The following is a 55141-nucleotide window of genomic DNA, read 5'->3' on the forward strand; positions in this document are numbered from 1 at the left end:
TATCTGTCTCGACTAAGGCCCTTTAATCATAAGACTGAGGAATGTGATCCAAAGGAGTTCAGGGCCACACACACACACACACACACACACACACACACACACACAATATAGGTGCACGCTCATTCCCGAGGCAGTGCCAAAGCTAGCATGGACCATATGGCTAACACTAACTCTTACAAGTTTAACAATGTGTGAAACGTCTGCACGTTTGCCATGTTGCTGACATTTATAGTATCTCCACTGCAACAGTTAAAGTGCTATTTCAGTTAACAAGTGAGTAGGAAATAAAGTCAAATTGGAAAAAGTAAAGTTGAATAGAGGACGTTCTGTCTGAATTTAAATGAGCTCCTATCTGTGGGTCTGTAGGTGATGAGTGTAGCCAACGGTTATCTCCTGTCCAATTTGCTTCCTGCTGTGAATCTGATAAAAATCCTTGGCTCCGCTGTGAATTCCCCAAAATAATGTCTTTGAGCCGTAGCCAGTGGGCAGGTTTCACATCCAACAGCCCCTACCAATAGTCTCCGATATTATAATACACTCCAACAGCTGCAAAAACCGGAAAAGATGTATGCAGTTTCATGGCACATGCAAATGAAGGCGAACTGAACCCGAGATTCTCATGGGGCACACAGAGGTATTATGGAAATGAGCTCAAGCGGCTTTTCATGTGACCCTGTTTTAGAGGAACTAGCATCCTTGGAAAGAGGGTTTCCCATCAGTGTTTATTCTGAACTGTCAATTGCTATTTTTTCACACCGTCCACTGTGGTATGGATTAATAATTAATGTGGTGGTATTCCTTTGAAGATAGTATGCCACGCATGTTGCCGTGTAGCAGTCTAAATTAATGAAGATGTTTATGTCTGCACACGGATGACTGTGAACTTCCTTGGCCTTTCTTCAAGAGCACCCAGAGATAATAATTTCCCTCTGCCTCCATCTCTCTGTCTCATGCACATACACATAAAAGATCTCTAACAACTGGCCCTGTGTAGCCTGCAGCTACATGTAATTTGTAGTACAGCAGCATGGCTCGTGCACAGATTTCCCTGACAGTTTGCCAGGCCTGTATCTAGCAGCAGCATGCTCTGTCTTTATGGCATATCTTTGTATTTCAGTGTGAAAAACCTTTAATTATTTTTTGTCAAGTTAACTCCAGCGGCTGCTATAATTGTGATTGTCTCAGGATGTGTCTGACATGAGGAAGAGAAGAAATGTGTAACACTTTGTGTCTGGTCTGGTGCTCCGGCTGGTGTTAACGCTCTATATGTCTCCTGACAAACACAGCAGCCACTCACTGACTCTGTGGGCTGAAAACATGTTGTCACACGTTTAGTTTCACACTTCCCTTCCTGGAAATCTCTTTGGGAGACGTTTGCTCAAAAACAGCATTGCCAATCTTAGCCATAAGAAGGAATGTATGCTGCACATTTTTAATAGGATTATTATTCTCATTGGTTTGAAGGTGTGTTGCTCAGGTTTCTCATGATCAGCTCTGGGTTCATTTCAGCTGGTTAAACAAGCCCGAGCCAAAACACCGTTAGTTAGAAGCACTTGTTTCCTCACTATGGATTTGTAATTGTTGCAGGTTCATCTTGAAAATAGATGCTCTCATTTCACACTCGCACTCAATTCCCCAAAGCAAGGTTTCCTCACCTCTTCGTCCCAGGAGGCACATACAGGTGCAGGCTGCTTACAACCTAATGTTTCCACAGAGACCGTCAGTGAGTAGTCATCCTCCTCACACTGCATACTTCATATTAACGAGTGATTTTTACCCAGCCACGCCTCAAGTTTCGCTTGACGGAGCAGGTGTAATTACAGTGAAAAAAAAGAAGAAGAAAAAAGCAACTGAAAGAGTGAACGGCTGAAGGGGAAGAAGTGTGAAACAGATGAGTGCGGGGAGAGCTCTCTGTTCTATAAGCACAATGACCCCTTCTCTGGTTCACTTAGTGGCCCCTTTGTGCTTGTTAACACCAGTCTCCAAACAGCTTCAATGTCTAAATAGCCAGTCATTGACTTATGGTGTCAGCTCGGGTCCAGAGAGGCAGCAGTGTGTCTCAGGCAGCTCCCTGGACTCTCTCAGCTGTCTGTTTGGGCCGTTGCCTGAAGCTCGTTTCCAGACAGGAACAGGACTGATGTTTGTTCTTGCCACTAAACAGAGGCTTTGCTGCAGATACTGGGAGCTCTGGGATTCAGAGTCAACACTGTTCTGTCTCCTCCACTTTGTTGTTTTATTTGACCTACTGACTATTACTGACACAAACATTATTTTTATTCCACTGCTGTTGTGTCTTGTCTGAGCAGTCCCTCACCTCTGTAGATCTTTTAGTAGTTCTAGTTAAACCGGTCTAGTTTAGTTAGTGTCATTTACCTCTGGGAAGATGGATATGACATTATGAGGCAATTATTCTACTGATGGTCAGTTGGAGGCCTTAATAATCAAAGGTGACTTTTAAATTTGATTTTACGTAATATGCATAGATGTGCTTTATTACTATTACCCTGTGTTTGAATGGCAGGTTTCACTCATATGCCCAAAATCATTCCTCCTGTTTGTACTGAATACAATTAATTAGTAATTACTAGGTGGTGGAGGGTGACAAAATCCACAGCCCTTGTTCAGAGCAAAAATGGATTTTTAGGTTCAGCCAAAGCTAATATGACACTTCAGCAGTCTGAGTCAGGTGGTTATCTTCCAAAATTACAAAATGTTCTATTTGTGTTACTGTTTCTCTACCACAGCTCAGCAGGGAAGCACAGTCTGTGGAAATAAAAAGAGTGAATTCGGTACCAAAAACATCTTTGATTTGGCTAATATAGACTGCTGAAGCCTCATATTAGCTCCAGCCAGATCAACAATTTAGTCCTTGGAATGAAATTTGCCAATTTAAGGGTGCTGAATAATAGCGCAGCTGCAGTTGAAAAGCATCCTGGCCTTCAAAACCTGATATCAGTCAAACCCTGTCCCAACCACCATCCCTTACCCCGTAAGTCTGCACACACAGACACTCTTCTCCGCTCTCAGCCATGTTTGTTGAGCCGTATTTAATATGCCAGTGCACTTTCCTAGTGTTGAGAGACAGACTGGCAGGTTATCAGATTGCCAGAGTGCCGTAATTACATTCACCGCACCACACTGGTCTGCTGCTCCACAAACACCTGGCAAGTTGCCCCAGCCACTGACCTTTCTCGGAAAAAATCAGGCTATGTAAATTGCAGTCATATAGAGCATAGACTGAAATTACGATAAAGAATTTAACAAAGCAGCAGAATCTCCCTGATATGCCTCCATTGCTCCTGATCTTGTCAGTTCTTTATCTGAATGTTGTTGGGCTTTGGCGGGCTAGGTTACTTATTATCACCCCCCCCACCACCTCTGCAATATACCTCCACAGGATATGCCTCATCTTCTCTAATATGGATTTATGATGCCATACATGAGTGTGTTGTGGAAGCCTGCCTCCTGTTGAGCCATGTTGGGCTTAATGAACACGCGCCCTCCCAAACGAAGACGGATCTGAGCTGACAGCATTCCGGCCTCTCCGAGCGAGCTCGACCATGCAGCATCTGCCACATGTGCTCAAGGGACAGATGCAACAAGGAAATGCAGAGATGGGAGCGATCAGGAGGCGAATACAGCGTCATATTGACTCATGCTAAGATATCTGGTGGATTTACTTGCTGAACTCGTACAAAGCAAAAAAAAAGAAGGAATTCAATGTGATACATGTTAAGTGTCAAAATGCACACAGAGAGTGACCTTTATGAGTAGAGTTGCCGTCACTAAAGGGTCAGGTGAGGTTACTAGTTTGTTTTTACAGAATGTTGAGTAACCACATGATAGCTGAGGATGTAAAATGTTAATAATATACTGACCTTTCCTGGGTGACCTTTACTATTGGAAGACTTTAGAGAATAGATTTAATAATTTCAAAAAGCTGTCATTTATCTTTTTATGTTATGAGATATGCATAAGATTTCCCTCAAAAGAAAAATATATGTCTCATGATGTTCATCATGTCTTGATTGTAGACATGAAAATCTTCCTACAGTATATCCCTGGTAGATGCCATGCTCTGGGGCATGGTCTGTGTTAAAGATAGTAAGATAGTACTAAGAGCAAATCAGTGAGAAAATGAGAACACATGAAGCTCAAAAGCTAAATCAAATCAAGCCTTTTGAAATGGAGATGGAGATTTAAAAAATTTGTACAAAATCTAATACAGAATAGCATACGTGATCTGATCTGTTTATAGCTAAAATCACAGAGAAGCAGATGAATTTAAAGCAGCATAATCAATGTTTTTCTATTAAGAATGGATCACAGGACTACTTGTTGGAGTTGAGCAAAGGGTTTGCTCAAGCACAGAGAATTATCACCAACTCTGCAGTCCCCCTCAGAGTTTTTAGCATCTTTCAGCTAACTGTTTTGTTTTTCTGGCCCACTTTACTGTTTTGGTTCACTCTCACCGCTCTCATTGTGTTGTTTTCGGCTGCAGCATATTTTTACCGTAACAATTAAATCAGACTGTAGGACACCTGCCGAGCATCAAACTGCAGACAGACAAAGTTAGCATCTATCTGTCTATCAAAGCATCTATCAAAGAAGCATTTAGCGACTAAAGCGACAATTTCCCTCTATTCACCATGTGGCCAGACAAATGAATGATAATGTTTGCTAACATATTCACCATGTCAGTGGTGATAATATGTTAGTGTTGTGTTTACAGCTTACAAAATCAGTTATCGTAACTTTGATGTTGAACACATGAAATAAACCAAAATAAACCTGGTTACATGAGTTTAGAGTTGCAACGATTAATCAATTAGTTGCCAACTGTTAAATTAATTGGCAACTACTTTGATAATTGATCAACCGTTTTTAGTCATTTTTTAAGAAAATTTCCAAAATTTTTCTCTGAGTCCAGCTTCTCAAATGTGAATATTTAATGTTTTTTAGTCCTCCCTGATAATAAACTAAATATCTTTGGGTTGTGGACTATTGGTCAGGACAAAACAAGACATTTGAGGACACCACTTGGGCTTTGGGAAACAGTTACCAACATTTTTCACCACTTTCTGACATTTTATGGACCAAACAACTAATCGATTTATCAATAATGAAAATAATCGTTAGTTGCAGCCCTCCTTGAGTTATCTTCAGGTAATGATATTTCATTTTTTAGTTTTATGAATCTAGTGGTCACAATGTGATGAATGTCCCACAGCTTTTCATGACTTAAGTCAGTCTTCAGTCAACATAGTAAATGCTGTTACCACTGAGCACTGCAGCTAACAATCTATCAGGCATACATGGATGATTTTTGTGTTGATTTCTCAGCACTCAGTGGCATAGCCAATCAATGGGCCAGTCTCTAAAGCATTTGGTGTTTTCCTTCAATACATTTGCTCTGAACTCTAACTGGAAACCCAGCCAGCTTCTTTTAATATAACATGAGGGACAAGGACAGCCTTTTCCATTGTATTTTAAAACCACTGTAGACTAATTAATGCGTGGACATGTGCATCTAATGCTTGGCTCAGCCATCAAGTGCTCTCTTGTGTGTGCTCTTAAACAGAAAGCGAGACATTCAAGTGTTTTAACACTAATTTGTTTCTTACATGAGCTGATATCTTGACAGGCATGCTGGGAAGATTGCTGGCCTTAAGCTTTTACATCCAATCATCTTTGGTTACAAATAGCATTACCCAAAACAGGTCTGAAAATTCTTTTAGTCTTGTCTGGAGTCTCAGTGGTTTGTGTCAAAACAATTATACAATGTGTGTTTTTGGTCATATTTGCTCAATTTAGAGTTAAAATTTAAGAAAAGACCAGAAGACAGTCAACGTGTCTAGTAATTATTAACACTATTCTGGTCAACTGATGGCCCATGAAGAGTGCCAATGAACAAACTACCACTGATACAAGACCTTGGTATTGGGCCAATTAGTTATAATATGGTATGCACTGTTTGTGTAGAAGGGAAAGGGAAATGTTTACATTATTAGATTAACTACCACTATCTGTTTGGATTCAGTAGTCAGGAAATCTGATCTGGACCAGATAACTACTTCACCCCTGAGCTCATGGAAACATCATCTCTGAGCATGTTGTTCTGCTGCCCTGTTATGCCACCAGTGTATACCATCAACAAATCCATAGCTCTGAGAGAGCAGGTCACACATTTGCCATTTTGGTTCTGTTTACATTAATGCCTGAACACAGAGTTCTTCCCTTTATCACTTTTATACTCTATGTATGAAGCCATGATGTCTATAGCACTTTTACCAGCTTCTTGGCTACAATCCTAGCAAGTAATGGATGTATTATCAATACAGTAATTGTATCAAGGAATGTTATTGTTATGGGACTTTATGCTGTAGGAGAAAAGGCATTGTTCAACCTATATTTTGTAATTTGCTACCATTGCAAAGGTGATCATTTTATTTATATATAATATATATATAATGTAATGCATGTCTGCACTTTTTTCTTGAGTTTTCTGTATTAAGATGTTTGTTAGTATACAGTGTGAGATATACACAGTATACAGATGTTATGACAATCTGGTAACCGTTTATTTCCATAATGTAATAGTGATAACTCAACAATAGAGTTTATTTCTAGTGTGAATGAAGTGATGAATGTTGCACGATAGTGTAGCTGATTTATTATGCCTGTGTACATTGTGTATTTATATTAAATTTGAACAAAAGACATGAAACACGAAAAGGCACACAGCTGTATTTGCTTTATTGAATGAGGAATAAAAGGAATAGTTCAACATTTTGGGAAAATATGATTATTATACTTCTAGCCAAGATAGGAGGATCGATTCTAACCTCGTGTCTGTACATCAACAATGAAGCAAGAGCTAGGAGTTGTTTAGCTTTGCTTAGCATAAACACTTGAAGTAAGGGAAAACAGCTAGCAGCTAGCCAGCCAGCCCTCTTCAAAGTTTAAAAAATATCGATTCCAATCTCATGTCTGTACATCAACAATGAAGCAAGAGCTAGGAGTTGTTTAGCTTTGCTTAGCATAAACACTTGAAGTAAGGGAAAACAGCTAGCAGCTGGCCAGCCGGCCCTCTTCAAAGTTTAAAAATATGCCTATCAGCACCTCTATAGCTCAATTTTTAACATGTTGTCTTTCATTTGCTTGATTCAAACACAAACTAAAATATAAAAAAACAGAAGCTGTGATTTTACAGGGAATGACGCGCTGTAACTATTTTTTGGTGAACACGTCTGGGTCCAGTGACTTCCTGGAGTCTCCACAGGTGCCCTGGAAACACCACAATGACCAAAAGACCCTGTGGGAAGTGTTTATTAGTGAGATTTAGCAGTTCTGGTTAGCTGCTAAGTTAACAGACTTCAGGATATAGCTTCACATTTTATGATATGAAAGTTGTATTGATCTTCTTGTTTAACTTTTAGTAAGAAAGTGAGTAACTATTCCTTTAAAATAGCTTTGATGTTGGTTAGATATTGGATTGCTCAAATTTTTAGAAACTTTTACCAAACCTTTAGTACCTTTTATATGTCATAATTATTTGTGTAGTTTAATTTCACTCACTATTGACCATCTAAAGTGACTTTGACTGTATTCTGACTTGATACATAGTAGTGTGTTGTAAGTCTAATTCCAACAAATTCAGTGTTAAATGTCTCCCTTTAAGGAAGACTCCAGGGGCTAACATGCTAAAAATAAATTAGCATAAGTAATAAAAAAAAAGGTATGCAATAAATGTGACGTTGTAGTAGTTTTTCTTTTGGTGACTCCGGCCCTCCTCAGCAACAGGCACTTCCACTTTAACATGTTAGCATGTAACACTTCCATGTGAACACACTCAAACCCAAATACCACTAAAATCTTGAGATGTGTGTGTCTACACATTTCTGAAACACTATACTTTTAAGTAGGAGCCATCACCAAGTGCAAGTGTTAATTTTTTTCCCTGCCCGTCCAAATAGACTGTGACAGCTTAGTGACAGATTTTTGCCATCTGGTAAAGCCGGAGTAGTTCAGTCTTATATAATCTGAGGTGTGTAGCACTCTACATCAGACAGAAAAATGAAACAGATTTAGAGAACAACTGTAAGAAACACAGTAGCCTCAGGTCTGTTTGGAAAATCTTTTTGGTTGTTCTTTGTGTGCAGTTTTTTTTCCAATTTTGTAGGAGATGTAAACAAAAAAAATTAAGACAACAGGATTTATGATATACTGTAACCCAGTACTGTTTGTCACGCTGGGTTTTGGGCACTTTACAGGAGGAAAAATATTTTTAAAAATTGGTTGCACATTGTGTGCATTTTTCCACAAAGTCCTTCAGAGGGGATGATCAATAACTAATCAACCAGAATGTCAAACAAAGTTGAAAAGCAAAAATTGAAAAGTTTTTCAAAAGAAGCACAGCGGTGTGAGGGATTTGCTGAGTGAAGCACTTTAATCTTGGTAGTTCTCTTGGTGGTTGTTTTTTGAGGCCATACGGTCAGCAGGGAACAACATTAAATACTTGGTAATATGATGTAGATCAGCAGAGAGTGTCACAGTGAATAATGACCTCAGCAACACAGCAGCAAGGGACCAGGAGCAGAGACAGCCAGTAGGAGCTCAATCATGCCATACTGCAATGCTTTTACAAGGTCATGTGTTGCAAAACCCCTATTTAAAAACATGTAATGTCCCCTCCAAATTAGAAAGCTCAGCAGGCCTTGAAGAAACTGTGTAACAAGGTCCATACAGAATAAAAAAGCTGTGTGCCATTAATCTGTTGGTACAAGAGGTGTTCAAGTGGACATTGGTTCAACTCATCGGGTTACAGCACTTACAGAGGAAACAGGAATTTCTCATGTTGCCTAAAATGAGCTGATATTTACACAAAGCAGCCAGACTAGATAACATGAACTTCCCTGATCTTGTACTCTTGTCTTTTTTTAAGCGAGAAATACTTGACTTTTCTTCCTGTCTTCATGGCTGCAGAAAATCTCAAATTACATAACTCTGGATGAATCCATCCAAGGAGTAAGGTTCAGGAGGAGCACTACACTGAATATAACCCCACCTTTTTATGAAGCCCTGAAAGTGACAACATTTAGTAAAAGGTTACAAGACAGGTCAAAAAATATATCAAAATACATAAATAAATTACACCGTTAGTTAAATAATGTCAATGTAGTGTGAAAGGAAATATAAAACTTTATAGTTTTCCGAGAACGGCTGTGCTAGCAATTATTTTTTTATGTTGTTATCTCAAGATCACAAGATAATTTATCTTGTTATCTCAAGAAAACAAAAGGCCGATTTCTCAAGATAATGAGATAATTTATCACGAGATTTATCGTGGGTGGAGCTCATGCTCATTTGTTCATTTCTGTCTTCTCCTCTCCATATTTCCCTCACATGGATACCTCAACTATTTAAATCAAGCACAAGAAGCCTTCGAATGGCTCTTAAGGACATGGGTTCAAATCTGTCATATGTTGGTTCTTATTCCCTCTCTCCACCCCACTTTTCTTTCTCTCATTAAGTCTAATAAAATGAGAATGCTTGAAAGGTATTGTTTGGTACTTCTCCTACATGAAACATCCCATCATATTATGACCAGGAGTTAATCAACCTGTCATTTGGTGGTGACATAGATGTCATTAATAAAGGTGCTGTTAATAATAATGGGTACTCCTTGATCTGACATTTTCAGCTTTAATCAGTTGCTACAGTTGTCAAGATGCCATCTATGCATGCTGGCATGTCACTCCTGATCTCTGATAAACATTATCAGTAATAAGAGGAAACAACCTTTTGTTTTCTCCTGATAATGAGTTGATTATCTCACTATCTTGAGATACCAAAGCTCATTTTCTTAAGATAACAAAATAATTAACTCGTGATCTCAAGATAATGGCATTAAAAAAAATAATTACAAACACGGCCGTCATCAGCTTCCGTACACATCCAGCAGTTACAGAGCATTAATTTTGAGTTATGTTTCTGGCAGGACAATTATACAATGAGCTGAAACTCGCTAAGCTCCGTAAAGTTGAGGGGAGCTGCAGAGTTGGGTGATAATTTTCTGTAAGTTTATCACTACAAGCAAGGCACATTACACATTGACATTTGAAACTTTGTTATTATGAAAATATTGATTATACTCACTGTAATGAAAAAAGAATAGGTTAAAGGAAAAGGTGTATAAAAGCTTTATATTCTTTTTACATTTTAATCTTTTAACAGTATTATTTAATGATGTATTCAGTTTTATCTTTTACTTGTCTGATAACCTTTTACAACATTTTGACACTTTCAGAGCTCCATACCTTGTTAGCTTTCCATATGTGTGTCTAATATCCAAGACCACAGATGGAGCCCTTTCTCCTGGGAGCCTCAGTGAATGTGGAAATACTTACATTCACATTTCTCCAGTTACAATCTCGGCCCCCAGTTGTCAAGTACATCGTTCCGCCCCTTTGCGCTCCATCTTGTCATTTTCTATTCTCTGTATGAAATGAGACGAGTCTCCATGCCAGCAAAGCAGTCTGGCAGCAGCGCTGGAGAATAATGAAATAGGCTTCAGATACAGGCTCAGACAGCCCCCAGACAGATGAAATGCAATATTCTTAAAGTGCTGTGTAACATGAGCTTCATATGTAGATATCAGATAGTACTTGACGATACCTCTATTACCATCCACAAGCAAACGCTTTGGGCAATTAGAATCTCTCCGGTTACCCCTCTGTACATGAGCCAATCCAAGATGAGGAGGATAAAAACTCAATTAGCCTTTGTAAGATGCTGCCCACTTTACAAACGGGCTCACATATTCCATACTTTCTTTGTAAGATCAAACACCAGGTTAAGACCTTTCTTATTTATTTATTGTCACAAAGTTACTTGGCAGTAGTTGAAAAACCAAATTCTTACAATTCACTCAAGAGGGATTAATCTATCCTGCTCTCTAGCAAATCCTTTCAGCAATGTGGGGATAAACATGGACAGGAAACCTGATCTGACAACTGGTCTTGTGGTTTAGGGATCCATAAGTGGACAGCCAAAATAGATGTCAAGTGAATAACTACTAAGGTAACCACTAATACTTTCACCCTTCTCTCAAACATCTGTTTTTTTTCCATGCTAGCAGCATGTCCACCACTTTGGTCCAGACTGAAATATCTCAACTACTGGATGGATAGATGACATACGTACATTCATGGTTCCCAGAGGACAAATCCTAATGACTTTAGTGATCTCCTGACCTTTCTTCTAGCTACCATGAGGTTGACATTTTTGGCTATTAGTGAAATATCTCTACAACTTTTGGATGGACTGCCATGAAATTTGGTACAAATACATACATATCATCAGCCTTTCTTTGAAGCCATAGCTGTACTTTGTGCTTTTTGCTAATTAAATTTTAAACTGCGGACATGCTCAACTAATAGTAAACATACCTGCTTAACATCAGAATGTTTGCATTGTCATTGTGAGAATGTTAGTATGCCAATGTTAGCATTTAGCTAAAATGTTGCTGTGCCAAAGTACAGCCACTAACATGGCTGTAGACTTAATCAATTAATTTATTTCAAATCAGTTATGAAATTATGTCTATGGGGCATTGTTACACAGAGATACTTCACTAATATCTCTTTGATTTGTTGGAAAATATGTAGATGAAGGAATGTCCTGTGTTCTGGTTCATTTCTACTATGTTGTCTGTGAAGATTCTCAGTCATCCAGGTCATGGTTATCCAAGAAGGATTGAATCAAGGGCAACTGGACTTGGTTGTAGATTCTTGAAGATGTTTCTCCTCTCATCCAAGGGGCTTCTTCAGTTCTAACCGCCTGGCAGAATCTCTGTGGGGTCACTATCAAGGTCATTGATACCGATTGGTTCATTAGTCTCAGTGAAGTCAGTGACCTTCTCTGAGACTGCACTTGGCAGATGTGATTTTAATTTCTGGAGTAAACCATCAGCCTCTTTATTCAAAGTTTCAATGCTGAAATGGACCTGTTTCACTCTCTGGTTCTGTGCAAATGAACCAAGTAGTCTCAAAGACCTTGCTAAAGACCCCACAGAGGTTAAATACCTGGGACTCCATGCCAGTCAAGTAGAACTGAAGTATGCTCTTGGTTGAGAGGCTTCAAGTCTCTACAACCAAGTCCAGATGCCCTCGATTCAACCCTCTTTGGATTTCTGCTGTGTTCCAGGAGTCTTTCAGTTTGCTCCTACACTGTGTTCATTAGATTTGCAGTGTCATCTGATAGAGATCCTTTGGCTGTCTCAAAAGCTATTTCATTCTTTGGCCTTTGGGTTTGCATGCATGGAACCAAAGGTTGGTTACTAACATGCTTAACTCTTGTTATTTTAAAATTCAGTGTAGTTTTCTCACAGGTTTGACACATCAAACTTTGTCTTTTCAATCAACCATAGCATTTTTCATTATGTGTCAAACAAAACTGATTCTTTTCAGATCAAAATTTATTTACGTAACTGAATGTTAGTAAAATTTCTGCATTTGGTGTATATTCAGTAAAATATGATTTGATGTGTGAAATGAAGGCAATAAGATTAAAGCTATGACTTTTGCAAAGTCCTTCAATTTTTGAGCTTGAAAGTTCATTCTTGGTGAAGGTTGATAAAATAATCAATAAGGTTTACAGACCTTTCAGTTACATATTATGGTCTTTATCAGCACATCAAGTTTGCTCCAGTATCCAAAATAGCTAGTAAGTGGGCCTTGAGTTAGTTGATTGTCACACATTTATTTATTAATTTATTTTAACATAAGATAGTTAAGTGAACACTAAAGTCACATAAGCAATAATGAGTGGCTATACATAGAGGACATCAAAACAACCTAACCAAAATTATCTATCTATGTGTGTTGTGATTTTTGCTGAACATTTTTTTCTTGTAATATTATTTTATGGTCTTACTCTATCTTATAAAATTTGGATAGTGAGAAAACATATTTTATATCTCAAGATAACAAGATCCATCACAATCTTATGACAATGTAATTAAAAATGCTGAGCTATCCCCTCTTGATGTCTGTATATATGATGTGACTGAATATATAAAATGTGTTGTGTGTATTTTGTATATATACATATAATAAACTAATGATGGAATTTCAATACTTGTGGAACTATTCGGTTGCTTTGAAATATGCTTCATAAATAAACTTTTTGAAAATCAAGTACTGCGGCTTTGGAAGCTAATTTACCTTCACTGACATCAAGTAAAACTCAAACATTAATTAGTGAGGGAGCGACTAGAAAGGTGTGTAAAGTGTGTGTGTTTGTGTGTGCGGGTGTACAAAGTCAAGCAGACAGCTGCTGTGGAAAAATGAAACGCTTCCTCCTCGTTGTGCCCATTAACAGAGTTTTCAAACATCCTCCTCTCATCAGCAGTGATCCTGAACGAGGCTGGCAGGGTTGCAGGCAGGCCAGGGCCACAGGCAATAATGTTGTGGTACACTGATGTTACAAAGAGGAGTGTAAAATGTTAATGACAACAGATCGGCTGTGCATGCTCACACACTGTAATCACATCATCATCCCTACTGGCCAGTTAGTCACCTTCCTTTAGTAGGAGCTGTGTCTTACTCACCACGAGTGGTGATGAGGTATACATACTGCGCCCTATAAGCGTTACAACCTCATGACACACAATAACATAAGTGACACAAGCTCAGTCTTCATGGCCTGCTGTTCTCTTCTGCAGCGACTCTGTACTGTGATGATGGAGCTGTTCAAGTGATAAAAGAGCTATTGGATAACAAGCAGTGACAGAGGAAGATCAGAGGAAAAAGGCTGCTGTAATAACATCCTCTGCTTGAGACGCTGACAGCCCTGAGAGGCATCATTTAGTGGTATGAAAACAACAGAGAGCTCTATGGCTCACAGACAAAAGCTACAAATTACGCTTGATTTCAGCCAGCTCTCATGAAATGATTTGTGGAATTCAGCTCACAGCTGATTATGTGTTGAAGACACAAATTAAGTAAAACTTACTCTACTCCACTGGGAAAATACTGTATGAGAATATTATGAACTGTGCACACCATTTTTAAGTTTAAAGATCAATTAACTGTTTTGTTAAAGCAAGAAGAGCAACTTTAGCTATTGTTTAGCAACTAATATGATTGGCTGAACAAGGTTCTGGTCAAGATTAAAGCTACACAAATCAATATTTTATATTAACAATGGATCAAATGACTATGTGTAATGTGAAAGGTGTTGCTCGTCGTGACAAACCTTCAGAAAATTATCACCTGACACTGCAGTTCCCCTACCGTAAACCTACTGTACGCTACTTGCCCTGCACCAAATGACAAACAGACAAAGTTAATGACTATCTGGTAAATAGAGTGGAGCATTTAGTATAGAATTTCAAGAATTATTTAGATATTTTCTTTTTCTGGTGAGGAAACTTTCCCCCACTTTTTGTGCATGGTGCCACTGTATGGTACTTCTAAAAGTGACAGTCAAAAGTAAAGTATGGTAATTACAAAGACATCACATCATCGCTTACTCCTGGAGATAATAACATGCACTGCAATTAAAGTAGAGGGGAAAAAAAGCCTCTCTTCTCCCTTCCTCTTTCTTTTGCAAAAATTACATTAAACGCTGCATATCGAGACCATGATTCATTCACCACATACAGTACAGCAAGGCACAGCACAGTACAACACATGTAGCCTTCAGCAAATTGAAGTGAATCATTTCTTAACTTTGTTACAGAAGCTATTAATGTCGACACAATGCGTTGCCAGATCCGCAGCCGGAGGCATCATGAAGAAGGGCTCTGTTATAAATGAGAGGCAGTAAGGACAAGCGGGTCCAACGCTCATATTTTAACACCTGAGTATTACAGCCTTTATTCCAGACTTTAAATGAAATAGCAATAAAAGAATGCAAAGACATGGCCCATGAAAATATGTGACAGAAATAGTTTTTTGATTACTTGAAGAGGGTGAGATTAGAAACAAAGAGCACCGTACTGTAGAAATAGCTCAATGGAAAGTAAGGTTGTTGTAGATAGGTAACATAGGTTAAGAAAAGGGTCAGTTCATCCATATCACAAAAAATGTCTTCTCATTTACCCCTGATGGTTTCTAGCCATTCACAGTTAGTTTGGGTTTGATTTCCAGAGGTTTTGAAATATCATTGAGACTTCTCCCACCACCTGAGTACAATTAAAGTGAGTGAAATTGAAGGTAGACAAGAAAAAAATTGTCATTTTTTCTCTCTAGTTGCAGGAAGATATTGCAGTAGAAAAGGGAAGGGGCACTTTGACAAGAAAGTAGATGAGATGATACTCTCAACATGTCAAAACATCCTCCCCTCCACCTGTCACGTCTGTGGGATAGCAAGGTCTTTTGTTCTGTCTCAGCGGTAAACCCTCAACTGAATAAAGGCTTCTGTCTAATAGAATGAACTGCCTATGACACCTGTGTGCAGAGGGAACTATAATTTGGGAGTGGCTCTAGGAAATGGGATTCTCATACCTCAAAACATTAATACCTCAGAGACTCATAATGTGCACAGTCCTGGAACTGTTCAAACAACTGGACTCGTTCTTATCACAATGAAACTCACCCAAAGATAGATTCATGGAAATATATTGGAATAGACAAAAGGCTCTCTTTTTGGCAAGAGCCAAGGGGTAGCACACAAACTGGCATGCATGCACACACAGAAACCGTGGAAACCATCCTGGTTGGCCAGTGGGAATATGTCTCTGCCTATTATTTGCTTTGGTTCTTGGTTTGCACTTTTCTTTATTCGCTTTGGTTCTTGGTTTCCACTTTTCTTGGGTTTATCATGTGAGAGATGTGTTTCTGTAGGGTCCTAGGGGTCAGGTACACAAACAGAAGGCCTCCTTATCCTGGGGCTACAATCAGTTGAAACTCCTGGAGAAAGAGGGGGAGGACAGGAGAGAAATGCGCTGAGCAATTTTGTGCCCTATTCTCTCATCTTTTCCTGGCTACAGTTGTTCTTGTATTCTAGAAATGCTGGAAAGATGGACACTCCAATTTTATCCATGTTTTATTTTAAATTTGGGGGGAATAACTGTCTATATTTGTCACAGTCTTTTTAGCCACGCTAGCGTCCTGGCTCTATGGATGGCAATGTCAGTTGTCAGCCCACCACTTTGTTACAGACTGAAATATCTTGACAATTATTTGATGGATTGCCATTAAATTTCGTACATTCATAGACCCTCACAGAATGAATTATAATAACTTTGGTGTTCCAAACTTTTCATTTAGAGCCATCATCAGGTCAATTTTAATTTGTCCAATTCTTTGGTTTATGACCAAGAGGGTAGCTCCATGTCTGAAAAGTGAAGCCAATGCAGAAGTGACTTAAACCTGCATTCTCTCTAATGGCCAGCTGGGGGCAACTTGACTGGCTCCAAAAAGAAGGCTTCAAAAAGAAGTCTGATCGTATGGAAATCTATGAGAAAATCTCAGTGTGCTTCACCACTTGATTTATTACCTAAGCAAACAGTTTCCTAATGAGTTTGTGGACTCAATCGCTAGTTTCAAGTCTTCGTCAATACAACTTGATGTCCATTTTGTAAATTATGGTCCCATTTAGAGTAAAATAGATGATAAGGCAGGGAATGCTTTCGGCCTTGGCTATGTTGTCATTGACAAATTGATAGCACGGCAACAACATGGGTTCGGTAACGTAACCATGGTGTAACCCCAGAGTGTGCGCAACTGTAGCCGTCGCTATTTCAGTGTTTTCAGTTCATGAACGGTAATTGTAACATTTTGGTTGCCTAAAAAGTTTTGTTCAGCATTTGGTTGTACTAAAAGACCCTTTAAGGAGTTGGATGTTCAGTTTTTCTGGCAAGCACATTTTTTATAAATGTTTTTTTAAGTCTGTTTTTCACTAGCGAAAATTAGCATTAGCATTATCACAGTGTGCCATAGACTGTAATTGTACCGTGCCAACCAAGCTAGCAGCTAGCGTTAAGGTCATCCCCACCCTCTCGTCCAAATATAGTCACTTCAGGCTCCAAAAATCAAAGATGGCAAAAATGCAAACTCGAGGCTTCAAAACAGGAGTCCACAGACCAATGGGAGGTGTCATGGTGGCTATGTCCATTTGTTTTTTTTACAGTCCATGTTTATGACCAAATACCTGCAAAATGGATGACATTCACATGTACTTTGTGTTTAGTGCTAATTAACTAGGATGCTGAACATGAAAACACAACACCTGCTAAATATTAGCATGTCAGCATTATGATTGTGGCTATGCTAACATGCTGATGTTGGCCTTCAGCTCAGGACAGCCTCAGAGAGCCACTACCATGGCTGTAGACTCTTAAGCTGCCAGTGTGTTTCATCAGAACTGTTTTCTGGATGGTTGAGGAGCTTCCAAAACCCCCACACCCGATACCTTTCCGAGGGGGGCTGAGTCCAGCCATTTCTGTAACTTTCTGAAACCAACAATCCAACATTCACACCCATTTCATACAGTGTTTACAGAGGTGAGAAAGTAAGCAGAGTTTGGACTTTTCCCGTAAGAACTCTTTTTTCATTCTTTACATAATTTTGCTGTCACTTTTTTTGTACACAGAGGAGAGCAACACTATGAATGCCTTACAGGAGAGACTGCCTCAAAACATGTGGCATTATCCCCATCTTTATTATTACATCTCCTGCCTTTCTATGATGATTGGCTTTTCACGGCTTCAAGTATGCCTGTTCAGAAAAGCTATCAACACTTCTGATTTCCAACATGGTCAGACAACACTTTCTGAATGACTAGCCAGAAATTTATGATATTGTCCATTTGTAAAGATCTATGTAACATCTGCCTCTACAATAGAAATAGCTTATTTGATGTCTGATAATACCACAAGGCAAGATCAATTCCTGTTTATATACTACGCTCTTCATTCGAGGGTCCAAAACAGCAATAGCCACACCACAGCTGCAGTGAATACACCCATGAGGCATGCAGAGGAGACATGAGCCTGTGTAGATTGGACCATTTGTCTTAGCCGTGAGTGCTGACAGATTGCCCTGTCGTTAACATCCCCCTCTCCGTCTCTTCCTGTTCCCAATTCTATCTATCCCTCATTTAGATCCTCCCTGAAGCAGCAGTACAGCAGTACATATAGTTGTCATTTCATTCATGGGACACAGCTGAATGATTGATCTTTGCTAAATAGTTAGGAGATCTCAATTTTAGTTACTTTTTAAACGAAAGTCTGAGATCTGCTGGATATGGTGTATTGCCATTGTACAGCCATTGGCCTCCATTTAAAAAGTCATATTTCATTTTTTCATCTATTTGAACACTTTTACTTGATTTTATGCCCAAACTCTACCTACATTTTGTTCATTTTGAATCAAGGTTTCCAAGAATTCAAGTCCACACACTATGCATTTCCCCCAGGAGTGCGGATTAGCAGCTACAGGAAACTTAAATGCTTATTTTTCTATAATACATGCCGAGCATAACTGCTGATAAGCATTTTGCCCCCCAACAGCGAGGCAAAAGCTTCTCCGTTTCCAGACTTGGAAGCAGCAGCCGATTCATCTTCCCTCAGGCTGGAGGAGATATCAAGCTGCAGCAGTGGCAGAAACAGCATCCTAACACCCCACTTCCAGCAGGGCTTCCATCTCCTCTGTCAGCTGTCAGCTCAAAATGTCTCCTGCCTGTCAGACCAGAGCTTTTAACTCAGTCCGTGTCTGTCTGCACAACTACTATCACGCTTTTTTCCAAAGTTAGTAATGAGATCTCACATCATGAGTGAATATCAAAAGCTGATGTCTATTCTGCAACCTAAACAATAGAAATATTGCTGATGCATTTGACTAGTTTCATTCTCATATACTGTATTCTCACACTGGACCGGCCACTCTTCACACTTTCTGTCTGTCATTGCGCTGTCACAAGCATTATAAGTTCCAAAAATGCTTTCAGGATGTCTGTTTTGAGTTGTTTTTGCCTCATACTTGCTGAGGCATCTGTGTCATTCTTCCCCAAGAGCAGGTTGACTCTTCGGCCTGTGCCTGCTTGAAGGCTTGGCATGGGTTTGCTTCAAGCTTGCCACAGAGGCTTGTTGAGACCAATGGACAATCTAATGAGACCCCGCAGGCACCACTGATATGCCCCGTGGCCTTGTTAGAAAGCCAAGATGGAGAGAGTTGAAGAGGGACAGAAAAGCTAAGGTATGGGTATAAGGGTTGGGGTGGTTGTTGAAGTTATGGGGCTATTGGAGGACGCTAGAGACAGTATGACTTTGGAATTAAGATAACAGTGAAACAAGACTAAGAGTCTACCACCATGTCAGTAATTCTGTGAGTCTAAACTTTAGCATAGCAGTGCTTTGAGCTACATGCTACAGTCAGCATGCTTATGCTCACAATGACAGTGCTAACATGCTGATGTTTGCAAAGTATAATGTAAACCATGTTCACTATCTTAGTCTAGCATTTTAGCATGCTAACATTTGCCAACAATTAGCACTTAACACAAAGTACAGGACAGCTGAGGCTGATGGGACTATATTTTGATTTGGTTATAAACAAAGGTATTGGTCAATTAGAATTTTGATATGAAAAATTAAATTCACCAAAGTTGTTAGAAATCATCCTGAGGGGAACATGTCTTTCAAATTTCATGACAATCCATCCAATAGTTGCTAAGATATTTCACTAGAAAAAAAAAAAAAGTCAACCCACTTGCTGGCGCCAGAGGAAATGTAAGGGGATCACTTAAGTCAGTAGGCCTCATCCTCTGGTGACCATGAATGTCTGTACACAATTTCATGGCAATCCATCCAATAGTTGTTGAGATACTTCAGCCTGGAACAAAGCGGTGAACAGACGACCAACCAACAAACTGATATTGGAAACCAAAAAGGGTTAGGGTTGGGGAGGCATATTTTTAGGGTCCAGCTAAACTTTCTTTGCATGACAGATTAAATCCAACAACAATGGTTTGCGCATAAAGTTTTACAATGTAGGGGCATACAAGGAGATGTTTCAATTCAATCCTTTACTGAGGTTGTTTGGCTTTTCAAATACAAAAGCAAAAGAGCAAAAACAAAATGGATACAGTTAAAATGGACAAATTGGGTTGTACAACGGGCAGGGTAGAGTGTAGTGTTCTCAAATCTAGTAACAGGCTGCAACACCTTTGCAATCCTGTGAAAACTCAGAATACAATAGAGCCAACTTTACCTTTAAGTTTTCGTCTTTAATTTTTCACCTTCCGAGTGACTCAGGAAAAGAGGAAAATAGCAAAGATTCTGTGATCCCTCTTTCGCAGAATGACTCCCAAGATTCTCAGGATGGATGACCCATTAGGATTGGGTGACTAAAACAGGAACTCAATCTAATGCCTCATTTCCTCTAAGAGATGAGACAAGCTTTATGGCTTGACCTCTCCCAAAAGGATCTCTCTCTTTCTACAGTGGCCATGTTGTAATCTCACACATCGCTGTGTCGCTTAATCCGAAAATAATATCAAACACATTAGAAAAGGCAAAGGCTTGGAAAATCCAATTTGAAATTCATACTGAGGCTCTCGTAGACTTGATCACTCCATATGTGTGATGTCACATGTGGTTTGAATGGACATTTATCTCCAATGGGAGACAAGTAATAGAGGAAGTAGGGGGTTATGGGCGAAAAGATGCATGGAGTTGAACTATTTAGTACCAGTCTAAGTAATGGAGGATAGAAAGGTTGTTTCTGATATTCTACAGCTGCCATGCCAAGTAGAATGTAAGACAGTAACATATATTTGCTGTCAGGTGAAAACCCCAGATCTCCAAAATGACAACAGTTTTGGAACTTAAAAAATAACTTTGTTCTTGACAGCTGCACCTGAGATATTTAGCCATGCTAGCAGTGTGGCCCCTAGGGATGGCAATGTTGGTTGGTTCACCACTTTGCTTCAGACTGAAATATCTCAATCACTATTGGATGGATTGCCATGAAATTTTGTACAAAGATTTGTGGTCTCCAGAGGAAAGCCAATTGGCTTTGGTGATCCCCTGACTGTTTAACTGGCATCACCATGGGGTTGACATTTTTGTTTTTTGGTAAAATGACAACTATAAAATGGATTACCATAAATTTGTTACAGACATTTATGTACCTCACAGGCTGCAGTTGAAAAATCTACTACTGTACACCAACATCACATGTAAAAGGAAAGCAAGCAAAAATGTTCTCCATCCATGGACAATTGCTAAGGCTGAAAATGGAGTAGACCTTTCTTCAGACTGATATTTTTTCATGAGATAACTGTCTGAAAAGGCTAATGAGCTATATAGTGTCAACAGACGGCGGTGTACTGGCCAAAAAAACTTTTAATTTGACACTTCCATTGTCTGTCATCAAGGGTAGAAAGACAAAGAGTGCCTGCAACTCCTCAAGGCTTCTGGGTGACTGTGTCTGTTGGTGTGTTCAAAACAGCAGCAGCAGCCAGTAATGTGGAGTAGCTCCTGCTCAGCGGGCTTGAAACAAATGGGTTATTTAGAGCCTACTTCATTTGCACTTGTGGAGAAAGGGCAGAAAGGAAATGAGAAGCCCTTGACGGTTCAGCGTTGGATGTATTTAATTAGCCAATTCACTCTCTGCTTTGCCGCTTCAGTGGGCACAATACTTCTTTGTATTTTTAAAAGTAATTGTCACTTGCGGCATCAGCATTCAGCGGATCCAGGCATGCAGTCTGGAGCAGAAAAAAATAGTCCCCTGGTCTGTACTAAGAGCTTGTAAAAATAGACATGCAGGCAGATATGCTGCATTGCTGGTCAAAGATACAGTAACCAGCGTAGACTGGATGCTGTGTAGTAAATGATCATCAATCCACTTGATTTGAATATAGTAGATTGTTTTGAGAGATGAAATTTGATACTTCTCAGGGAATTACTATAGACTGTAAAAAATAATTGACGTAGCCACCATGATTTCACCTATTGGTTTGTGGACTTCCTTTTTGAAGCCTTGACTTTGCATTTAGACCGTCGCCATCTTGGATTTTTGGAGCCAGAGGTGACCATATTTGGACAAGAGGGTGGAGCTGACCCTAATGCTTGCTGCTAGCTTGGTTAGCATGGTGCATTTACAGTCAGTGCTTAACTGTGATAATGCTAATGCTAATTTTTGCTTGCAAAAAAATGGTTAAAACCATTAAAACAAAATGTACTTACTGGAAAAACTGAACATCCGACTCCTTAGAGGGTCTTTTAGTACAAACAAATACTGAACAAGACTTTTTTAGGTGACCAAATAGTTACAATTAACTTTCATAAGGCACACTGAAATAGTGACGGCTACACCTATACTCTGTGAATCTGGGGTTATGCCATGGTTATGTTACCTGACGTTGCCGTGGTAGCGACTACCCTGTGACGACACCCACCTGTCGCTACATTTTTACAATGATTCTCCCTACCGAGAATGTTACATAAATACCATCAATCATTGACACTCATTCACAAATAAACCCATGACTACACAAAAAGTCACCGTGTTCCGCAAGCTGTAATTATACTCAAGTGGAGGATGCTCTGCTGTACCCTGGGGCTGGATTGCCTCTAAAATAAGCTTTCATCAAGAGCAAACTCAAGAACTATGTTCCACATATCAATCAACAGTGCTCACCAGCAGGTGGAAAAAAGAAAGGAAGAGATGATATTTTCAAAAATACAATAGTTTAATCTGTTTTGTCAAGAATGGTAAGAAAAATACAAAACTTAGTCTGGGAATTGACAAAGTTGCTTTTCAACCATTATGTATATTACTATACATTATAATTAATAATGATTTAAAAAAAAAAATTACAAACAGGTGTAACCTATGAACAAAATGTTTTATGTGATTTCAGTCTCTCCTATGTTTGAATTTACTAAATACAAGCTATCATTTAATAGCCTGGCAACAACCTGTTTCAACATGAGTCTTTGGAGGTGAAGATACAGATTAAACCAGACACCAAAACTTGACATGCTAAACAAGCTATTCCATGCTTGCTGCATTTTCTTCTGCATTAAAATTCTCATACTTACCTAGAAATCTGACGTCACTCTGTGAATGATGTCATTTTCACATATAGAAAAACATACATGTACATGTTCACAAAAAGTTCTTTTCTCAGTTGTCCCAGGTCTTTTTCAACTCTCTACCAAGAGTGATGAGTGAAGTCTTGACCTTTTGGCTCCGGCCTTTCAACCTCACAGTCTTAGGTATGCCACCTGAGGACAACAGGCAGGAAGTTAGGAAACTTTTGAACATACACGTTTAACTTTAGCATTTTAGAAAACTCCTCTTTGTACTGTACAATGACATTTTTTTGTTCCCAAAAGTACAGATTTACAGGATCTCTACGGTCGGCTGATCAACACAGTACCACATTATCTGCAATTACGGTCTTCAAACAACAAAAAAACCACAGGTGGTAGAGATTTAATCAACTTCAAAAACACACATTCAGATAAACAAAGCACAGAAAATAAATCGGCTTAGCCTGGTCCTCTCTCTCTCTCTCTCTCTCTCTCCATCTGCTATTCCTGGGCGTTTGCCTGGTGCAGACAATGGTTGCGCTCCACTGAGGGCTCTATATTGGGATGATGGATGAGGGCATTTGCCTTACTCAAGGCCCTGTCTTCTCTGTCCTCGTGCCAATGTCTGCTCACCACTCAAGCGCATCAATGGTAATTCATACAAATGATAACAAACGGCAAATAGAGGTGAGCTGCTGCTAACACAACTCAGAGTCCCAGAAAAAGAAGACAAAGTGTGATAAGAAACTAAGAAACCAGAACAACAGCAGACTAGACAAAGGAGAGAAGTAGTTGCTAGGTTGAAGCTGGGGGAGAAATGAAGGTGGGGAAAGGGAGTAATGTTCTCCTTTACAAAATACCACTGAGCAAGGCACAAAATCCACAAAATCTACAGTGATAACACTGATAATATAGCCATGACTGTACTTGGCAGCCCCAAAGTGTGAATGTATGTGACTGTATGAAACTTGAGCAGATAGATGCTGGTAGATTAAATGAATCCCCTCAACTTGATCTCAAATTTTAAATATTTCTTGATAACATTAAATATTCATGAATACATAATCAACAATCAAACTTAAAGATCCTCTCTAGACTTGTTTTAAGATGTACATAAAATACCCTACTTTGAATAATAATTTGTGTTTGATCTGGTTGTTCATTTCAGGAGCTGAACTGCTGAACAAGATGTCCCCTACTTCACTGTAAAGTCCATTCCCAGTGTATGTGCACTGGAGGCTTCAAGTTTCCACATCACACTTGTGTAAGTTGAATACTGGACCAGGATTGGCTTCCAACCTATTCGTGATGTCACAAATCCTGCCCACCCCTTTAAAATAATTTTCAATGAGCACAGAGAAACTTTCCACTTTCAGAAGATAAATGTGAAAACAGCCTTCTAGTATCAAACTCTGTACATACATCATTCTGCACAGTGAAGCTCAAACATCCAACAAATTTAACTGGCAGTACTGGCAACATAAGCAAACACCACAACAACCGTCATCACAGTTTGATTCAAACTCCGACTGGAGCATGGAAATATGTGACATCTTTTTCCAACCGAGCCCCTCCCAATTCAAACAAAGGTGAAAAGCAATAAATAAAGAATTCAGAATTCTCTCCTGTGGAACAACTAAAACCGAATCTTTGGGGTTTGGACAAAACAAGCAATTTAAATATGTTAACTAAATATGTTAATTTTTTTCTAGTTTTTTTCAAACTATTAATTGAGAAAATAATCAGCAGGCTAATGGGTAATGAAAATAATTGTTAGTTTCAGCCCTACACTCAATAATGAACTGATAAAAAGAGGAAAAATCCATAGTATTCTTATAGTTGTATTATTCTTCCAGGGGGATCAGTATCATTATGACTGTGCTGGACATTATTTGGAAGTTCCTTCACAACATTGTTCCCAAAGTAGGGTGGAATGCCTGGCTGAAAAGGTGAAAAAAAGAAACCAGCAAAGGTATCAAAAGAACCATTACTTTCCTCTTGCTCATGGTGAGTACATTTAACTTTTTTTTTTTTTTTTTTTTTTTTTAATCAACTGTTTACATTATGAGAAGCCACATGAAAAAAGATTCTCAGTTTTTAAATTACATGAGGGTCTTTAAACTGGCAGCGACGCTGACAGCAGGTCTGCCCAGAACACTTGATGATAACATGCTTAGGGGTGTTACAGTTCTTTGATCTCATTGGAATTCTTTTGAGCTTCAGCACTGTGAAATATGTGACATCACTGCAAAGCCATGAAGAGCAATACGTCTAGCTGTAGTTAGAGATTACCTTTGGTAGCACGGTTTTATTTTTCATCTCTATACAACAGCTCTAGCTGAAGAAGGGACAGAAGAGAAGAGAGGTTAATGTCTGAGTATTAAAAGGTACTGAGACAATGACAAGGGGATGAGGGAGTCTTTCGAGCAAACACTCACTCTTTGATGCCAGGCATTCTGTTATCATAACACTTGAAACTTGGCTAGAGAGAGGGAGATTATTTGGTCATATGTGAAGAGACAGAGACAGAAAGAGGTGTAGAAAAAGTAGAACATGACAAAAGAATCATGTTCCTGCTGCTACGGCGAGTAGCAAGCTCAAAGGAGTGTCCTGCAGTCAAAACAAATATTACAAATGAACATGGCTATGTTCTTGGCAAAATCAACGTCACAATGAGTGCACATATGATTAATGAGCATATCTAATTCAAAAAGCTGCATCATTCCCATCAAACTGCAGGTAAATAACCCTGACTTGCCATTACAATTTTTTTTGCTTAAAAGAACAAAATCCACCACTTCTATATCTTCAAGTTGAGATATCGGTCCAATCCTGACATAAACACTGATGCAGAACAGCATCACAGACCCCCGCTCTGTTGATAAATTCCTCTTCTTATCCATTGGTCCACGTCCAATGAATCGAGACGTGTGCATCTTGGGGGAAGTAATTTATTTCGACAAAGTGCGGCCGCTCCTGTTGTGACGCTGTGTGGACTGCAGAAAGACTGAGGCGATGTATGATCGATACGTCCCCTCAGTTCTTCATTGTAAAATGTTGGATCACTTTTTGGATCAGTTTCTGTCTAACCTACATGCCGTGTCTGTGGGAGTGAGGAGGAGATTAATGAGGTGGTGGGGGGGAGGTGTTGTCTGTTCCCGGGCTCGAGAGTGACACTGAGCTGGAACTACTTTACACCCCATTACACCGGTAGGCCCAGGGATGGAGGGCGGGGAACACAGCAGCCCAGACAACAGTAGACATTCCACATGCAGCATAATAACAGGCTGGGTTATGGTGCAGGCTTTGATCTACTCACAGTGACTGAAATTAAACAAAAACACACATTACACACACACACACACAGACACAATTCACAAACAGTTACCTGCAAACTTTGGCTTAGTGCTGTGACAGTCTGGTTGAGCCAATATATAGTACAAATATATTGGATTGGGCAGTCAGTTAGCAAATGTCGACGTATGCTGGATATGATGCAGTTTGGTTGAATGTTTAATGTACAACTGAATATGCAGGAATGTCACTTTTAATTTCCTTTTAATTATATGTTATTTATCTCCATATGGAAAGTTGTCTTTTCAGCCTGTAGGGTTTAGATATTGACGCTGTTAAAGGTTCTCTCTTTTTAACAACCTAGGTCTTGATTTTGTAATTTTATCCATCACTGTTATCTGTTATAGCATTTTACTCACTGGTTAAATAAAACCTTTTTTACAGCAGACATTCTGATGTCATAGCAGGAAAAGCACAGGTGTGATTAACAACATTAAAGGGGACATACTGGTCAAAAGTCCAAAACTTGAGGTGAACATATTTAAAAGTGCTCCCTGCAAGGCAAAAGCCAGGGCTTCAGTCTGCCATGAACTCTCTGTTTGTAGTGTTACCTCTACTTCCTTCTTGTGATGACATCAGATTGTTTGCGCATGCCCATAAACAGCCATCCATTTCATAGCCTTTGTTGCTAAGGTTGCTGCTAAGGTTGTTGTTAAGATTATTTGCGTTGTCTACTTGCATATTTAAGATCAGATTCCGTCTCGAACATGTACAGATGTACAAAGAAGTGAATTCCAACTACTATTTTTTGTTTACATTCTCCCAAGCTGATGGAAGTCTGCCGAGCGGCAGCTTCTAGGAGCTGGCCAATCAGAACAGAGTGGGCTCATTAGGAGGGGGGTCTTAAAGAGACAGGAGCTAAAACGGCCTGTTTCAGACAGAGGATGAACTGAGGGGCTGCATAAAGGGGCAGTATAAGATAAATAAGGAGTTTTATGAACTGTAAATCACACAAATATGTTCCAGTAGAGCCCTACAATATAAATATAGACCTGGAAACGTGCATGATATGGCCCCTTTAATAACAATAGCATACCATTTAGGTGAGCCAGTTTCTTGGGACTGGAAAGGACTTCTTTTAATGGCATTTTGACATGTCATTGTAGAAAAAAAAGCATAGGTATTACAGCTAAGATTAACATCGGCTCTTTTCTATTCAAGTGTCTCAGTAAGCCATGACAGTGTGACAGCCAGCCAGCATGCACAATAACAGGACCCCAAACTGAAGCAGCAACATGCAACACACACACACACACACAGGCATTATTCATTTTATCATCACCTGCGCTTTTCCTACTGTGACATGTCGAAATGTACTCCATGAAAAAGGCTCAGTGAAATGGCTTTGTAGGACACTTGAATAAACAGCAGAGTCACAGTTAATGTTATTAGTTACACCTGTACTTTTCCTATTACAGGTCAAATTGTCGGTCTTGAAAAAAAATGTGTTACTTTCAAGACAACACATCCTTAGTTCAACACAATTATCTAGGCCATGTAAATGGAAGTTACAGTTGCAGTTTGCAGTTACTCAAAATGTCATTGTGCTTATCAATGATTATCATTTCAATTTCATTTTTAGACTGCATGCGTGCACAACTATGTTAAGTACATAAGTCACCATTGAATCAGTTGCTGTAAATAAATCAAATGGACATTTAAAACAGACAGCTGTTTAATAATTTTACAGGCCTTAAATAGCAACGGTCCACTGCTCACACAGGTGTTTTCACTTTTGGTTAATTAGGCCTCTTCTCCAGACTGTGTGGGTGTGAACAGACTGTGCTTGATTGATATCCTCACTCCTCTGGACAATTTACCCATCTGTCATTCCAAAAGACCTTTTTCTCAGCAAACATTTAGACCCTTTATAGCACGAAAAGCACAGGTGTGATTAATAACATTAACAATGGCTCAGTTCCATTAAGTGTCCCAGTAAATCATGCCCATGATTCAGCATGCACAATACTAGAGCCCAGGAACTGGCTCACTTGAATGAAACACAGTCGTCATTGATTTTATTAATTACACCTGTGCTTGTACTGCTATGACATGTCAAAATGTCTGCTATGAAAAAGTTCTGTTAGTGCATGAAGTTTGATGACCTCACATGAATATCAACATAGCTCCACTTGAACCTGAGCAGACATCTAATCAGCCAGAATAGGTGAAAACACCTGTGTAGGATTGCAGGACCTTTACGATCCAACAACAAAAGAAAAAAAAAAAAAAAGCCAATAGTGGGTAAACTATAGCTCACAAGGCCACATATATAGCTCACATCTTCATCTCATCCTCTTTAGCAGATGCATCTCTTCAGATCATTATAAGCTTCCAGACTGCTATCCTGCTACATGCTGGTCCTCCCCCTCTGAATCTCGGGGCTCCAGAGTGATTTTCAAAGTGTTTTAAACAAGGACTCTCAGACCATCTCTGGTAAGTCTAGATGGCAGTATGATCACATTATCTTCCCATCCTCTGCCGCCTATAGCACTATAGTCTTCTACAATCAGGAAGTGTTTGAGTGTGTCAACTTATCACACTCTTTTTACCCATGTAACCGCTTCCATCATCAGACAGATACTATATCCTATGTCTGAGTCGCTCTATCTATGGCCTTCTCCATTTCAGCAGAGCGTAATTTCTTCTCCCACCCACTATTGTCATGTTGCAACCTTAGAAAACAACAGTTCTGCTTATCAGCATTATCTGAAGTGCATTGTGCCACAGTGTGTGGGAAAAATAAGGGTACCTGCTCTGAAAAATGGCTCATGGTGTCAGAAACCATAGTAAGCATTTTTAAGATTGAGGCACAATACCTTTACAACAAGGCAGGAGCTTACTGTAGGTGGAACAATTGGAACAGCTGTCTGGTTTAAGTGGAAGCCCTCTACTCCAACATCTCTGAAAGGGAATTTCTGCTATTTGTGTTACTTCAACAAGACAGTCCACCGTTGATATAGTAAAATACAAGTTCAGTCCACAGTCTTTTGTTCTTTGGTCAAAGCAGATATTGATATAAACTTGCAGCAAGAAGACTACATAGCCCGCTTTCCACAGGCCCAGTACAGAACGCTTTAGCTGCATGGTGGCATGCCAACCACTGTAAATCATACATATTTCTGCAGTTTCTAACGTTACAGGTGAAACATCAATACATCACTATCAAACCAACTGCAGAATCTTGGTATAATTGACTGTTCACTAAGGCACGGCACATATTCAGTTTACAAGGATACCGGTGACAGATTTATCACTGAAAAGTGTAGTTCTTTCTTTAGGTCTCTGATTTCAGACAGAGCTAGACAAAAGCAGGTTTATCTTTAATGTTTCCAGCTGACTTGTTTTAAAAAACAGGAAGCCCTGTAAAAGGGGTCATATGCATAGGCTGTATACATGATATCATACTTAAAGACTGAAGTTTTCACACATGCACTTTTTAGTCTGGTTCAATCGGACTCTGGTTTGTTTTTTCCCCATGGTGCAATTTGTTTGGGCAGGTCTGAACACAGGAATCGTACTCAGGTGCAACCAAATAACTAGAAATAGTTATGTCGCTGTTGTATGTCTCTGCCAAACAGTCAAGTTGCAGTTTACATCCTTGTCTGTCCAGACTCAAGGAATTTAATAAAAGGTATTAAGTGTATTTTTTGTGTGAAATAGAAGTTATCATTATATTGATGTATGATTCCAGTGAATCATTTCCAGTAAGAAACATGCTGTCTCCACTTAGAGACTATTTGGATATAAAATGTCATCACTTCATCATTTTATCCTATTAGACATTTGTGTGAAACTTTGACATAATTAGCATATGAATTCTTGAGATGTGGTTAAAAACATGTTTTGTGAGGTCACAGTGACCTTTGACCACCAAAATCTTATCAGTTCATCCTTGAGTCCAAATGGACGTTTGTGCCAAATTTGAAGACATTCCCACAAGGCGTTCCTAAGATATCATGTTCACAATAATGAGACAGACAAATGGACGTATGGACAACTGAAAACATAATGCCTCCAGCCACGGCTGTCACTGGCACAGAGGATTAAAAAAGGTACATAGACCTATTAGAGGAAGTGGTCTCAGTATCATCCCAAATGGACTCAGCACTTGGTTTGTGGTGGGAACATGATCCAACTACTAGGTGTATTCTTCAAGTTTGAACTAAAAAGCTCTTGTAACCAGGTGTGCTTTGCATATTAGGATGAGTGAATTTAACAGTTGCTAGCAGCTACCCGGAGAATCAATCAAGGTTGGTCCTGGACTAGTGCAATGCAGAATGTTGTATTTGGCCAGATGACCTTCTTCAGGACCTTCTTCCTGTGTTTATGCTCTTGCCCCCACCCCAGACACATTTGACCAATAAGCATAGTGAACATTCTCATGTACAGTACCAATCAAAAGTTTGGACACACCTTCCCATTCCTTTGCATGAGAAAGTGTGTCCAAACTTTTGACTGGTGCTGTAACTTTTGGTGTTGCATTTTGGTTCGATTGGATTTTTCTCTGTGTGAAAAGAAACCAAACCAATGGGAAAATGCACCAAGTTTACCAACTCAACCACTGATATGGACCAGAGCAAAACAACTATAGGTTTGAAAATGCCCTAAGAGGCTAAAGCTGGATGTACCCAGCAAAAAGACAGCATTGTTCTTGTACTGCAGGGTACCTAGTTAGTACTAGTATTAACCCTGTATGTATGATAAGGTACAATAGCTATGATAAGCTTACATACCTGTCGGAATTTTATTTTCAAACTGTATGTTTTCACTTTAAGCATTAAGGTTTTTAAGATGAGGACTAACCAATGAGTTTTTCAAACATACCATTGAGTAATGTTGGCTGAAGCTGTTAAAGTGTAAACTTCCCCAAATCCAATAAAGAACAGAGTCAATGACATTATTACTCCAAACTCTGAGAGCATCCAGAGTCAGCTTCCAAACAGGAGGTAAATACTACACAGTGGATGTGCTTGTTGTGAAAAGGGCTTTAGTTTGATCGTGGCTGCACCATTAGCCCCACAATCTAACACTGTTAGTTAAGAAGTAACACTTGGTCACAACTGTACAATACACAGCAAACTAGTTAGCCAGTTGTGCTAGAGGTAAACACACTATTAAACAAATTCTTTAGACTTTCACTCTTGTGCTTTTGGTTTTGGAAAGGCTGCAAAAAAAGATACCCCACCCTCCATACTCATGTAGAGTATCACTCTGGCGCAGCACAATGGTGCATTTCAATTGCTTCCTCTTGCACAAAGGATGATTGCACCTTTAACTGTAGTGTCCATGAGAGTCTGTTTGATTATCAGTAGATTACTACCTTCAGACTAAGAAAGACTCCAAACCTTCCAGTGAACACCGCCGTCACAGGCTTACAAAAAAGCATTGTCCACCTGACATACATCAGTAGATTTTCTGCTCAAAGATTTGCTCATTATTCCAGCTCTCGTATTATTTAACAGATGTAAAACTTCTTTAAGTGGTAGGAGTCATTTCCTAAACTTTCTGAACAGGAAGCGGAGGATAATGGTGCTAATTACTCCTGTCACTAGGTTTAAAACAGCTAAGAGAATAGAGTTGTCAGCAAAGTTAACACCTCCTATTTTCTAGTCAAATGGTTTTCCTTGACGACTTGAGCTAAATATATGCATTTTGCACAATTACAGGTGTATAGAAGCTGAAATAAGGCTGAGAAAAGTAAAGCTTTACATTTGACCAGCATAATCCCTAAAGCTAGACTGTTAGCTGAAAGCTCTGAATCATGAAATTAATTAAGGCAGGATAAAAACACTGTCAAGCACTACTGAATAGTGGAAAAACAAGGTTGTAAGTGAAGAATAAGTGAAATAAGTGACTGCTGTCAGCTGAAAGAGTCCTTGCTGTGTTGATAATACAGCTTTTTACAAAAGATCAAGACAACTTTGAAGACTTTCAGCATCTCTGTACACTATACAATATCAGGGAAAGAATTTTAGAAATATCAAGAAAATATGTAGTTCTGCCAAGGACTGATGTGTCTTTGCTATAATCTGTTGGCTCTTAAAGTAACTGTCTCACCTTGTAGGACCTCATGCAACGCATTGACGTAGGAAGTGCAGAGTTGCTGTCATCTATCACTTGCAGCAGCTCTTCACACACCTTCGGCAGCAGCACCACAGGATGTCCTATGGCATTGACCTCCCAGCTAGTTACAATGCTGAAAACACACACAGAATAGGAGAGATTTATGGTGACTGCCACAGCATTATACAACCAAGATGATGCCCAGAATAGCTGCTGTAAATCCCATGTTGATGCTTCGCTGTTTTAATTAAGTGGTTTTTAACTGTATACTGAACTGGATAACGAGGGTTACATAAAAGTGGATTGATGGCAAGTGTGTGTGTGTGTGTGTGTGTTGCATCAATATATGTCTGTGTGCATGATGGTGTGTATGTGTGAGGAGAAAAGAGGTGGGGACTGAAAGGAGAAGAAGAAGAGTGATGGAGAGAGGAAAGATTGATGCTCTTTCAGAGTGTGGTGCTGATCCAGTTTGTTTGGGTGACATTTAGCCATCTGTGCAGTTCCTGACATGAAAAAGTCTTCTCAAAGTTTTGAGAGGCACAGCAGAGGCACTACTGCTATAGCAATGGCTATATTTACATCTAAAAAAAATGATGAAGGATGAAAATTAAAAATTAGACACTGTTGCACGGTATACCGATACAAGAAAGGCATCACAATACCCTGCTGTTAAAAATGGTACTAAACCCCGTTTAATTAGTACCGATACATAAGAATGACTGTGTTTTAATAAGAGCTGTATTTCCTTCCACTCCCTGCAGACATAGTGGACATGCCAACCGTTTTTTTTTTTTCTCTCATATGCACGCTGCAGCTTTCATGGTGCCAGAACAAGAGGCATGGCTGCAAGTACAAGTGCTCTTGCCGACCGTCCATGGCTTGTTGACAAAGCAGATGCATGCAGCAAAATATGGAATTATTTTGCTTACATAGCTAACAGTCAGGGCATGGATGCAAGTACAAGTGCTCTTGCTGACTGTCCATGGCTTGTTGACAAAGCAGATGCATGCAGCAAAATATGGAATTATTTTGCTTACATAGCTCACAGTCAGGGCAAGCTCATGGACACCACAAAGCCTGTCTGTAAAAACTGTTTTAAACAGACACAGACCAAGGGAGCCAACATATTCAACTTGACAAAGCATCTCGCCGACATGTTCAAAGAATTCAAAGAGCGACAGGTTAGCGCATGTGATAGGTAACATAATTACATGCCCTCAAATATAAGTCAAACGAGTATGATTTATTTTGGGACAGGCAAACTTTTTTCACCATCGGAGTTTGACGAGGCAATTAAGGACAATCATAACTCTTTAATTTGGCTTTAGCTTTTAAGCTAATTTACCAATGTGGCAAACATGTCTAAATGCAAACACAACGTCCATACTGGTAACGTTAACTTTACCATAACTTCCAAGCTGCTAAAAATGACTTGTTACCTAATGTTTTAGGTTTTTGCTGTGGTATCCTTTCAGTATCGGTATCAAGATATTTAGGCAGGTATCGTATTGAAGTCATAATATTGGTGTCATGACAATACTATTCAGTGTCTTAAGCAGGTTACACAGGTTGTTTAGATAGCAAATCTAATCAAGTTATGATGTCTACATATTGACCCCAAACCAGTCAACAACATTATTCTAGGATTTGATTGCTCACATATCAGAGTGAATACTATAGAAAAGGACTTGCCCATACAATTTCTATTACATTCAATTAGCATACCGTAACTATGAGACATACCGTTTCCCGCTCTACTGGACTGTAATGGTGCCTGCGAATTTCACTTAACTCACAATCAAGTCACTGCCATTAGTGACAAGCATAATCCACTTAGGCATTGGCTCGCTGATTCTCCAGCCAATTATTGGCAGTTTTAACAACACATACTGCAACCCCTAGCTGCAGTCAACTGTGACCAACTGTATCCCTAATAAGAGGGCTATCATCCAGGGAATTCAGCTCCCCAGGCATAACATTTAATTTAAAAATGTCAGAGATGAGTGATGAAGGATGAGTGGTAAATTATTTAGAGGGAAACGGAAGTGTGAGTAACACCTGAATTTAGCTTTGCAAGACTTCTAAGAAATGTAAGAGATAGGTGAAATTCAAAAAAGCTGTTGCTCAAATGTGAAGCACCTTGAAGAGAGACAAAACTCTAATGTGCAGTCTGTTTTGTAACTGACAAGGAATCAGGGATCAATTCAGGTTTAAGCACTGAACAACAAATAATAAACAGTTCTCTACCAGATACTTGCCATGCTAGCGGCGTGGCTCTACAGATGGCAATGTTGGCCGGTCATTTGGTCAGTTCACCACTTTGGTCCAGACTGAAATAGCTAAGTAAATATTAGAGGGATTGCCATGAAGAAGTATCCTACGGACTCTGGCGATCAACCTGACGTTTCCTCTAGCATCCACCATAGGTTTAACATTTGTGGCTTTGAATGAGATATTCCAACAAATATTGGATGGATTGCCATGAAATGTGGAGCACACATTCGTGTCGTCCTAAGGATGAATTGCAATAACTTTGGTGATCCCTTTACTTTTCATCTAGTGCCATCATCAGGTCAAAATCTGCCCTATATTTTGCCTTATGACCAAATACCTGCAAAAAATGACATTCCCATCAGCCTAAACTGTACTTTATGTTTGGTGTTAATAGGCATATGTTAGCATGCTAACACACTGAACTTAAGATGGTGTCCATGGTAAACATTAAATGCTAAACATCAGCATGTTAGCTTTGTCATTATGAACACGCTAACTGTAGCTCACAGCAGCAGCCTCACAGAGCGGCTGGCATGGCTGTAAACTATTAGCCTTGTTATTTCATTACATGGCAACGGTTAATGTTACCTTTTAGAAGAAGAAATAATGGATACAATAGCTGAATTTCAGTGGTGTTTACTATAATTCAGGCTTGACAAAAACGACAGCGCTCTAGTAAAAAGTTCCTGTCATGGCTTGTTTTACCAGAGAGATGTCTCTCTTGGTATCCAGCACGCACCTATGCTCATACAGTTTATCATGTCATTTAGATGCAGCGTTACTGCTTTGACTGAGACGACAGATTCTCTCCTTTCATGCGAGTTTTGTCTCTAATTACCCTTTCTCTGTCAGTCAGCCAGTGGGCTTGTCAAAATGGTAGAAACAACAAAACCTCCTTGTACTGCCTTCACTCTACCCGGCTGCAGGGAAGAGGAGGAGGAGAAAACGCTGAGTGCTGATTCAGTTGAAAATAATGAGGGTGGAAAGCTCTTCCAGTGGGGTGCTGCTGTACTGAACATGGAGAACCACATGCAGCACATCCACCTACACCTTTCTAATGCATCACAGCAAGGTACACGGAGACTCGCTCCAGTCAAAACAACATCCCCTGTACGTGCAAACACGAGCGTGGCTTATGCAACTGCCAACTTTAAGACGATAAACACCTTTGAACACCTCATTCGCAAAATAATAGACAATTATGTCTGGGCAGGGAACCTTAGTGTAGAGTGTTCTATTAAGACCTAAAATCTGTTCAACAAAGTAGCCTTTCATCCCTCGCCGCAAGCTGAGACAGGTGGTGATTGAGAGGGTGCGGAGGAAAGATGAAAGGATAAGATTAAGCGGAGGAAAACAAAGATTGAAGGGGGGCAGTGGAGGGTTAGGCGGGGAGAGAGGATGCGGTAAGTGTCCTCGCTTACTCTCTCTGCTGGATGCCTGTGTCAGAGCAGGCGATGTAGAGGAGTTTTAGGGCTCTGGCAGCTCTGGGTGATGGACTGTGAAGAGCAGGGGAGCTGATAGACCTCTCACCCCCGACACACGTCTCTGGGACTGATGCTATGATGGAGTCACTGTTCAGTAGCCAGAGCTGCAAGAGGAGCAGACAGGTCGCTTAACACCTGAGATACACATGCTTGATGTCACATGGGAAAGGAATCACATAAACTCTATGCATCCTTTCTTGATACTATTAATGACCTTCATGTTCTGAACATTGTGTAATCTTTGATATTCATGGTTTATCACAATTTTATGAAAATTGCTGTTAAACATGATAAGGGACTAATGACATGGTTCAGAAGTCATTTACAGAAAATGAAGCATTACTTCACAGCTGTAAAACAGGGTTATATAATAGATTTTCACATACTTTACATCTGTTTTTGGAGTTGACTGATTTCTGTTATTGAGATTTTATAACAGTTTGTTCATAAGAGATCTAACAGGGAGTTAGTCCCTAAATATAAGTAACTATGTAGGATAACATACTGTACATTTCCTTGTCTGAGAATGACTTTTTCCACAAAAAAAGATCATATATTTGTTAATGCATACAGTTCTTTATTTAGTGTAATAACAATGCTTCATGCTCATCTCCTTATTAAGTACCCTTCATTAAAAGTGCAAGCCCAGTTTGTGGCAAATATTGTTCTTTATATTTGGTTTTTAATAAGGTCAGAAGACAAGAAACATTTTTTTGGAAAAAAAAAAAAATTCTCATAGTGCTGTGGAGCTGTGACACCCCCAAAAAAGGAAATGCGAATGAAAGCAAAACATGAGGGTTAAATAGCGTGTCATCCACTTCAGATATGATGCAGGGTTTTATATATCAATGAAGAATTTGGTTATTTTGGTCTATTTTCACACATCATTGGTGATATTGCTATCGAGTTTCAGTTAAGAGTCTGCCAACAAGAAATTCTGTGGAAAACTGCAATAATTGCAATCTGGGATTTTTGTTATGCAAATTAATAGACTGAAACACACACATGATCATCTGCCAGCTTCAGTTAAAATTACATCAATATTGGAATATAAAGATACATCAGTCAAACACTAAAGCACACACTCTACTACTACGTAGTACTATATTATACAATGAAAAATAATGAATAATTCTGGTCTTTTCTACGCTGTCCCAAATACTGGATTTATTGTCTAATGCAACTTCTTTTTATTGCAGTGGTGTGTTACTGTTCAATAAAAAGTCACTTGTAATAATCCAGAAGAAGCTAAGAGCATGACAGTATGCTCAACAACTCGAAAATCACAGTCAATCAGCTTTTCATATTGCTTGAATGACCCGCCATATCACTCTCTCCCATTTCTAAAATAACTGAGTGGTCTATTTTTACAAAAAGTGTCATGGCTTCCTCTTATTACGCCGGCTTGCTCTTACCAATAGGAAGGCTTTTCCATCAGGAGTCTGGACACAGAAGTGGAAGGTGCTCAAAGAGTTGGACAGCTCCAAAAGCCTGGCTGCTATAGTCCTCTCCAGGAAAAGAGATCTGTCCAAGAGGGACAATGTTCATATTTAGTCTTTATAGGGCACAATTTATAACCTTACAGTCATGGTCATGCACAGAAACAGAATGGAGCCATCAATGGCTTTTGAAAAAGATGATGAAAGCTGATAGTGTTCATGTTTTTCTTGCTCATGATATTCCTTCAAGATGAAGATAAAACTATGCTAATCTCTTGTTATAGTAGCTTTAAAAGCAGTACCAGAAGTCAAATAATACAGCTAATCAGAAAGTGCATACAGCTTTAAAAGAGAACATGCTTTTGAAGAGATGATGGAAAAAAAAAACTTATCTGAACAGATCTGCAACTATTTTTAAATTATTCAAACATGCACAGTTGGAGATGTGGTTATTAAAATGTTTAATTCAAATCTAAAATTGTATAATTGTAATTAATTTTCAAAAAGCCTGAACACAATGCTGATATGCATCATTCCCCAAAGTTTCAACAAAATCCAATCAGCGGTGTGTCAGATATTGGGTGAGACTGACATACAGATAAACTAGAACTGATTTATAGTCCCTGTACTTTATTGTAAGGGACAAAAATATACAACAACAATAACAATGATTTACTTAGAAAGACTGTGTGTGAATTCATTTTCTCTCCTACATCCCCTGTGTATGAAAGTATATTCCATTTACAGTCCTTGCTTTAACAGCTGTAGTTTCCTTAGCGTTACCACTGAAAGCTTGGATGAAAACATGCCTGTTAAGTGACGCCTCTGGCTTTCTGTCACCCACACTGGGCTCCACCACCACCTGTGTGATGTACAGTTTCAGGGTCTCTGGAAGACACAACAGAGAAAGAATGATATACGCAGTTCACAATTATATTTATTAATGAAAACCTATTAGAATGATGTATACCTGGTGCGACAGCCTCTCCCAGCATTGAGGAACAGCTCTTGCAGGAGATAAGCGCCAGTCTGCGGCAGGGTTTCTGTACATGACAGAGCCAAAAACCAGAAACCATTCAACACAATACACACCAATCTTTAGTGTGGCAGTTTTAAAACCGCAATCAATATGCGCTATATCCGGGATGGAAGGCAGAGACAGAGAGAGATATACAGCAGGCAGATTGTCATTTGTTCTTCTGCTCTTTCTATTTGCCTCTCCTTCTATTTCTCTCAGTTTCAGTCATGCAAAGAGTGCCACTCGTGCAGAGAATGAGTAATGGAAGACTGGGGAGATCAATCCTCATCTACAGACTGCTGGAGTTTAACTTCACTGTTACAGCTTTGTCTGTGTGGGTGAGTATACTGTATGACAAGAGTATGGTGCCCATTGCTGCAATTGTTTTGTCCATTGTTTTTGATTTTATTAAATGAACTGTTGTTATTGACCGCATGGTGCTTAAAACATTGAAGTTTAAATAGTTTTAAGTTCGATTTTCAAACGTTCAGCAAGATTTGTCCTCAATAACTTTCCCAATTTTCACAAGATTTGTTGTGCAGTGTAGGATAAGGTCTGACTGACAAAGGTGTTTTTTAACTTAAAGTCCCCCTCCACAAAAAAATATGGTTTTATATTTATTTTATTTTTCTTGTTCCTTCAGTTGGATGTTTGAGATTCACTGTGCAGAATGATGTATGTGCAGAGTTTGACACTGGAAGGCTGTTTTCATCTGCTGAAAATGGAAAGTTTCTTTGTGCTCTTTAAAAATCAGATTTTTAGGGGCGGGCCTCTGAGCAGGATTTGTGACATCACAACTTGTTTGGAAGCCAATCATGGTCCAATATGCAACTTACACAAGTGTGACGTGGAAACACGAAGCCTCCAGTGCACATACAATGGGAATGAACTTTACAGTGAAGTAGGAGATATCTTGTGTCCAGCAGTTATCTGCATATTCATGGATACTGGATTTTTTAATGAAGAAGAAGGAGTAGATGCCACTTTAAGGATTTTAAAGTGGTACTTTTTTTGTGGAAAAATCATATCAGATGCACATTATAGTTCCAAGCAGAGTATTTTTACATATCTTAACACATGTGTGGAGGGGACTTTTAATGATCCGATATTGAAGATGGGCACCTTGCAAGACTTGGCAGTAGATGGGAAAACGGACAAGCTGGAGTTAGGAATCATCTCAAAAGTGTATGCAAGGTGGCAAAGGTTTTTCAGATTTTTTTTGTCAGTAGCTTTCTTGTGTTTTCAAACTGATACAGATATATTTGTAACATAAACAGATACAGATAGTAGCTTTGCATTACACTCCTAGTGAATTCACTACTTCCTTTCTCATTGCAGATAGTAGGTAAGATCTTTACTGCTATAATTCTTATAATCTGATGACCAACCACGGTAATCATTCTTTCATTTAAACCTTTTCAAAAAATCCCTAAAAAATTCTTAATTTTGTCAGAATTCCATATGCAGAGCAACCTTAACGTGCTGGTTTTGGAGATTTTGTACTCTAGCTAAGAACAAATCAGCAAATCCATTGTTTTCCTCTCGCACGTCACTCACCTTTGGATCTTGACTGTCCTCTGAGCCAACAGGGCTCACTTCCTGAGTGAGGGTCTGTTCACAACTGCCATCTCTGGCTACGAGGACAAAGGTGTCACCCAGCAAACAATCCTCTGCTCGGGGCAACAACTTCTTGTTAGCAATCGGATCTGGGTGGCAACACCAGTCATCCACAATGGCATTCCAGTTGCCATTAGGAAGAGGAAGAACTCGCTTAAACGATCTGATAAAGAGGAAAAACAACGATGCAATTACAGATTTTCTTTCTGTCCCTGCCCTTTGATATTTGTAAATTGTATTAAGTGGGGCTTGCAACAGTGAGTGTTGTTATTGCTCAATAAGCACAGATTTCCCCGAGGGCCAGAGAAGATCAGAATACCAAAGAGAAAAATTAGACAAAAAAAGTATTCAAATGAGGACAGGTACAAATGTATTTTTTAGACTGCATATAATAGAGAGGAATGTTTGTATAAAATGTCCACAGTAGTAAAGCAGGTGAAACAATATCCAAGAAGGTCAAACATGCCTTTATATCATAACTTCCCAATTCTTAAAATTTGAAATATCAGTGCCAAAAAATAATTTCACGCCTTTAGTTGGAACAAAATGCAACTAGCATTTAACAAATTCAAAGAGACAGGATCATATCAGTTTTGTTTTGGCCTTCTTCACTGGTTGATATTAAGATTTTACTGATTATGTTGACCAAAGGTGACCACACTTTTGTAGTCAGGGCTCCTGCCCAAGGATCTGAGGCTTACAGAATCAGTAACATCTTTCAAAGCTGCATTAACAATTTTTAGGCCACTTGGAGGCAGCAGAAACAAGCTGTAAACACAACAGTGGCATATCATCACCCTTAAAGTTGATGGTGAACTTATTCGCAAACCATTGCCTATTTACACATCCAGCAGAGACAAAGCAACATTAGCAACATTTGGTGTTTATGGACACCTGGTGAATGTAAGTCCAATATTCACTCTCCTTTTGGCTCTGCTTTATTCTCCACCAACTTATCTGCTAAGTGCTTTACTATGCTCACCAGCTAATTGCTAACTTTGACTATCTGCTGTTTAGTGGTTGCCAGGTAGCACACAGTTGGTTTATCAGAGCTTTGGTTGGTTTATCAGAGCAGGGTGGCTGCTGCTGGAAACAAGGTTGACGAGAGCAGTGAGAGTTAACCAAAAACTAACCATTCACTAGCTGAAATATGCTAAAAAGCTCTGTAGAGCTGCAGGAAACTGTAGAGTTGGGTAATAATTCTGTATGTGTTCATCAGTGCAAGCAATGCCTTTGACATTACATACCATCACTTGACCCATTGTTAATATAAAATATTGATTAGTGCAGCTTTTATTAAATTGTTTAATTCATTCCTGTGAAGCACCTGCTGCAGTATGCACCGTTTTAGGCTATACAAAGAAAACTTTTGGATGGTACCTTGTGATGGTTGCAGTTAATGGTAGCATTAATATTTCTGTGCAGCCACAAAATGGTACATATGGTTGTTACAAAGCATAATGAGGCATAATATTGTTGAAATTATAACATTTACCTCCCTCCAAGCACTTCTCCAGTCATTCCTATTTTACCTGTCCCTTACTGAAAGCAAAAAATAAGTATCTGGCAACTTTTAGTGCGTTATTGCTAAGAAATATAGCCAGAGGGCAAGGGTCTTGGTAATGCAGCTACTGCAATTTTCAGTATGTCACACTGCTGACCAAAGAAAGCTACAAGCTGAAGGCAATAAGAACAATACTACTGTCCAGCTGGACCTCAAGGTAAGAAATACAATTGTTTTTTAATAGGTAGCGGAGACCTTTATGTCGCACCAGCTCTATAATTCTAACCCAGTCAGCCTGACAACTGTGGACTCCAGCTCCGGCTCTATCCATTAACTTTTTTTTCCCAAGCTATCACTTCTACTGCTGGGTCATACCATCAATAAACACTTGCTCCTCTTCCTGCGGAGGAGGGGTGTATATAAAAACCCATTTTCCAGTCGTGGAACTCTTCCTTGTCTGTCTGCTGCTCACCTGTCCTCAAGCAGCCTGGTCATGCAGCCCTGGCAGTAGAAGCAATAAGTCTCTTTTGCCTGGAGTGTCTCCATCACGCTGTCAGAGGCCTCTGTGGAGGGCCAAAGGCAAACAAATAAATGAGCCAGATTTGGTGAAAGGGTGGTAACCTTGTATTACAGAGCAGAAAATCGATAAAATACTGGGTGGTGAAGGTGGCTTGGCTTAGCACTGAGCGATCAATCTGACTTTGATTGTGTTTGTCAATGGCTGTCCTTACTGTAGGTTCCTCACAGGGCTGTGAGTGACACAAAAAAATCTCAGGAAATGCCAAAAGACAGAGTTCGGGGATATTATGCAATCACTTCGGGGTGCACTTTTGATGATATGTCCTCACAGGATTAAACTAAACTTAAAGGGAATATTCTCATGACTCTGATGATCAGTTGCTTGTGGACTGTTGAGGATCCCGAGATCAGAATTTCCACCTCCACTGTCTCTGATGACCAAGTGACTCAATCCAATTAATTCAAAATAGACAGCAATCTCTAAATAGCTGCCAAAAGACTTTGTCCTTGCCTTGGCACAGAGGACTCTAGCAATGTTGAGGGACCTTGCACGTGTCTGGGTGTGTTTCCAATGCTACTCATGAACGTCACCTTCATTTCTGCTTTGTACGACACTGATGCGCAGTCTGAAATGCAGTTCCTCTCCACAGGATTCTCCTGCAGGTGTCGGAATGCAAGATCCCTCCTCGAAGGCGACTCCTGGTGGTAAAGTAGGGCTCAGCTCGCCCCTGGGAGTCCGGATGCAGAGAGAGGAATCTCCACCCATCACCACCACGTCGGCAGGACTTCCGGCAACGTCTTTCCTGGAGGAGAGAAAGGAGAAAATACTTTACATATGTTTAACAGGAACATGAACAAGATTTAGGGTCTAATGATCAGACTAACTTTTATGGGATGCCGCCATCCTTCACTGTGGTGCTCCCCATTTGCACTTCAGTAACACTATGCTGAGATTGAATTATTTGACAGGCTATATAATAAAATATATGTTCTGCTATTTTTAGATATCACATTGCATGTAAATTTAACTAATCAAATGAGCATCATTTATGTGCTCTAAAGTGTTATGACCTTTCTGCTGAGGAGGAGGAATTATTTTTGGTGTCTTTGTTCACATTACTTCATGCAAAATAATTCAACCAACAAGCAGATTTCCTAAAAACCTGGCAACATCAAATCATACAAATGCATTTGTCCCTTTTCCAAGACATAGATTCAAGAGAATCTGTAATCAGCCAATGTCTCATAATAAACAGTGATTAATGACTCAGCCTCAAACACCGAATAAAATCTATTGTTTTTTTCTGTCATGTATTCTGAGTGGAGAGGATATAATGTAAAAGTGATGGTTCAAAGCTGTCCCAGCAATCCCTGCAGAACTGTGCCTACTAAAAATAAGGAAGTGTTATAAATAATACTACTACAATCATAAATACCACCTCTACCTCCTGCTGGATGTTGCTGTCTCAGCTAAAGGAAGCACTGAATAATGACTGAGTTCATGACAACTACTAGCTGAGAGAAGCACTGTTTTAACAGAAAACAAATTGGATGCAGTCTTGCAGTCTGTTTATAAGGTTGTGAGTTGAACAGATTTTATAACATTTTTCTTTTTTGTTTTCTTACAGCAGTGAAAACGGTAATAGTGAACAGTCGTACTCTGAGTGGATGGCGGCCTTTAGTTCATCCCCCTTCCTTGAAATTTCTGATTTCAGGTCTTCTAGTCTTAACCTACTTTTAACAGTGTTTGTAGAGATGTAGTTATGTTTTATAAGAATAATAAGAGTTGTTCCACCGTGCAGAGCCACCTCTCCACTGTAAATTCAATGCTTTTGGAGAGACCAAGGAGCAGGGCTTATTTTGCTGCCTGTCAAACTTCATCAACCCCATCTAGTGATGATGTTGGTGTACTACATCCACTTTCAGCAAGCAGAGGTACCTGTGAGCAAAGATTTTCTATGTTGAAAAGACTAATCAGTTTGATTAAAAATAAGACATAAAAACCCTAATCTAAAGTTCAATGTTGATTGTCTTTTTTTGCATTTTATTGGCTTGATGGAAGAAAGTCAGCATACATTTATAGCTACTGAAGTGGTATGAATTTTAAAGTCAAGTCAATTTTATTATATAGTACCAAATCAACACAGAAGTTATCTCAAGGCACTTTTCACATAGAGCAGGTCTAGGCCGTACTCTTTAATTTAAAAGACCCAGCATTCCCCCATGAGCAAGCACTTGGAGACAGCAGCAAAGAAAAACTCCACTTTAACAGGAAGAAACCTCAAGCAGAACCTAGCTCTAGGTGGGCGGCCATCTGCCTTGACCGGTTGGGTTGAGAGAGAAAGAGGGGGGAGAGGGAGGAGAGAGACACAGAGAACACAGCACAACAACAACAATAACAACAATAATAGAAATATGACTAATAATAATAGTGGTAGCAGTGGGCAAATATAACTACTAATAATAGTACTAGCATTGGGTGTCAAGCTGGACCAAGGGGACAGCTGGCGGTCCGCAACCCAAAGTCGACAACTGCGAGATGAGAAAGCTCCTAACTGCGGGGAAGATGCCTAGTTAGTAACCAGTGGGATATAACTATGTACAGATGGAGAGGGAGAGGAGAAGAGAGGAGCTCAGTGTATCATGGGAAGTCCCCCAGCAGTCTAGACCTACAGCAGCATAACTAGGGGCTGGTCCAAGGCAAGTGTGAGCCAGCCCTAACTATAAGCTTTATCAAAAAGGAAAGTTTTAAGCCTACCCTTAAATGTAGAAATACTGTTTTAAGATATGTTGTATTAACATACTATTTTGCCTTAATTGGCATGCATTTACAATATGATACACAACTACAACTCCCTCCGCTGACTGAGTGAAGCCAAGAGAAACTGGGTGGAGCAGATTACTAGCATCTGGCACACAGTGAGTTGGTGGAGTCCTCCCTCCATTTACCAACAGGACTGTCCCACCCTGCCCACTGCAACAGCAACATGCAACCACTAAAGACAAACAGCTAATGACCACGATGGCATAAACACTCCATAATTCAATGTATCACAACTGAAACCTGGTACATTTTTTGTGATGCAATGGGGGGCAGGCCTCCCCAGGGGGGCTCCAAACAGTTTTAGGGGTGGCTCAGTGAATGGAAGTGAAAAATATTACATTAGTTATTAAATTAGTTATCAAAAGGAGATCACATAGAATAGCCTAAGTGTGTTTGAGTTGGTTAAAGAGATAGTTCAGACAGACCTTTTTATGTATTTGGTATAGTCTGAAGTATGTCAAACAGCACCTACGAGAAGGTATGGGAGTGGTGGGGGCTAGGGAGTTTTGTTTAGGGGGGAAAAACTATTCATCACTCTGGTAGTCCTTGCTCGGATAGAGCTATATCTTCTCTCTGACAGCAGGAGATCAAATAAGTGATGGGCTGGATGTGATTGGTCCCTAATGATGCTGTGAGATCGGCATAGGCAGCGGGAAGTTTAGATGGTGGTGATGTCTGGCAACTGGGCCCCAGTGATTTTCCCAGCGGTCTTTATTACTCCCTGAAGACCTTAGTGCTCCGCCTTTGTGCAACTGGTGAATAGCACTGACACACATTATGTCAGGACACTTGCAATGGCACAGTGGTAGAAATTCACCAGCAGCTTCAGTGGTAGGTTTGCTTTCTTCAGTTTTCTCGGGTAAAAAGCAGCTGTTGAGCTTTCCTAATCACTGAGGCGGTATTGGTGCCCCAGGACAGTTTCTCAGTCAGTCAGGCTGAGGAACTTGAAGTTCGCGACCTTCTCCACTGCCTCGCCATTTATATAGAGTGGGGTGTGCATGTGTTGTCCTGACCTGTGAAAGTCCATGGTCATTTCCTTGGTCTTATTGATGTTCAGAGCCAGGTTGTGACTGTTACACCATACTGCCAGCTTTTGTACTTCACTCCTATACAGAGACTCATCATTGTTTGAGATAAGGCCGAACGCTGTAGTATCATCTGAGAAGTTAATGATGGAGTTACAAGGATAGGAGGGGGAGCAGTCATGTGTAAAAAGGGTGTAAAGTAGTGGGCTAAGCACACATCACTGTGGATGTTCATAGTTCAAGGCCCAATGATGTCTTAAAATGTCTTCATTTTTAAGAGGGGAGCCAATGAATTTTGTTATGTGCAAAAACAATGAGGATAAATACTGTAATGTTTGTAATAACAGGACCACAAAATGTGAACTTTGTGAAGCCTTCCTATTTGGCAAAACGCAACTTTTTTTTTTTTTTTTTTTTAAATGTCAGCTGTCATGCTTAATTGACTTTAAATTCCTCCTTCTGAACAAAACACTTCATGGTTTTATAGAAATGTGATTGACTAAACAGATGTTCAAATCATGAATGAATGTGGCTCTATAGCACTACACATGGGAAAATCGCATCAAACTATTTAGAAATGCTCTCAGAATTGTAATTGAATATCAAAGTCAGCATTAATCTTCTTAATTTCATTTTGTGTTGAATTTACATTGTATTGACTGTGTTTTTGCCAAAAAGACAAAGTCAAAATTACTGCTTGACATTACTTAGTGTAAACAGCATGTTGCAAGCATGCATGCTAATGTTAGCTAGCATACTCCCTTTTAGCTGCTGAGTGGACAAAATTTTATATCTGTCTGTTGAACCACATTACCGGTAACGTGTCAATCTGTTTGAATTTCATAGCAACTGGATTGAATTTCTAAGTTATAAAATCAAAAAACTAAGTTAATGTTAGCTAGCTTGGTGATTTGCATTTAACTTATGTTAATTTGCCCTCTAATAAAATGTTCATGGTAAGATGGGATCCTCTATTGATTTGTTATAAAAACAACATAAGAGACTATGCTCTATTTTACCATTTGTTGTGGGGCTCTTTCAAGTAAAAAGGTTTGTAGGGTGTGTGTGGGAGGATGTTGCTTTTCTCCCCATCTAGGGAGGACAAATTTGCTTGTTATGCAAGTTGATGGAAATAAGAGTCAAAAAGTTGAAAAGCAAAACCAAAAGGCAACTTCAGAATCCCAGTCAGTCCAGTTATGAAGAAATGGAGGTCTACCCAGAAAAAGCAATTTCTCAGAAATTTAGCCTTGTTTTATCTGAAACTACAAGCTAAATTGCTCTTTCCATCCTCTACTATTCAAACAATCATTGAACACTATCAGGAAATACATGACATAGATCAGTCACACCTACTTCCCAAATTTCAAGACAAGTTGACTTCATTTGGACTTCCTGAAGCTGACGTAAACACTGTGATAGATAACCTGAAAAGTGAAGATCTCCACAGGGCTTGCAATACCCACACACTCAAAACTGACCATAAGAGAAAAACTTTTTAAACGTAACTTCAATTATGTGGAGCCAGTGTCCATCTGTCTAGGTCAGAATGAGTTGGGCAAAGAATGTTTTGCGCAATTTATCCCTGTGAAAAACACCAGTGACTCTTTCTTGTCCTCAGAGTCAGTGAGGGAGCAACTACAGCAAGTAAAAACTAAATTCCAACCTCATAATGTTGTTCAGGATTTGTGGGGTGGCACAAATATTGAAAAGAACTTGCTGCTCAAGCAAATGGCCTCTTCATTAGGCATAATCCTTTATCAGGATTCCTTTGAAGTAGTAAACCCCCTAGAGTCTGGGAGGAAAAAGCACAAGATTTTGGCAGTCTATCTGACCCTTGCTTTTTTTGCCCCATAACAGATCAAGTATTGATCAGATGCAACTTGTGCTGCTTTTTAGAGAGCAAGACTATACGTGTTTTGGACAGGATGTAGTGTTTGGCTCTCTTGTGAAAGATTTAAATGATCTTGAGCTGAATGAACTAACTTTGCCGGAAGGGCAGCTCTGCAAAGGAACCCTGTGTGCCATAGCAGGGTTCACACAACATTGGGGGCTTTACTGAAAGTTTTAGCAAGAACTCATATTTTTGCAGATATTGTGAGATTGATTGGGAAGCATTTCTGGCAGATCCTCTGGCCAAGGGCCCTGACTGCACACCACTGTCATATCAGAAACATGTTGAGGCTCTGAGTTGTAATGTGGAAGCAAGGGACTGTGGTGGCGTTAAATTTGACTCCATCTTCAATGAGCTCACATATTTTCATGTATGTCAGCCTGGATTACCTCTTTGCCTTGGCCATGACCCATGCCATGTTTGAGGGCAGTGTCTCAAATAATTTGGCATAATACCTCAACCATCTTGTTTCAAAAGAAAAAAACTTTACTTATGTTGAACTGAAGCAGCGCATTAACCAGTTTAAATCTGGGTAATGATACCAACAACAAACCTTGTGAGGTGAACCCCGGGGCTGGAAAACTCTATGGGCATGCAGTTCAGAATTGGTGTTTCCTGAGAATGTTGCCAGTGCTGATTGGTAATAAAATAAAAAGCCCTGGAGACAGTGAGGTATGGCAGCTTATACCATGGTCTGGGTAAATAGTCTTTTCTGATTGGCTGGCAGGTGTGCGTGAAAACCATTTAATGCTTACGTAGATCGGCTCAAGTTTAATCGCCGTTCTAAATTCATCCACTATCCAACCTGTAACCATAGCAACATTAAAGAGCACAGCTGTCAAAGCTTACTCATTATGAAGTTTTGAAGAATGGGATGCAGCAGAGGAATGGAGAAGAAAAGAAAGAAATTAAGCAAAAAACGGCACAAGGAACTGACACCTGAAGAGCTTAAAATCATGCAGGAAGAGAAGGATGAGATTTATACAAAAAAGGCAACAAAATGGGCAGTTAATATACTGAGAGACTTTCTCTACCGAAAAAAAAAGAATACTGATATGGAGGCATACTCTGCAGTTATGCCTCATGACACCTTACGTGAATTTTATGCCTTGGTTCAGGCTGGTGGCGAGTACAGTGTGGCAAGTTGTCATGACAACGGTATGCTCTTGCTTCATAACCTTTTGATTTTGAGTCCAAATTTACACCAAAAATTTGCGAATGGTTTTATTTTACATTGTTGGCAAATGACCATGGTATAAGCAGGAATCAATCAATTTGTAGGTGTGCGTTAGATGGTTTTAAGGCATGACGTGGAGGCCAACAACCTCTAAATAACTTCATTAATCATGATGTGACAGTAAAAGGGACAACATATGAGAGCAAAATGTTTGTTGTGGTAGGTAATAATAATGATGGCCTTGTAGTAGGAAAAAATCAAAAAGGCTGTCATTCATAAGAATTCAGTAGTGTACTTTATCAATGAGGTATATCAGGCTGTTCGTCAACCTTATATAAACGCTTATCACACTACACCAATGGAAGCCTACTACTGTGTTAGACAAGTAGAGCTGCTTGATTACTACACACTACCTGAATATTCAGTTTGGGGCATGCCTTTGCTAACTCTTCACCATTCTGTCCCGACAGTTTAGGTTCATGTCATCCATTGGCGATAAAATAAAGGTCATCATCACATGATGATGATGATGATAAAGGTCACATTTGCCCAGCCTGTCTGAGGATACTTAACAACAGGTTATCACTGCACTTGAAAGCTCAGGTGTGGAATCAATGGCAGACCTCAAGTATGTACAGCAGGATGAAATCAGACCTGTTGCCTGTTATACAGCAAAGGAAACTTCTGGAGGCATTCAAAATGGGTAATTATTATCAATCTAGTGTTAGTAGTTTTCCTGTCCAGTTAAAGCAACAGAGTCAGAAACATGACTGTTTACACTCAGCTGACATGTGGACTGAACACAGAATTAAGCAGCAATTTGGGTTGACCACAGACTTTACACAGTCCTCCCAAAGGCAATTTCTATTATTGTAGCTTTAAGTCTATTCAAAACAATAAATTGAATGGCCATGCAAATTCACAATCACTTGTGTTTATGATATCAATGTGCATGCATATGTTATATAAATATTGTGAAAATAGTGATGTAATATATTTTACTTTCATATGTGTTTCAGAAAGTACTACAGTCACACTTGATCTCCAAATCTTGTCGGATGACTCAACACATACAAGATTGTTTTTGCTCTCCAGTCCGTTGCCTTGTTCCTCTTCATCTTCACTGTCCAGCTCAAGCATCATCACCTTGTACTTCGTGCAGGGTAAGCCAATCAGCCAACATAAAGTAAATGGCAAGAAACCTTTGAAGTCCCATGGGATAAAATGCCAGAGGAAGTGCAGTCAGCCATTGCCAACAGTAAGATGAAATAAGAAAGTATGAGGCAAACCCCACACGCAATAAATGTCTCATCATCTGCCGAAACATTATTAAGCAGTACCCCAGTAATTTTGCTGATATTACATAAGGAGGTATCATCATTGGTGGTGGTTTTACTTCACTCCTTTCTCAAGTGCAGACACAAATTGAGAACATAAAAGTGCAGGAACATTGAAACAATACCGATCATCAAGACGGTCTGGACAACTGCAGAGGCCAACTGATTTATGGATGCACAAAATTTCAGCTGGAACCTCCACCAGAAGAAACCACTGAGACAGTGGAGCAAAAGTGGAGAACATCTACAGGCAGGAAGGTATAAATGGTGGTGAGAGGTCAGAAGTGATCAACCTCATGAAAACAACATTCTGTCTTCAGCAAGACCAAATCAATCAGACTCCAGCACCTTCCACTCAAGATTTAAGAATCCAGTGGCCTTACCTTTTTGGTGTTTTATGGATTGTATTGTAAAAAAAAAAAAATTACTTTAAATTTAGTTACTGAATATGTCTGATACTGCAGTTTAGTTAGTGATTCAGGATACTTTTCACTCTGAACTTACTTGGTGTCATCATGTCATCATGTTATGTGACAGCTAAAGATGAGCTTAAATAGAGAGATTGATTGCTTGTGACAGCTTGAGACATGTTCCTTAGAGGCTGTAAAAAAGGCTGTAATGCTTGAGTAAAACAGCCCTGTATTATGAGTTAAAGTTATGATGGCCTAAAATTTCAAACAGCTTATCATCCATCTACAAAGTCTGTGAGAATAGTTGTGAATATCCTAAATTTTAGATGGTCAGATAAATTTAGATAATATATCAATTTAAGTTAGGGATCTCTGTCTTTAAAAATGGGGTTCTCTTGCAAACGGTGCTGTTACTCTGCAGAGACTATCACTGCATTCATTAGGCATGTCAAGGAACACAGGAATCTCACCAACATTAGATTTTCTTATGGGCTTGTTGGGTGTCCTTGTAGTTTTAGGACTGCCACTGCCCTTCAGGTTCACATGTATCGCAACCACTCAAAGCCCAAACCAACTGTCAACAGGTCTCACAGATGTATTGACATGACCTGCCATATTGAGGGATCTGCCTTCACCTCCACAAACTTTTCCAGTGTATGTGAACATTTAAAATGGCACATTAGAGATGGCAAGAAAATTCGATGCTTCTCAAGGGCTCAATGCCCTTTTGAAAATTGCAAAAAGAATTTCAGGGTGAGGTTTTCTTTCCTCTCACATGTGAGCAGAAAGCATTCAGTTGGGCAGGTTGCCTCTGCAGGTAGTATGTCAGGTGATAATACCAGTATTCCTGTTGATGGGAATGATGGTGGCACTGACAATGCAGAATTTGCTGCCCTTTCCTCAAGCAAAGTAGATGAAGATGTATTCATGACAAGCTTAGCCCTCTTCTATCTTAGAATGCCAGCTAAGATGCTTTTGCTAGCCGCCACAATCTCAGCTTTAATTAGAGAGTTCCAAGAACTACATACAAATGGGATGGCACATGCACTGACTCCAGTCAGTCAAGAATTGGAAAAACTTGGGATACCCAGAGATAGAATCCATGAAATAGTGGATGGGCTATTAAAAGAAAATTTACTAAAGATGTACAATGAGGGTGTATTTCAATCAGATCAAACTAGAAAGACATTTTTCAAGAGGAATTTCAGTTATGTTGAGCCAACTCAGGTTTATCTTGGTATTGATCCTAATGGGAATGAGCGTTTCTGCCAGTATGTGCCAGTTAAAGACACTCTAAAAGCACTGCTGAGCCACCCATCAGTTCAGGAAGACTACAACGCTACAAAGATGCATCCTCTGGGAGGCACACGTGTGTTTGAGGATGTGCACGATAGTAGAAACTATAGAGAGAACACCCTCTTGCAGGATGTACCTTCCTCTGTCTCGATCATCCTATATCAGGATGCTTTTGAGGTTGCAAACCTCCTTGGATCAGGCAAAAATAAGCACAAACTACTGGCTGTATACATGACATTAGATGAAATGCTGCCACACAATAGATCTGCTATAGACCCCATGCAGTTGGTGATCCTTTGCAGGGATATGGATGTACACCATTTTGGCTATAACAAAGTATTTTCTCCCCTAGTTAATGATCTAAAGGAGACTGAGGAATCTGACTTTGTTTTAGACAATGGTGAGACTTTACAGAGTGCTGTGATAGCAATTGTAGCTGATAACCTGGGGTCACATTCTATAGGGCGGTTTACAGAAAATTTCAGCAGAAGCACGATATGCGCCAATATTTTTCTAAAGTTATATAGGCAGCATTTTATGTATATTTGATCCTTTTTCTTAATTCTTTTTTTGTTTGTGTTTTCTTTATTTATAATTATTAAATTCCCAATGAAGTTTACTGTTTCAGTGCACTGATGTCATTTTATACAATAAAGATTACTGTTAAACTGTAAAACATCATGCCTCAATTACACATCTTTGTCACAAGTGTTTGATAACCACATTTGAGGGATTATTGCAAAAAATGTGTGTTTATGTATATATTCTGTATATATAAGATTATGGGCTGATATATCGATATGGGAATTTTTTTTACTCCCTAAAAGGGGTATCAGCCCCAAAAATTCAGTATTGGTCGGGCCCTAGTCTTAATTCTTGCTTGTAGAGAGGGTATAGAAAGAGCAAGAGGTGGTCTGACAGGCCCAAATGGGGGTCTGGATCTGCTTTGTAGGACTTAGTAACATTAGTATACACCTGACCTAATGTTTTATTACCTATAGTTGCGCAGGTTACGTTGCGATGGAATTTATGGAGAACAGTCTTGAGGTCAGCATGGTTAAAATCCCCTGTTGCAATGAAAACACTATCTGGGTGTGCAGACAGGCTCCTGCTTTTGTTGTCATGCAGCTGTACTAACGCTATCTTAGAGTGGGCATCTGGAGGGATATGCACAGCAAAGATGTACAATGTACTATACATATATATATATATATATATATATATATATATATATAAATATATATATATACACCTTTTAAATATATTTATTTATTTTTTACATTACATGATATACAATGACATGAGAGATTTCTTGACCCAAACAATGATGGTGAAGGATTTCATTTGCCCTTTTTGTTTGGTGTGTAGAGGAATAGACACAGTTTTAAACTTTACTAGGTAAGTTAGAGATATATTTTTATAGTAGTGGGGTAGAAAAGATTTTGAGGATATCTCCTCAGAATTTAAATGTGAGTGTGTGAAAAGTGAAAAATGACCTGATGTGAACGTTCATCAGATTCTGTACATCAACAGCAAGTTTGTTTACGCTTCCGAGTGACTCATCTTCCTATACTAACGATCTTTGGTATTGCTGCAGATTTTCAGTATTTTTACCGGTGTAAGGTGTCAGTATAACAAAGATAAGTGATTCACCTTATATGTGACGTTAGGAATTTGATTATATCACTGAAACGACAGAGATACACCATTAAATTACATCTTTGATCTCCACGATGCTGTAAATCTATGGCATCAGTTCATATGTATTGGGCTAAATTAGCTAAAACAGTTAGCTCTTAGCCTAAATTGCACCGTGAACTTACAGAGAAACAGAACAATGTTATCAAACCAGTACAGTTTAAATAGCTATGTATTGAAGTATTTACCCGACAATGAGGAGTCCACTCTGAAGCCTCTTTCTCAGCTCGAGGAAGACACCGACTCCATGTGTGTTGGCTGGCATCTCCAATCCTGCCATTCAGTCAGCCGAAAATTCAAGAAGAACGATAAATAATCACACACCAGTTGAAGGCCAACATACAGGCACACTACATTACAGGCACACCTATCTGACTGAGTGGAATCCAGGGGCTGGTAGATTGTCTGCAGCAGCGTGACACTCCCGCCAGTGTCAAGGAAAGTATGAGAGAACAGCTTCCGGTCAAACATTTCAAAATAAAATAAAAACCTTTTTGACATTGAACAGTGACTTCAAAATGTTTTCTGTTCCAGTCTGTGCGCACTTGACTTCCACATTAAATACATTTTCATATACTTCATTCCGGAGGGTAAACATCAATCTATGGTTTAGTTAGGATATTGTTATAAACACTTATCTACTACACTGTCTTCAGGTGCTGGCAGCTATCAGGCAGGGAGAGTGATTATGAAGCAAAATTTGTCATAAAGCTTTGGATTATTACATGAGAGGTGCACTCAAGAGAGTTTCACTTGAATTCTATTCAGTTCAATTCAATTCACTTAAATTCATAATACTTTATTTGTCCCTGAGGAGCCATTTGCAGATGCACATAGAGTAGCACAGTCAACAAGCAAGGCAATACTGGAATTAAAAAAAAAAAAACATACATAAAAAGCAAAAATAAACTATACACATTATGATACTAGTATAATTCGTAAGCCTACAAAACCCTCAATGGTCACGCACTATCATATCTGAAAGAGCTCATAGTACCCTATTACCCCACTAGAACACTGCATTCCCAGAATGCAGGCTTACTTGTAGTTCCTAGAGTCCAAATGTTGAATGGGAGGCAGAGCCTTCAGCTATCAGGCTCCTCTCCTGTGGAACCATCTTCTAGTTTTGGTCCAGGAGGCAGACACCCTCTCTATGTT

General features: G+C 39.4%; 2 protein-coding genes and 1 long non-coding RNA gene across 5 annotated transcripts in view; 2 read left to right on the plus strand and 1 right to left on the minus strand.

The window, feature by feature from the left end:
* Positions 1–12, plus strand: part of tpbg (trophoblast glycoprotein) — a 2256-nt gene extending 2244 nt beyond the window's left edge. Inside the window, exon 1 of the mRNA XM_067602311.1 lies at positions 1–12. This exon is cut by the window's left edge and continues 2244 nt beyond it. The gene's annotated coding sequence lies outside the window, so the exon portion shown is untranslated.
* A 22673-nt stretch (positions 13–22685) lies between these two features.
* Positions 22686–54452, minus strand: ube3d (ubiquitin protein ligase E3D). 2 transcript variants are annotated; one of them, XM_067602313.1, is made up of 11 exons: positions 54351–54452; positions 54172–54256; positions 42917–43128; positions 42279–42369; positions 40243–40465; positions 38638–38710; positions 38477–38555; positions 37644–37752; positions 36166–36332; positions 32465–32603; positions 22686–23242 (listed from the first exon to the last, which is right to left on the minus strand). In XM_067602313.1, the coding sequence occupies exons 2-11, from the start codon at positions 54246–54248 to the stop codon at positions 23222–23224; spliced, it is 1191 nt and encodes a 396-aa protein (XP_067458414.1). In that variant the 5' UTR covers positions 54249–54256; positions 54351–54452; the 3' UTR covers positions 22686–23221. The 2 variants fall into 2 exon arrangements, with proteins under 2 accessions (XP_067458414.1, XP_067458413.1); XM_067602312.1 differs by having other exon boundaries at positions 54172–54427.
* On the plus strand, positions 27716–43086 carry LOC137191874 (uncharacterized). Of its 2 annotated transcripts, XR_010930462.1 has the most exons (4): positions 27716–28571; positions 28708–28840; positions 38905–39023; positions 42976–43086. It is a non-coding gene; the product is annotated as an uncharacterized lncRNA (long non-coding RNA). The 2 variants fall into 2 exon arrangements; XR_010930461.1 differs by having other exon boundaries at positions 27716–28840.
* Positions 54453–55141: the final 689 nt, after the last annotated feature.

This window comes from Thunnus thynnus, chromosome 10, assembly GCF_963924715.1.
Source record: "Thunnus thynnus chromosome 10, fThuThy2.1, whole genome shotgun sequence".
In the NCBI taxonomy this organism is placed as follows: Eukaryota; Metazoa; Chordata; class Actinopteri; order Scombriformes; family Scombridae; genus Thunnus; species Thunnus thynnus.

Coding starts and splice junctions, on each gene's coding strand:
- ube3d (XM_067602312.1), bottom strand. CDS start 54,263: ATGGCAGGATTGGAGATGCCAGCCAACACACATGGAGTCGGTGTCTTC. Junction 40,466..42,278: donor ACCAGGCTGCTTGAGGACAG/GTGAGCAGCAGA, acceptor CCTCTTTATCAG/ATCGTTTAAGCGAGTTCTTC. Junction 38,556..38,637: donor GGGAGAGGCTGTCGCACCAG/GTATACATCATT, acceptor TGTGTCTTCCAG/AGACCCTGAAACTGTACATC.